The 66167-nt window shown below is 53.6% G+C and overlaps 7 protein-coding genes across 8 annotated transcripts in view; 4 read left to right on the top strand and 3 right to left on the bottom strand.

The window, feature by feature from the left end:
* The window catches only part of ARPC1A (actin related protein 2/3 complex subunit 1A), a 23991-nt gene extending 14367 nt beyond the window's left edge, over nucleotides 1-9624 (top strand). For both annotated transcript variants that reach the window (XM_054180316.1, XM_054180318.1), the window contains exons 6-10: nucleotides 3027-3239; nucleotides 4346-4421; nucleotides 5297-5490; nucleotides 7487-7577; nucleotides 9423-9624. In XM_054180316.1, coding sequence (XP_054036291.1) covers nucleotides 3027-3239; nucleotides 4346-4421; nucleotides 5297-5490; nucleotides 7487-7577; nucleotides 9423-9461 — 613 coding nt within the window. In that variant the 3' untranslated portion in view covers nucleotides 9462-9624. The remainder of the gene's footprint in view (nucleotides 1-3026; nucleotides 3240-4345; nucleotides 4422-5296; nucleotides 5491-7486; nucleotides 7578-9422) is intronic.
* Nucleotides 9625-14624: 5000 nt separating this feature from the next.
* ARPC1B (actin related protein 2/3 complex subunit 1B) lies at nucleotides 14625-22708 on the top strand. Its single transcript, XM_054180309.1, has 10 exons — nucleotides 14625-14759; nucleotides 17276-17349; nucleotides 18066-18170; nucleotides 19174-19396; nucleotides 20290-20397; nucleotides 20489-20695; nucleotides 20945-21020; nucleotides 21104-21300; nucleotides 21823-21913; nucleotides 22587-22708. The coding sequence occupies exons 2-10, from the start codon at nucleotides 17286-17288 to the stop codon at nucleotides 22623-22625; spliced, it is 1110 nt and encodes a 369-aa protein (XP_054036284.1). The 5' UTR covers nucleotides 14625-14759; nucleotides 17276-17285; the 3' UTR covers nucleotides 22626-22708.
* Nucleotides 22709-24967: 2259 nt separating this feature from the next.
* Nucleotides 24968-37583, bottom strand: PDAP1 (PDGFA associated protein 1). Its single transcript, XM_054180308.1, has 6 exons — nucleotides 37508-37583; nucleotides 32942-33033; nucleotides 30047-30154; nucleotides 28833-28954; nucleotides 26144-26295; nucleotides 24968-25324 (listed from the first exon to the last, which is right to left on the bottom strand). Exons 1-6 carry the CDS (start codon nucleotides 37518-37520, stop codon nucleotides 25266-25268), a joined length of 546 nt encoding a protein of 181 aa, XP_054036283.1. The 5' UTR covers nucleotides 37521-37583; the 3' UTR covers nucleotides 24968-25265.
* Nucleotides 37584-37768: 185 nt separating this feature from the next.
* Nucleotides 37769-40344, top strand: BUD31 (BUD31 homolog). Its single transcript, XM_054161304.1, has 5 exons — nucleotides 37769-37889; nucleotides 38296-38482; nucleotides 39048-39170; nucleotides 39359-39525; nucleotides 39837-40344. Exons 2-5 carry the CDS (start codon nucleotides 38389-38391, stop codon nucleotides 39885-39887), a joined length of 435 nt encoding a protein of 144 aa, XP_054017279.1. The 5' UTR covers nucleotides 37769-37889; nucleotides 38296-38388; the 3' UTR covers nucleotides 39888-40344.
* Nucleotides 40345-40594: 250 nt separating this feature from the next.
* On the bottom strand, nucleotides 40595-45669 carry PTCD1 (pentatricopeptide repeat domain 1). The gene is made up of 8 exons (XM_054180305.1): nucleotides 45134-45669; nucleotides 44613-44753; nucleotides 44187-44405; nucleotides 43498-43599; nucleotides 42382-43140; nucleotides 42144-42260; nucleotides 41091-41273; nucleotides 40595-40873 (listed from the first exon to the last, which is right to left on the bottom strand). Exons 1-8 carry the CDS (start codon nucleotides 45563-45565, stop codon nucleotides 40709-40711), a joined length of 2118 nt encoding a protein of 705 aa, XP_054036280.1. The 5' UTR covers nucleotides 45566-45669; the 3' UTR covers nucleotides 40595-40708.
* Nucleotides 45670-45778: 109 nt separating this feature from the next.
* CPSF4 (cleavage and polyadenylation specific factor 4) lies at nucleotides 45779-54251 on the top strand. Its single transcript, XM_054180306.1, has 8 exons — nucleotides 45779-46051; nucleotides 47608-47658; nucleotides 49229-49381; nucleotides 50168-50263; nucleotides 50500-50593; nucleotides 51058-51130; nucleotides 51986-52078; nucleotides 53181-54251. Exons 1-8 carry the CDS (start codon nucleotides 45949-45951, stop codon nucleotides 53247-53249), a joined length of 732 nt encoding a protein of 243 aa, XP_054036281.1. The 5' UTR covers nucleotides 45779-45948; the 3' UTR covers nucleotides 53250-54251.
* A 1527-nt stretch (nucleotides 54252-55778) lies between these two features.
* Nucleotides 55779-57596, bottom strand: ATP5MF (ATP synthase membrane subunit f). The gene is made up of 4 exons (XM_009896856.2): nucleotides 57549-57596; nucleotides 57352-57459; nucleotides 56275-56391; nucleotides 55779-55945 (listed from the first exon to the last, which is right to left on the bottom strand). The coding sequence occupies exons 1-4, from the start codon at nucleotides 57562-57564 to the stop codon at nucleotides 55917-55919; spliced, it is 270 nt and encodes an 89-aa protein (XP_009895158.1). The 5' UTR covers nucleotides 57565-57596; the 3' UTR covers nucleotides 55779-55916.
* Nucleotides 57597-66167: the final 8571 nt, after the last annotated feature.

Here is a 66167-nt window from a genome sequence, read left to right as displayed (position 1 = left end):
CACCACACACTTGGTTTGGGGAAGAAAGAGAAAGCAAATCATGACAGAATATCCTCTTTGCTAAACGTTGAAGACGGAGCTCTGGAATTCCAGTTCCAGGGAATGTTCAGTTGCATGTTACAGACAGGGAGATCTGGACCTGAATGATGCATCTGTTCTGATAGCTGGTTCTGAAGAAAATTAGGAATGGGTCTGCCAGAACCACTGGCAGCTGATGAGCAGCAAGTGGGAGACGTTGTGGAAAAGGTTGGAGGGCAGAAAAGACTCCAAGCTGATGGGTATTCAGTGGAGGTTTTGTGGTGGCTGGCCTGGATGAGCTGCTCTGAACTTTGTCTTTAGAAATATGTGTCTATAAATCCAACAGCCCCACACAGGTGTGAGGTTTTATGTTCTTGCTGGAACAATGTTGCTGTGGGAATGAAAGTCATTTCCCAATGTTCTTTCAGGACTGGGGCCCCTCAAGCTGGGGTGATTTTTGGTTTTAAGAAGAGAGGCTTTCATAAAGGAACAACCTCCTTTTTAACTAGCAGCTATCTACAAGGTCTTCACTGCTCAGAAATGGCTTTTCTGCCTTGTGTCAAAGGCTGTTGCTTTAGCCATCTTGCCCTGTTTCCATACATTGAGAGAGCTGTCTCTTTAAGATGAAGTTTGTTGAAGGATTATCATTAGATTATATTTAAACTGAGAGAGAGCCAAATATAAATTCATGCTTAATTCTCCACAAATCTGTCCCTACTATAGCTGCAGCTAAAGCCCTTCTGGTTCCAAGTGAGCAGCTTTGTTGGAGTAAGCTGAATATAGGTATCTTTTTCAAGTGCATACCCTACATGTGGAAAGGATTTGACAAACAGGGAGGAGGGGGAGCAGCATTTCCTTCAGCTCTCCAAAAGAATTCCTTTTTGGCTTTGACTGGAAGCATGAATATTTCATCAGGAGTTTTTGGGTTACCCTGGAATGCTTCTCTGGTAGTAGAGTGGTGTAGCTCGCTCGCTCCTCCTGCTCAATGGACTCCAATCCTATGTTGGTGACGTCCCCACTAACTTCCATGGTAACAGGCAAGAACACCATACTGTGGCATGTCTGAATCATGCCAAAGGAATCTGATGAAAGGGGGAGGCTTTCTATTTAAACATATCTTGAAAATTAGAGTGCTGGGGAGAAAAAAAAAAGAAAAGACACCAACCACCAGAAAGCAACAAACCCAACCTATAAAAATATTGTGGTATTTTCAGGTTTGCAAAGCATCCTTCCAGTACTGAGAACAAAAGTGGCTCAGAGTTCTTTTGCTAGCATTTGAACATCAGTTTTTCTGCCTTTGAAATCCTGCTGGAAAGTGAAAGCTCTTCGAGAGTGGGTAATTTTGTAGGTGTTTGTATTAGCTTCTAATTACCCAGTGTGGTTCTGGCTTTTCTCTGGCTGGGGAATTGACTCTCAAAGAGTTATCAGCACCCAAGAAAGGATGAAAGGGAAATGTTAGCAGAGGGGAAAAGGCAGTGACAATGGATGTTTTGTGCCACCTTCTGGAAAAAAAAGAAGGCAGGAGAGAGATACAAGAAAAGCATTTATGAGAAACCTGTACCTGTAGCACCTTTTGTACTTGTGCTTTCTCTCTGTGCACTGAAGCTTCCCACAGCAGTGCTTTGATGTTTAAAGATACTGTGGTGCTTGATTTGGGTAGAATGAGAATGCTCCTCTATCTGCAGCTCCCACGAGGTATTTTTTTCCTTCTGTCTTTGGGCATGCTTGTGGTGGGTTTAGGAATTACCCACACAGCATAAAGATGGAGAATGACCCCCAAAATAAATGACCAGGCTAGCTCAGAAGGTTTGGAAGAGAGGATGATGAGGGGACTGGAGCACATGCCTGATGAGGAGAGGCTGAGGGCCCTGGGGCTTTTTAGTCTGGAAAAGAGAGGGGATTTCAGGGCTGGAGGCAGGAGGGAGGGGACAGGCTCTGCTCACTTGCTCCCTGGGATAGGACAGGGAGCAATGGATGGAAGCTGCAGCACAGGAGGTTCCACCTCAACACAAGGGGGAACTTCTTTACTGTAAGGGTCACAGAGCACTGGCACAGGCTGCCCAGAGAGGTTGTGGAGTCTCCTCTGGAGACTTTCAAGGCCTGTCTGGATGTGTTCCTCTGTGACCTGAGCTACATTGTATGGTCCTGCTCTGGCAGGTGGGGTTGGACTTGATGATCTCTTTGGGTCCCTTCCAACCCCTGGCATCCTGTGAGCCTGTGAAATGCAATGAGTGTGTACAAAATATGTTTACATATATTTACAATTTCTAAACAACACAAAGACCCCTCTGGACCAGCCAGGGGGCCACCAACAACCTCCTTCTCCCCTGCCACCCCCACCCCCTGTACAAGAGAAAGAGGAGAAGGCAGTTAGTACAGCCTGCTAGTACCTCAAGAATAGCCTGCTAGTACTTAGCCACAACAAGGAGCACAGCCAAGGTCAGCAAAGCCAAGCCAAAGCACCAGCTAGAAGCAGCTGGAGTGAAGAGGCAAAAAGAGACAGAAATGTTGATGCAACTACTTTTTAATCCTTCTTGGCAAGCCAAAGGATTGATGTAGACAAATCAGTTGTTGCTATTTTGCATCCAATGGTAATTTGCTTACCTTTTTACTCAGAGATGTCCAGAAAGCTCCTGTTCCTGTTTTTGCAGTTAGGAGCTAGGCAAAAGTTCCACCTTCAAAGCACAACACAGGGTGTCAGGTAATGATGGGCCTGGGGGGGATGGAGCAAAGGTAGAAACGGGGAGATTCAGATTGGAGGTTAGGAAGAAGTTCTTCCCCATGAGGCTGCTGAGACACTGGCACAGGTTGCCCAGGGAGGTGGTGGAAGCCTCATGCCTGGAGGTGTTTGCAGCCAGGCTGGATGTGGCTGTGAGCAACCTGCTGCGGTGTGAGGTGTCCCTGGCCATGGGGGCTGGAACTGGCTGAGCCTTGGGGTCCCTTCCAACCCTGCCAGTTCTCTGATACCAGTGCTGAAATCTCTTAATTTTTTTCCTTTTTATTTGCAGGGTGTTTTCTGCTTACATTAAGGAAGTGGATGAAAAACCAGCCAGTACACCCTGGGGCTCCAAAATGCCTTTTGGGCAGCTGATGTCAGAGTTCGGGGGCGCTGGGAGCGGCGGCTGGGTGCACAGCGTCAGCTTCTCGGCCAGCGGCAACCGCCTGGCCTGGGTCAGCCACGACAGCACTGTCTCGGTTGCTGATGCCTCCAAAAACATGATGTGAGTATCTGCTGGCTGTCAGCTGTGTGGCAGAGGAGGGAGCAGCATGTGGAATGTTGGGCTTGCAGCAGGCAGACCTGTGGCTGCTGTTTCCTCACTGTGGATTCCAGGAGGCTCCTTAAGGCCTGCATAGATGAGGTGGATTCTGGCAATTGGAGATGATAATTAAGTTCTTTATCACAGTTCTTCAGGGAGGTTACAGTCAACTGATTTTGGAGGTGGGGGAAAAGGGCATTTGATAAAAAAAAAAACACCCAAACATTCCACTCTAGTTACTGGGGGGACAATGTTTCCTTGTAAATGGATTGAAGAGGCTCCAGAAACCTGCTCAGGCCATAACTAAGCCCAAATCCCCAACTAGGATTTGGAAAACAAGGGGTCAGTTTCATGAGATGTTCATTTCAACTGCTGCCCTTCAGACCCTGCTGCTGCAAGGTTTCAACTTCCACCTTCCAGTCCAAGAAGATATTTTGTTAACAGTTTCTCCTTCTGCTCCTCATCTGGAGCTGAACAACATTTTAGTGTTTGTGGCTGTTGAACTGAGGAGGAGGGGGTGCCCCCTGTGTGCTGGGAGCAGAGATCCCTGGTGGATCACCCAGGCTTCCTTTTGAATTCTGGTTCTGGTGGTTACAGAAGTATTGGTGCTTGGCTGGAAACATCATGAAGTATCAAATGTTCTACAGTTCCTCTCTCATTTGTTATAAAATCACAAAGGTTGACTTAATTTAACATGTAGGCTTTTTTCCTCCTGCAAAGATGATGTCAAGCACTACAGCCTCAAGTGGTTGCTTAATATGGAAATGAAGTGCAGGGCTTCATCAGTTTGAACCTTTCTGGGGAGTATTCTTTCTAAACTCCTGCCACTCTTTCCACACAGCCTTTCATCTGGAGTATTTCAGGTTTGATACAGATCTTCCAGGCCACTTCCACTAGCTTAAAGCTTTCTATTACAAATTACAGCCTTCTGGTGTCACCTCAGTACAGCTGAGCTACACTGACTTCTCTTCCAGTGAGCCTTGTGTAGGAATGGTCTTCAAGTTTTGGGGGTTGTGAGCCAAAGATGAGAGGTTTCCATTAAGTCCTCTAACAAATGTTCTTGTGTTCAGGGTTTCACAGCTGAAAACAGAGTTCCTCCCACTGCTGAGCGTGTCGTTTGTCTCTGAGAACAGTGTGGTGGCAGCTGTAAGTGTCTGTTGTTTTCTCTTGGTAGAGTTGTTGTGCTTTGGAGAGGGAGAAACACCATTAGTTACAGTTTGTGGTATGCAAACTTCTCCAGAGCATCAGTCTTTGCATTTCTGCAGCTAACAGCAGCAGAAGAATGAACTGGTGATTGTTGCTTCATGGAATGGTCCAGGCCAGAAGGGACCTCCAAAGCTCATCCAGTCCAACCTCCCCACAGTCAGCAGGGACATCCCCAACTCGATCAGGTTGCCCAGGGCCTCGTCAAGCCTTACCTTGAATATCTCCAGGGAGGAGGCCTCAACCACCTCCCCGGGCAACCTGTTCCAGTGTTCCACCACCCTCACAGTGAAGAACCTCTTCCTGATGTCCAGTCTAAATCTGCCCTTCTCTAGTTGAATCCATTGCCCCTGGTTCTGTCACTGCAGGCTTTTGCAAACAGTCTCTCCCCATCCTTCCTGTAGCCCCCTGCAGGTACTGGCAGGCTGCTATTAGGTCTCCCCTGAGCCTCCTCTTCTCCAGGCTGAACACCCCCAGCTCCCTCAGCCTGTCCTTGGAGCAGAGGTGCTCCAACCCCCTGATCATTTTTGTGGCCCTTCTCTGGACCCTCTCCATCAGGTCCCTGCTTGTGTTTCCTGGAATTGTAGAATGATTTGAATTGGAAGGGACCTTAAACATCATCTAGTTCCAACCCCCCTGCCATGGGCAGGGACCCCTTCCACTAGTCCAGGCTGCTCAAGGCCCCATCCAGCCTGGTTTTAAACACTTCCTCGGCTGGAGCCTCCGCAGCACCTCTGGGCAGCCTGGCCTGGCCTCTCACCGCCCTCCTGGGAGAAGAGCCTCTTTTCCTGACCTGCTTTGGTGGGGTTTGCTTGCAGGGCCACGACTGCTGCCCTATGCTCTTCAACTGCGATGAGCGTGGCCTGCTGAGCTTCGTTTCCAAGCTGGACATCCCCAAGCAGAGCATCCAGCGCAACATCTCCGCCATGGAGCGCTTCCGCAACATGGACAAGAGAGCCACCACCGAGGACCGCAACACCACGCTGGAGACGCTGCACCAGAACAGCATCACGTGAGTGGCCCGGGCCCCCGCCGCAGGAGGAGGCAGCGCTGGCTTTTGGGTGCCCAGCACACCCCTGTGGGCCAGATCAGATGGCTTTCCTGGCATCCCGCTTCGCACTGGTTAGGCTGCACCTCGAGTCCCGTGTCCAGTTCTGGGCCCCTCAGTTTAGGAAGGAGGTTGACTTGCTGGAACGAGTCCAGAGAAGAGCAACAAAGTTGGTGAGGGGTTTGGAACACAAGCCCTACGAGGAGAGGCTGAGGGAGCTGGGGTTGCTTAGCCTGGAGAAGAGGAGACTGAGGGGTGACCTCATTGCTGTCTACAACTACCTGAAGGGAGGTTGTAGACAGACGGATGTTGGTCTCTTCTCCCAGGCGGGCAGTACCAGAACAAGAGGACACAGTCTCAGGCTGCGCCAGGGGAGGTTCAGGCTGGATGTTCTATACAGAAAGAGTGATTGCACATTGGAATGGGCTGCCTGGGGAGGTGGTGGAGTCGCCATCACTGGAGGTTTTCAGGAGGAGACTTGATGGGGTGCTTGGTGCCGTGGGTTAGTTGTTTGGGTGGTGTTGGATTGGTTGATGGGTTGGACGTGGTGATCTTGAAGGTCTCTTCCAACCTGGTTTATTCTATGTATTCTGTATGTATTCTATGTATTCAGTCTTTCACCGAGAGCCATCTGTCTCCAGGGCTTGTGTGGAGGCTGGTGAAGCTAACGTGGCAGGCATGCTGCTGCTGCTTGCTTGGGTCTGGTGTGTTCTGCAGCCTGAGCACAGGTTACTTTATCCAACGTGTAGATGCTTCACAGGAGCCAGGTAGCACTGTGCAGAATCTGGTAGGCAAAATTCACTGTGGTCACAGAACCTCAGCGTGGTAGGGGGCGTCAGAAGGGACCTCTGGAGATCATCCAGCCCAACCCCCTGCTAAAACAGGGTCAACCAGAGCAGGTTGGAATCAATAAGGTTGGAAGAGACCTCAGAGATCACCAAGTCCAACCTATTACCTAACACCTCATGACAACTAAACCATGGCTCCAAGTGCCACATCCAGTCCTTTTGTGAACACCTCCAGGGAGGGTGACTCCAGCACCTCCCCGGGCAGCACATTCCAATGGCCAATTACTCCTTCTGCCTAAACCTCCCCTGGTGCAGCTTGAGACTGTGTCCTCTTGTTCTGGTGCTGGGTGCCTGGGAGAAGAGACCAACCCCCAGCTGGCTACAACCTCCGTTCAGGTAGTTGTAGACAGCAAGAAGGTCTCCCCTGAGCCTCCTCTTCTCCAGGCTAACCCAGGTTGCCCAGGATCACAACATCCAGGCAGCTTTGGAGTCTCCAGAGAAGGAGACTCCACAACATCTCTGGGCAGCCTGCTTCAGGGCTCCAGCACCCTCACAGCAAGGAGGTTTTCTCTCCTGTTCAGTTGGAACCTCCCATATCCTAGTTTGTGCCTGTTGCCCCTTGTCCTTTTGCTGGGCACCACTGAAGGGTCTGACCCCATCCTTTTGCTCCCCACCCTTTAGCTACTGCTAAGCATTGAGAAGATCCCCTCTCAATCTTCTCCAGGTTAAACAGCCCCAGGTCTGAGCCTCTCCTCATCACAGAGATGCTCCAGTCCCTGTGAAGAGGTGCTCCAGACTGACTGAAAACAGTCTGGCCCCATCCTGTTGTTTCCTTTTGTATTTATTCATCAAAAGGATTGATTCAGACTAATCAAGTAAAGTATCCCTGCACTTAAAAAAGTGCCTGAGCCCAGAGGATGCTGTCAGTGCTGAAGCACTTTGTCTCTGCTGAAGGGAAATGTCTAGGCCTTGGCCTCCAAGTGATAAAAGCTTTCACCGTCCTTTATTCCTGGCTTGTGCTTCTGAAGCGTTGCACCAGAAACCTAGCACAAGCTCTGCTATGCTCCTGGCTCCCTTTTGAGAGTGTAGGAGTTGAACTCAACCCAGCTTTGCCAGCTGTCTGGCTCTCTGGGCTGGGTGTCTGTGCCACAGCTCTTGCTCTCTGCTTTCAGCCAAGTGTCTATTTATGAGATAGACAAACGAGACTGTCGCAAGTTCTGCACCACCGGCATCGACGGAGCGATGACCATCTGGGACTTCAAGGTACACCTCTCCTCTCCTGCCCTCCTGATGGCCACCTGGGGGTGGGGCTGGGCTTTTGGATCTTGGGCTCAGCAGGTTTTGCTAGCTGTAGGAGATCCAGACTGGAATGCTCAAGAACTCCATAAGGAAGAGGGATCCAGGATTCAGCGGGAAGGCAGATACACTTTGTTCAGCAGATGGTGCTAATCCAGACTTAATTTTTAATAGAATCACTTCATGTCCCTGGAGGAGGGAATCACATTAGTTCTCTCCTTCTCCAGCCCTCTACCTCAGCCACAATCAGGCTGAAATAATCAGTAGGACAAGGCCTGCTGCCCCTTCTGGCGTCCATCCCCTTGGATTCTGTTTACTGCAGGTCGTGGTCCTGCCCTCTCATAATTAACTCATCAAAGTAATAAGAAATGACCTCAGTCAGAAAATGCAGTGCTGGAAACCCTGAAAGGATGTGATAATTAATGGCAGGGCTTGCTTTGTGGAGGGCTGGCCAACAGAGGTCTCTGCTGGCCACCCCAAGCTGCTGAACGCTGGCCGCTGCCTGTGGGAAAAGAGTAGTTGCTCTGTAATGGCACAAAGCTCTGAGGGAACAGGAGCCAGACAAGGAACCAAGGTGATACACAGAATGGTCCAGGCTGGAAAGGACCTCCCAAGGTCATCCAGTCCAACCTCCCCATAGTCAGCAGGGATATCCCCAACTAGATCAGGCTGCTCATGGAGCCTCACCTTGAATATCTCCAGGGAAGGAGCCTCAACCACCTCCCTGGGCAACCTGTTCCAGTGTTCCACCACCCTCATAGTGAAGAACTTGTTCCTGACATCCAGTCTGAATCTGCTCTTCTCCAGCTTAAAGCCATTGGCCCCCATTCTGTCCCTGCAGGCCTTTGTAAACTGCTTTACTGCAGTTTCAGGGTGTGGTAGTTTTAGGCTATGCCTTTAAATTTTTTTCCCAGATCTTGAGCAGAAAAGTAGCAAAATGGAAAGAAATCACCAGTGGGTGTGGAAAAAAGGAAAATAAAGATAATCCTAAACAGTCCCTTTGGAGAGATACCTACCCTAAGAGTGGTTGTACCAATCTTGTGGTAGAGATCTCTCCAGTGGGATTGGTTGTACCAATCTTATGGTAGAGATCTCTCCAGTAGGATTGGTTGTACCAATCTTGTGGTAGAGATCTCTCCAGTGGGATTGGCTGTACCAATCCTGTGGTAGGTATCTCTCCAGTGGGTTGGGTTGTACCAATCTTATGGTAGAGATCTCTCCAGTGGGTTGGCTTTTACCAATCTTATGGTAGAGATCTCTCCAGTGGGATTGGTTGTACCAATCCTGTGATAGATATCTCTCCAGTGGGACTGGCTGTACCAATCCTGTGGTAGATATCTCTCCAGTGGGACTGGCTGTACCAATCCTGTGGTAGGTATCTCCAGTCTTATGGTAGAGATCTCTCCAGTGGGATGGGTTGTACCAATCCTGTGGTAGATATCTCTCCAGTGGGATGGGTTGTACCAATCCTGTGATAGGTATCTCTCCAGTGGGACTGGCTGTACCAATCCTGTGGTAGATATCTCTCCAGTGGGACTGGCTGTACCAATCCTGTGGTAGGTATCTCCAGTCTTATGGTAGAGATCTCTCCAGTGGGGTGGGTTGTACCAATCTTATGGGAAGGGAATCATTAGTCTGTATTTGCATGAGTTTAAAATGGGCCCCCTAGAGTGGTGTCTGGCTCTCCAGCATGAGTCTGCTCTTGGGTATTCAGGGATTTGCCTCTTTTTACCTTATCATCAGCAGTGACACTGAGCCAGTGGATGCTGCAGCAGATTGGGATTAAGATTCTCTCTCTCTCCCCCTCTCAAGACCTTAGAGTCCTCCATTCAAGGTCTACGAATCATGTGAGGATGGATCTCCACGACCTAGCAGGACAGACTGCTTGCCAGAACGCAGCTCCCACATCTGCACAGACCCCCCCCAAGGAGGGAGGAGGAAGAGGTGGAATGTTTGGAAACACTGAGGGGGAGGGGGAAAAAAAAAAGAGGAAAAAGAAGAAAACAAAACAAAACAAAAACAAAGGCAAAGTACAGCCTGGCAGATTTTCTTTGGAGTCTAAATTTGGTGCCATGTGTTGGTCTCAAATCAGCTGTGATTGTTCCTTTCTCATTTTGGTTTGGTTTTTGGTTTGTTGTTTTGGGTTTTATGGTTTTGGTTGGTTGGTTGGTTGTTTTCATTCCATTCTTTACCAAAGCTGCTCCTTAAGTAGTTTATTGCAGGAAGTTCTGAATCACTAACTTAAAAGGGGAATTTTATGTAAATTGTCTGCTAGAAATAATAATAATGATTAAAAAGAGAAACAGTGATTTTTTTTGGGGGGAGGGGGTGGGGGAGGTTTTTGTTTTGTTTGTTTGCTTGGTGCTCATTAGCAGTGATTAAAAATGGGCTGTTAAGGGAATGAACTCTGAGAGGGGTGGGGGGGCTGGGGTGGGGAAACCCTGCACTGGTGGCCTTAAAACCAGGCAAAGTGGTTTAAGGCCATAAATATGGGAAAGTTCTGTCTTAACTGAGGGGGGGTTTTATGAAGCTGGCAGATGAAGACCTGGAGTTGTGATGCTCTGGCTGTGAAGCTCCAGCTGGGCTTCTTTTCAGGGCACTTGTCCCCTCGAGGTGATGATTCTGGAGGATGAAGAGTTCTGTCCCTGCTACTCTTCAGTTCTCTCTGCCTGGGGTTTCATCCACTAAAATTAGCAGATTAACCCCAGTGGCTCTTCTATTGTCCATTTAGTGGGGCACAGCTTCCTGAAAGTGAATGACCAGAATTGTTTGGAGATCCTTTCTAGGGTTTGTACAAAGGCCTCTCACAGTGCAGTGCCCAGGACAGAGGGTGGAAGCTGCGTGTGGAAAGCGAGGCAGGAATCTGCTGAGCCACTTCTTAGGAGGACAAATGAAAAGCAAATCCCTTTGTGAAGTCCCTGAAGCTACACAGGCCTCCAGGGGGTGTAGGAGCTGAGTGCTCAGCCCATAAAAATCTGTGTTTTAATGAGTGGTGGAGAAATGAAGCACATTTAGGAGTGTCAGCGTGGTCTGGCTTCTGCACAGATCCTTTGTCTCCAGGTGACTCTACCTTCAGTTCAGTTCTGAGCCTTGGTAGCTCACAGAGGCAATTGCACATAACTTACTTTACTCACAGGGTTTAGTTACTCTTAGGTGTGTTGCTGCCTTGAGGCTGTGCTCTGGAGGGATTATCTGGCTCACAGCTTTGCTTTACAAGGTTTAAGACTTCTTCATTTCTGTTGAAAATGCAGAAGTGTCAAAAAAAAACCCCAACAAACCAACCCACTGACTAAATTTACCACTTCCTCTGGAACCAGAGTGGCTTCATACACTGCCTGCTTCTCAGCTCTGAGCAACTGGAAAGGGAGGGTGGAAGGTAAGCTCCCAGAGATGACAACCTCTTGTCCTGCTCCAAGTGAGCCATGGTCATAGAATCATAGAATTGTCAGGGTTGGAAGGGACCTCAAGGATCAGCCACTTCCAACCCCCCTGCCATGGCCAGGGACACCTCACACTACAGCAGGTTGCTCACAGCCACATCCAGCCTGGCTGCAAACACCTCCAGGGATGAGGCTTCCACCACCTCCCTGGGCAACCTGTGCCAGTCTCTCACCACCCTCATGGGGAAGAACTTCCTAACATCCACTCTGAATCTGCCCATCTCCAGTTCTGCTCCATTCCCCCCAGTCCTGTCACTCCCTGACACCCTCAAAAGTCCCTCCCCAGCTTTCTTGTAGCCCCCTTCAGATCCTGGAAGGCCACAATTAGTTCTCCTCAGAGCCTTCTCATGGTCATCATGGTGCTGGATCATTTTCAGGTGCAGCATTGGTTGCCTGCAGAGCATGAAGTGTTGTGACAGTTCCTTCAGGTTTTCTTGTGTCTTCCACCTTCCTCCTTTGGCAGTTTGCAATTTCCTCTCCCTTCTAAACATAAACCAATGAATATTTAACCTCTCCTCTTGCAGCATAGTGACCTGATGAGTACCATGGCTTGTGGTGGGGGAGGGTTTATGAGCTGCAGTGTGATGCTGAAGGAGTTGAGTGTCTTCTGAATTGCCTTGGCAGATGAACAGGGGGGAAGGGGGCTGGCTTTACCCATCTCCATACGTCCTGGTAGATGCTTATAGCTCACAGCCAGTACTGGTTTGGTTTCTGAACTCACTTTTGAAAGTGTGGTGGGGCTTTTTAAAAAAGAAAAGGGGGTGGGGGGGAAGTGTGATCCAAGTGAAGTGGTGGGGGAAAAAACAGAGTGGAGAGTATGGATCCCTGAGTGTTTATGCCTTGTGCTTTTTGGGTGTGAAAGAGCTGGGGAAGGTGAACTGAGCCCCCCAGCTCTGCAAACCCAACAAGCTGAGGTCTGGTGGAGCTGCTTGTGGTTACCACCTGAGAGAAGTGTGCAGGGTGGAAGTCTGAGAGCAGAGCAGAATTAACCAGGTTGGAAAAGACCTTTGAGATCATCGAGTCCAAGCTATCACCCAGGAGGACAGATGGGAGGAGGAGGAGCGAGCAAGGGGAACACAACCAACCATCATTCAAGGCATACTTCGGGCTCAGGCACATGTGAGGGAGGGGATGGTGGCTCCCTGGGTTCCCAGGCTCTGCTCTGGGAGGACATTCTGCTACCAGCCCTCCTGCAGTGCCTGTCAGCCAGGGGGAGGGTGGGTGGTTGCTTTGCCTCTCGCCGTTTCCTTGGTGGCCTCCCCCGTCTCCGGTGCTGTCCTTTGTGTCCCATGTGGGTGAGGATTCAGGGCTGTGTTTAGCTAACCACAGCCACAGCTTCTGCGTGCTGGGCTCAGGGTGCCTTTGAAAAGAGATGTTCACAGGCAAGCTCCTTGCAGCCTGAATTACAGGGTAGCTGCTTCCTGCATGTGCTCAGCCCTGCAGTCTGTTGGGGGCAAGAGAGGTGGCTCTGCACAAGCAGGGATGCCAAGGGTTGTTCACCAGAGCCTGCCCCAAAGCCTCCCCAGCTTCTAAATGAATTGCTGCTGCTTTTCATGCCCCCTGCTCCACCTCCAAAATAAACCCCACCCTGTTGTGTCTCCTCAGCATCTGTGCACTGAGGTTGTTCCTCTGCAGCCTTTCAAGCATCAGAAGACAACCTGCACTGGGTGCAGGAGGCTCCTCCTTAAGAGGTGACAGAGCCCTGGATCAGGCTGCTCAGAGAGGTTGTGGAGACTCCTTCTCTGGAGAGATTCCAAACCTGCCTGAACACTGTGATCCTGGGCAACCTGCCGTGCTGTGGGTGCCCTGCCTTGGCAGGGATGCCAGATGAGATCATCTCCAGAGGTCCCTTCTGCCCCCCACCGTGCTGGGATGCTGTGACAATGGAGGCAAAAGCGGGTAAAGGATGTAGCCAAACCTTGGGTCTGATCTGGCAAGAGACCCAGGAGGGCTGAGTCTTCATCCCTGACCCTCACAGCACTGGCTCAGTCCCCTGGGGGAAACCAAAGCCGGGTTCCAAAGCAGCAGGTCCCCAGCAGGGGCAGAGTGTCAGCGCAGGCTCCCAGAGGAGCCACAGCAGCAGCAGCCGCGGGACCAGAGGGGAGGAGGATGTGATGCCAGAGAAGAAACTGCTCTGCAGGCAGCGCTGGGCTGATGCTTTCCCTTCTCTCAGAGCTCATCCCAGCTCCCACTGCAGAAGTGAAGCTGCTCTGTCCTTCAGTGCACCTCCACCTGAAGGGATCTGATGTGCAGAGCGCTGGTCTCCTGTCCTGGGTCTTTGAGCAGGTGAGAGCTGCTGGCCTTGGTGCAGGAGGCAGTGGTCAGGTACCTAGAAAGCCCGAACCTGGTGAGGAGAAGAGGCAGAGCAGCTTGCAGCCAAATGAGGACTAGAGCAAACATGCAGGCAGCAGGAAAGCCACAGCCTGTACTCGTGTGGGAGCTGTGTCCCTCTTGCTGCAAGGCTTGGGGTGAGGCTGGACACTGCAATGGGCAAAGTGCTGCTGGAGGATGAGGCAGCTCACTGCTTCCACGAGGGATTTAAACCACTATGGAGACTTGCTCCAAGCCAGAGCTGCAGAGACCACTCTCTGAGGACATCTCAGGATCTCCACGTGTGTCTGCTGGGCTTATGGCTACAGGCATGAAGGGAAGAGTGGCTAACAGACCTGAGAACCAAGGGAGTGTTGAGCTGGCTGCTCAGTGCCCTCCTGCAGAGCCTTTATCTACGGCTGACCCCCTCACACGGGGATATAATTTGCAGCTCAACAAACAGGAGGTCATTGTGTCCATGTCCTGCAGCTGAGAAACCTCATCAGGGTCCTGCCCTCCCTGAAGTGCTGCTGTCCTGCTTCTGTGAGTAACCTGGGGAGAAGGGTGAGTGCATCCCTCCAGGAGTGACTGCAGCCCATCTCTCCTTCCCAGCAGGATCTGAGCTCCTGGGAGTTACCCTGTCTGGCTGGGAATGGGATAAAAAGGAGTTACTCTGAAGAAGGAAGGGAAAAAATCGAGGGCTGCATGTCTGGGAGGTGGGGACACACACGTGGGGCGCTGGCACAAGCAGAGCTGTGGCAGCAGCCAGCCTGAGCTTGGGTCCCACTGTGCTCGGTGGGCTGCAGGAGCCAGGAGCAGCTGCTGCTCAGGGTGACCTGATCCAGGCACCGCAGGGTCCTGCCAGGCTGCCATCGTCCCCGGCTCCGGGAGGTGTTGCCGGCGCACATCTAGCCCCGGGCGGGGGGGGCTCCAACCATGGCTGTCACCTGCTGTGGGGCAGCACCGGCAGACTGAGCCTCCCTGCCGCATTCACCCCCCGCCCAGAAAGTGCTTTGAGGACTAGGGGTGAGCAACGCTCCTGCCGCTCGAGGGAGAGCGTGGGGATCCTTCCCTCCACTGTCCCAGCCGCTCGCTTCCCCGGTGGGAGAGTTGCCTGCATCCCACCGGGCGCCGCCGGGAGCATCCCGGGCCGGTGCCCCTTCCACGTGCGGCGATGGCGGAGAGGCCTTGGCTCGCAGGCAGGGGCAGGGCGGCTGCTGAGCTGCTTTGCACTCCCCCAACGCCCACGTAAGGAAGTGGTTGCATTTCTCGGAGAGGAAAAGGGAAGTCAGGGCTGCCTCGGCGGGGCAGCCAACAGCTCCCGCCGCTCGCTCCGGGCTGCCGTTCGTGTCGACTGCCCAGAGTCCATGAACTAGCCCTGCCCGCCCTGCCCAGCAAGGTAAGGACGAGGAGGCAGCTCTGCCGCCCCAGCGGGGAGTTGGGGCTGTCCCATGGGGGCTGTGGCCATCACTCTCCCGATGCTCACACCCCGCTTGAGGGGAGGTGGGGATCCCCCAGCCAGGGCTGCTGTGGGGTCTGGGGGCGTGCAGGCAGCTCGTGGGGTTGGTTGTTGCTCTCTTTGGAGCTGCTGCTTTTTTTCCCCCTTTCTTTCTTTTTTCTTTTCCTGCCAGCTTTGGCAGCAAGTTGGAGTTTTATTCCATTGCCCGAGGCCCGGCAGCTGCAGGGGGTTGGAGAGGGTCCCCCGGCAGGGGTCCCCCAGGGGTTGGTGTTGGCAGAGCCAGAGGAGCCTGCGGGCTGCCTGTCTCTCCTCCTTGGGTACTAACTGCCTCGGGTTTAGCCCAGTGCGAGGAAGAGGAGGGTGTGACTAGCCTGCCATCTGCTCTGGGACAGCTATGTCCCCCCCGAAGGCCAAGCTGGCTCCTGGGGTACCCCACACCAGTGTTGGGAACCAAGGGTGGGTGACCCTATCCTGACTGGCAGGAGCGTGGGGCTGACACCCAGCAGCTGCCACGGGGAGCAGAGGGGCTCCCAGGGGACAGTGCTGGGAGCTCAGCAGTGCAGGAGGACCAGGCCACCATGGTGGCTGGGGACAGCTTCATAGGGTCCCACAGCTGCTGCTGGGACTGTAGCCACGTCCCTGCACCAGTGGGTGCAAAGCCACCTCCTGCCACCCTGCCAGGCTCAGCAAAACTGCAAACACAGCTCCGGCAGCACAGCTTCCTCCCCGGACCGGGAGGAGCCCCCAGCGCTCGGCTCCTGCCAAGGTTTGGTTATCTCCTCCAAGGATGTTTCCGAACTGCTCGGCGCCTCGAGGCTGGCCAGGGAGATAACGGAGCTGCCCCGCTCCCGCTCCCGCCCTGTCTGGCCACCCCCAAATGCCCATTCCCCCCCCGCCTCCAGAGCCTTCGTGTCAAGCGAGCAGAGCCACAGCCCCTCCAACGCTCCTTCCTGCTGGGGAAAGCTCCCTGGGGTCACCCCGCGGCTCCCCACCCCGGATGGGAGCATGGCTCTGCCCGTGGGGTGTCAGAAGGGAACTGGCTGCTGGGGAAATGAAACCTAAAGGGCTGCGGGGGGCGATCGGAGCTCCAGTGGCCGAGCAGCCCTTGCTTCTCACCACGGTGCCGGGGGGGTGACTTCTGCTTCTGCCACTTTGAGCCCATCCCTGCAGGGCTGGCATGGTCTGGGTAAAGAGCAAGGTACCCTGGGCAGGAGGCTCCAGGCCTCTGTGCATCTAACCCACCTGGGGGAAAAAAAACAACCAACCAACTAAAATACAAACCCAAAGCAAACAAACCCAACCCAACCCCTCAAAACAAACAAGCAAACCCAAACAAACAAAATCCAAACAAGCATCACCTTCTTGTCAGCAAATACAGAGCTGGAGAGGGCTGCAGCATGCCCTGCCTCCCATCCCTCCTCCCCAGGAGCCATTTCACACGTTGTCCCTGCTCCTAATCTTTTGCAGCTCCAGCAGCAGCCGCAGCCCCACTTGCTGAGGATTTTATTTGCCACTCGTGGTGCAGCTCCAGCTGCAGAGCTCAGGGCAGGGGCCCGTGGTGGCAGAAGTTTCTGTACCCTTCTGTGGGTCAGCCTGTGCTGAACCCCAGCAGGGTTGGTGGGGCTGGGGGTTGGGCAGCTCCAGGAACGTCCACATCCTCAGGGATGGATGTCCCAGCTGGGGCTGGGCTCTGGGCTGTGTGACAGCAGAACTTGGGCCGTGCAGCGATGCTGGGATGTCTCCACGTGCAAAAGGCAGATGCTGGAGTGCCATGGATTGGTCTTTTCACCAGCATGGGGACAGAGGTTGGCTGGGAGAGGCTTTGTTCCTTCCCCCTCTACTGTTTTTAGCTGCCAAAGAAAACGGGCAGCGTTCAGGGAGATCCCAAAATAGCTGAGAGCAAACTGTGAGTAATCCTCATCCGCCTGTCACACCCTGCCGAGGTGTTTCCCTGCATCCATGCCTCACCTCAGCCAGATGGCCAAGGGGCTGCTTGGAGCCCTTCCCCATTCCCTGGCACCCAGAGAGGGCCTGTAGGAAGCTGGGGCAGGATGACAGCAGTTTGGAGGTCCCTGGAAGCAGTCTCTGCTTTCCATCTGCCCATGGGGCGCCTGACTAAGGGGTGCATGGTCGTGGGGTACCCAGCCGTGAGCATCTGGCCATAGGCACCCATCTGGTCCCCATGGGACACTCAGCAGGGGGTGCCCAGCCACAGGGCAGCACCATGGGGGGACATCTCCCTCAGCTCCACTCAGACCCTTGCTCACCCCCTTCCCAAGCTGGGGCAGTCTCTGAGCTTGGAAATCCTCAGGCAAACTTCTTCCCTGGTAGAGATGTGACACTGTGCTGCTGATCCCGGTGGAAGGGAAAGTTTGGTGGGGCTGGGAGCTGGGGATTTGCCCCCACGGCTGGAGCAGCATCTCCTGACAGCCATGGGGGTTGTGCCCTGTCCCCAGCTTGCAAGCCATGGCCTACCACAGCTTCCTGCTGGAGCCCATCAGCTGCCACGCCTGGAACAAGGACCGGAGCCGTAAGTATGGCCAGGACACCCTGTCCCCGGATCCCCAGGGCCAGCTCCGGGCAGTGAGTCTCCAGCTGCACACCCCACAGTGTGTCCCAGGCTGGGCAGGGCTGGGTTTGGGGGAAGCTGGTCCTGCCACAGACAGATTTTGGGGCTGGGATAGCAGATGTCCCCCTGCCGGGGCGGAGGCTGACACAGGGGCTGCCAGCACAGCATCTGCCCCTGCGGCAGCTGGCGCGGGGAGGGACGGAGCAAGCGCTGGGAGCTGAGCAGAGCTGAGTGATTCATGGCCGATGGCATTTCCCTACGTGGGAGAGAACAAAAAGGCCTTTCTGTGCTCTGGCCGTGGTGCCAGGCAGGCGGGACAGGACGGGGCTGGATGGGAGCTGAGCACTCCCAGCCGCCCCGACCCGTCCCAGCCTCTCCTGTCCCATCCCACCAGCCCCGCGGTTCCACAGGCTGGGGAAGGGACAACCCTTAGGCTGTCAGGTCTGGGGGAGGTTCTCCCTTCCCCATGGGGACACTTTGCAGGAGCAGGACCAGCTTCAGGACTGGGGGGCTTGGTGGGACCCCACCATGCAGATGGGGCTCGCTAGGGTCCCACCCTGCCCTGCCTAGCCTGAAGCACAGGAAGGGGCAGGTCGGTGCTGGCTGGTCCTGCTCCCTGCCCCGGCAGAGTCCATGACCCAGGGGAGGACTTTGCCCTGGTTGCTCTCTCCCCACAGAGATTGCCCTCTGCCCCAACAACCACGAGGTCCACATCTACCGCAGGGATGGGGCCAAGTGGAGCAAAGTGCATGAGCTGAAGGAGCACAACGGGCAGGTGACAGGTGAGTCCTGGCGGATGGAGGGGACAGGGACACGGGGAGGGGGTGGCCCTGCCCCGCTCAGTGACACTGGCAGCTTTTGGATGGGGCTTGTGCAGTGGGCAGAGGAGGGGGAGCAGGTTGTGTCTGTCTCTTCTGGCCTTGATCTAGCGTGCCAGAAGGCATCTGGGGGGGGATGAATAGGATAGATGGGGTGGGGGGGGATGAATAGGATAGATGGGGTGGGGAGGGATGAGGTGGGATGAGATAGGTGGATGGGAGAGATGGGGTGATGAGGAATGCTTTGGGGTGGGAGAAATGGGGTCAGATGATGTGAGGTGGATGCAAAGAGGAACTCTGGAGCAAAGACCACAGCTGTGCCTTCAAATCGCTTCCAGCTCCAAGAGCCCCATCCCCAAGAAGGCCAAGGGCATCCTGGCCTGCAGCAGGAACAGTGTGGCCAGCAGGAGCAGGGAGGGCATTCTGCCCTGTGCTCAGCTCTGGTTAGGCCACACCTTGAGTCCTGTGTCCACTTCTGGGCTCCTCAGGTTAGGAAAGATGTTGAGATGCTGGAAGGTGTCCAGAGAAGGGCAACAAAGCTGGGGAGGGGTCTGGAGCACAGCCCTGGGAGGAGAGGCTGAGGGAGCTGGGGTTGCTTAACCTGCAGAAGAGGAGGCTCAGGGGAGACCTTATTGCTGTCTACAACTGCCTGAAGGGAGGTTGTAGCCAGGTGGGGGTTGGTCTCTTCTGCCAGGCAACCAGCACCAGAACAAGAGGACACAGTCACAAGCTGTGCCAGAGAGAGTTGTTAGCCATTGGAATGTGCTGCCCAGGGAGGTGGTGGAGTCCCCAGCCCTGGAGGCGTTCAGGAGGGGACTGGACGTGGCACTTGGTGCCATGGTTTAGTTAGTCAGGAGGTGCTGGGCGACAGCTGAGGATCTCTGAGGCCTTCCCCAGCCTTACTGATTGTGTGATTCTATGATCTCCACGGCCTCCTGGGCCACCCTCTCTCCTCTCTGCTTCCCAGGCATCGACTGGGCGCCCGAGAGCAACCGGCTGGTGACCTGTGGCACCGACCGCAACGCCTACGTCTGGACCCTGAAGGGCAACGTCTGGAAGCCCACCCTGGTGATCCTGCGCATCAACCGCGCCGCGCGCTGCGTCAAGTGGTCCCCCAGGGAGAACAAGTTCGCCGTGGGCAGCGGCTCCAGGCTCATCTCCATCTGCTACTTCGAGCAGGAGAATGACTGGTGAGAGACCATGAAGAATATCAGAGGGCTGTGGGGACAGGCAGGGAAAGTGAGGGCTGTTCAGCCTGGAGAGGAGAAGGCTCCAGGGAGATCTTGGAGCCATCTTCCAGTGCCTGAAGGAGGCGATCGTGTTGGTCAGAGTCCAGGTTTAGGCTGGAGGTGAGGAGAAAGCTCTTCGCAGAGAGAGTTGTTAGCCATTGGAATGTGCTGCCCAGGGAGGTGGTGGAGTCCCCATCCCTGGAGGTGTTCAAGAGGGGATTGGATGTGGCACTTGGTGCCATGGTTTAGTCATGAGGTCTGTGGTGACAGGTTGGACTTGGTGATCTTTGAGGTCTCTTCCAACCTTGGTGATACTGTGAGAGCCTGCCCTGGCCCTGCTGAGTCTGTCCTGGGGTGGATGGAGGGGAGGGGGATGGATGGATGGATGGATGGATACAGAATACAGAAGAATACAGAATTATACAGAATTAACCAGGTTGGAAAAGACCTTTGAGATCATCCAGTCCAACCTATCACCCAACACCATCTCATCAACTAAACCATGGCACCAAGTGCCTCATCCAGGCTCTGTTTAAACGTCTCCAGTGATGGTGGCTCCTGCTGTAGTCAGTGCTGTGAGGTTTCAGCTGCAACTGTGTCTCTGGGCAGAAAGTCACAGGACAAAGGCAGTGAGAGTGACAGTTTGGGGATACAAGAGAGCAAGTGCCACAAGGAGCAGCCATGCTGCAGATGGAATGGATGGGATGAACGAGGAGATGAAAGGGTTGTGGCCCAGGCAGCTCCTGGGGGTGCTTGGAGCCCTGACCACCCTCAGCCAACCCCGCTGCTGAAAGCCCAGAGGGGTTCCTAGGGTGGTGATTCTCCCTCCCTGATGCCTCCTGCTCTCCACCCAGGTGGGTCTGCAAGCACATCAAGAAGCCCATCCGCTCCACGGTGCTCAGCCTGGACTGGCACCCCAACAACGTCCTGCTGGCTGCTGGCTCCTGCGACTTCAAGTGCCGGTGAGGGGCAGGCTGGGTTGGATTCCTGGGGGGCAGCTCTGGTGCTGGGGCCAGGGGCACATGATGAATCTTTCCCCCCACCACCACCCAGGATCTTCTCAGCCTACATCAAGGAGGTGGAGGAGCGACCCAGCCCCACCCCATGGGGCTCCAAGATGCCCTTTGGGGAGCTGATGTTTGAGTCGAGTAGCAGTTGTGGGTGGGTGCACAGCATCTGCTTCTCGGCCAGCGGCGCCCGGGTGGCCTGGGTGAGCCACGACAGCACCCTCTGCCTCGCCGATGCCAACAGGAAGATGGCGTAAGCAGGGCTGGGGAGAGGAGGGGGGGTCTCAGGAGGGCTGGGGATGACTGTGCTGTGGGTGGCGGGAGGATCGACCCCAGAACCGACCCAGGGATGGAGGCGCCTGGGTTGAGTTGGACTAAGCAGACGTGGCTGAGGGAGGTGGGGGCAGGTCCTCTCCTGGTGGTGTGCACTGCAAGCTGTGCCAGCCTCGGCGCAGAGAGGCTGAAGCTCAGCTCACTGCCAGCACTCTGCCCTCCCTCCTAGCGTGGCCTCCCTGTGCACCGAGACCTTGCCCCTCCTGGCTGTCACCTTCATCACTGAGAACAGCTTGGTGGCTGCGGTGAGTCCGGGCTGGGGCCATGGGGTGGGCGCTGCGCTGGGCACTGCCAGGAGGATGCTGAGCAGGACATCCTGGTTCCCCAGGGCCACGACTGCTACCCAATGCTGTTCACCTACGAGGAGAGCCAGGGCGCGCTGACCTTTGGGGGCAAGCTGGACGTGCCCAAGCAGAGCTCCCAGCGCGGCCTCACCGCCAGGGAGCGCTTCCAGAACCTGGACAAGAAAGCCAGCTCGGACACGGCCAACGCCGCGCTGGACACCCTGCACAAGAACAGCATCAGGTGGGCACGGGGGCTGAGTGGCTGGAGGCACAGGCTCAGCTGGGTCGCTCCAGGGTGCTGGCCCCTGAGCATCCCCTGGCTGTTGCTGTCTGTCTTGGGGGCTGGGACTGCCCTGGACAATTCCTGGAGCATCCCTGCATGCGTGTGGGGGAGATGGAGGAGTCCAGCCCCAAGCCCTGGGACAGCCCTGGAGCCTCCCAGGAGCGTCCCTGTGTATCCCTGAGCATCTCTGCACGTGGGTGAGGGAAATGGAGAAGCAACTGGGACAGCCCTGGGCACCCTTGGAGCATCTCTGAGCATCCCTCCACGTGGATAGGAGAGATGGAGGGCTCCATCCCCAGGAACCCAAACAACTCCAGAGCATTCCTGGGTATTCCTTGGGCAATCCAGGAGCATCCCTGGGCATTCCTGCATATGGGTGGGGGAGATGAAGGGGTCCAGCCTCACACCAACTACAGGGCAGCCCTGAGGGCTCAGCAGGGACTTGGGGCTGAATCCTCTCTATCTCTTTGCATCCTGCAGCCAGATCTCGGTGCTGGCAGGTGGGAAGGCCAACTGCACCCAGTTCTGCACCACGGGCATGGACGGTGGCATGAGCATCTGGGACGTCAAGGTGAGCTGTCCCTGTGGTCCTCCAGGGCTGGAGCACCCAGCATCAAACCCTTGTCAGCCACGACCCTAGCTGCAATCTCTTTCCCCACTGACATGCAGCTCTTTGCTGTGCTGGTGGGGCCCACGGGGGTTCTGCAGCTGTGGGTGAGACCTCCTTTAGCCTAGAGGTAGGAGGACGCCTCTGGGGTGGTGCATTCAGTGCTCACCATCTGAGGAGGGGTTGAGGCAGCCTTGTGCAGGGATCCAGCACCCTCTCCTGGCTCAAGCTTTGCACACATGCCTTGAAAAGTGAGCCCAAACCAGAGGAAGTCAGGATCTCACAGAATGCCACAATGATGGGGGGTTGGAAGGGACCTCTGGAGATCATCCAGTCCTACCCCCTGTTAAAGCAGGGTCACTTGGATGGCCTGGCACAGGAAAGTGCCCAGGCAGGTTTGGAATCTCTCCAGAGAAGGATTCTCCACAGCTTCTGTGGGCAGCCTGCTCCAGGGCTCTGCCACCCTCACAGCAAAGCTCTCCCTTATGTTTCAAGCAAAACCTCCCTGGGGACAAGTTGGCATCTCAGGGGCAGCTTTCCCCCCGCCGAGCTCTGCTCCCTCTTCACCTCCTCAACCACCTCCAGCTGTCCTCAGAAGCAAAACGCTGATGACACATCACCTGCCCTTTCATTTTAGAGCCTGGAGTCAGCACTGAGAGATCTCAAGATCAAATGAAGGAGAAGGACCCAGGAAGGGCATCCCTGCTGCCAGCCTGCCCCTGCTCTGCAGCGCCTGCCTGCTTTCCCTGCCCGCCCCCGGGCCGGGCGAGCCGGCCGTGATGCCACCAGCTCGCTTCCCCGCCTGCCAGCCAGCCCTGGCAGCTGCCCTCAGGCAAAGAAAACCATGAGTTGGGTTTTAGTACTTCTGTCCCCATCCTGCCCGCTGCTGGGCAGACCTCGCTTCAAGGAGGCACAAATAAAGGAAGGATTTCCCTGGCGAGAGGCAGTGGTGGGGCCGGGGCCTTCCTGAGCCCCTCGGGGAGCAGAGCACACAGCTGCTGGGCTGCAGCTCGCCACATCCACCCTGCTGCCAGCTCTAGGGCTGAGCTGGGACCGTGGGGATGAGGGGGAACAGCACATCCCGGCTGCAGCACTGTTGCTAAAGAGGATTGGGCTCCACTTCTGGAGCCCCTAGGACGGGAAGCATCTGGAGGTGCTGGGAGGTGTCCAGAGAAGGGCCACGAGGATGAGCAGAGGGCTGGAGCACCTCTGCTATGAGGACAGACTGAGGGAGTTGGGGCTGTGCAGTCTGGAGAAGGCTCTGAGGAGACCTTATTGTGGCCTTCCAGTACCTGAAAGGGGCTACAGGAAAGCTGGGGAGGGACTTTTGAGGGTGTCAGGGAGTGACAGGACTGGGGGGGATGGAACAGAACTAGAAATGGGTAGATTCAGATTGGATGTGAGGAAGAAGTTCTTCCCCATGAGGATGGTGAGAGACTGGCACAGGTTGCCCAGGGAGGTGGTGGAAGCCTCATCCCTGGAGGTTTTTGCAGCCAGGCTGGATGTGGCTGTGAGCAACCTGCTGTGGTGTGAGGTGTCCCTGGCCATGGCAGGGGGGTTGGAACTGGCTGATCCTTGGGGGCCCTTCCAAGCCTGCCAATTCTCTGTGACTGGTGTTGGAGGAAAGGTGGAGGTGAGGGTGGAGGTGGGCAGGCATTGCAGGTTTCCCATGTTGCTCCTGGCACTGCCAGATTCCTTCTTGAGCTGCCAGCGAGGACACCTCTCCTGGTACCACTCATCCTTTGTAGCTGTCTGAAGGTACTTCCTGTCTCAAATCACACCTTGGAGCTGGGGGAACAGCTCTAGAGCTTCTTTATCTGCAGAACATCCAGGGTAGCAAGTTCCTCACCAGAGGGCAGCTCAGGGTGTCACTCCCTTTGTCACAGCCTGCTGCCCGAGCCCCTGCAGCCAGGCGTGGACAGAACAGCCCCCATTTGTCACTGGACATCTCTCCAACTCTGAACTCCCTGCTGGTGACTCAAAGTGCTCTCAGCCCTGGGGCAGCTCCTCCAGCAATGCTGATGACCCTGGCACAGGCTGGCAGCAGGGCTGCTAGGACCTCCTGGGGTGCCCTGGCTCAGAGCATCTCCTGCTCCCGGCTCTGTGAATTAGGACATCTGATGAGGGGGACAGCTCAGGGCCTGCCCTTCTGACACAGTGCCTGGGTTAGACAGCAGCCTGAGGGGAATTGTTTTGTGGCAACCAGATTGTGCAAGACTTCCATCAGAGGCAGCAGGGAGAGCTTTCTGCCTTCAGGCTGCATCTGCTGCTGGAGCTTCCGAGCCTGGAGCCAAATTCCTCAGCACAAACAACACAACAACAGCAGAAAAAGCAAAGCAGGGGACACAGAGGTCACTGCACCAGCAGCAGCCTGTTCCCTCACACACACAGACAAGAGGAAGGCAGAGCAGCTTTGATAACTTACATTTTAATCAGCCAAATATACAAGTTCTGGTGGTGGTGGGTTTGAAACTTCATCAAGTTTAGGTTTGGGTTTGTTTTGTCTTCCATTTGGGTCTGATACAATTCAGGTTGTGGTTTGGTGGTGGGGTTTTGCTTTTGGTTTGGTTCTGTTTCCTTTAATCAAAGGATGATGTGGTTTAAAAAACTGGCACTATCCCTACTGAGGAGAAGGGAAACAAACAAAAGAGAAACTTAAAATGAAGAGGAGGGCAAAGGGGAGAGTGGCTGCAAGGAAGGAGGGATGAAACAGGGAAGGAAGGGCACTCCAGATGGCCATGAAGTCAGGCTCCCAGCTTACACTGCAGCACCCCTGCAGCACAATCAGTTGGGCTGTTTGCCCCAAAGGATTCCTCAGATGCATTACCCCACTGGGCTTTCACTTGCAAGTCAAAGTCCCCCACCCCATGCCCCCCCCCCCAATGCCCCCCCCCCCCAATCTAGAGTCTTGCAATCTAACGTTTGAAGCACCTCCCCTCCCTCACAGCTCCCTCCCTCCCTCCCACCCTGCCCCCTTTCTCTAGGAGTTTCTTTTTAACCCTAAAACCAGCAAAAAAAAAACCAAAAGAAAACCAACCCAAGAAAAAAAGCCCCCCCCAAACATTCAGGTTTCCAAACTGTTACAGAGAATTGCTGTTCAGCACAGTTCTGCACCCAAGGGAGCAGCTGCCCCTAACCCCAAATGGAAATCTGTGCCAGGATGAGGACAAACACATCGTCAGTGTCTCTTGGAGGTGAAGGTGAGGTCGATGCCGCAGTAGCCCCTAGGTGGCAGCTATGGGATGCAACACGGCAGAGCTCCTGGCAGGCACCAGGCACAGCTCCCTGGCGGTTCCTCCTCTTGCATGTCCTGTGCTTACTTTTTAAGGGATAGTGACTGCAGTCTTTTACCTGCCATGGCTGCTTCGATTTTTGCTGCAGGAGGAAGGGAACAGAGGTTTGGTCATTTCACAGCTTGAGAGCCTCAGACTGAAATCCTGCCAGCCACGGCCAGCGAGGGAACAGGGGGAAAATCCACCCTGCCAGCCCCTGCTGGATGCCCTCCAGAGTCAAGAGGAGCAGCCCCTCCCTTGCACACTCCCTCCTGGCCTTGCCCTCTCTTCAGGCATCCACAAACTTACCCTGATGCACAAATGTCTCCCTGAGACAGACTCACAGAATCAATAAGGTCGGAAAAGACCTCAGAGGTCATCAAGTCCAACCCATTACCTAACACCTCAGGACTAACTCAACCACGGCTTCAGGTGCCACATCCAATCCTTTCCCACGTCCAAAATGAGCTGCAACACTTGACTAAGATGAGCCTCCTCAGGCCTCTCTTTCACATAGAGCTGAAGAGAAAGTTCAGGCAGGGGAGGAGTGCTGCCCCCTCCCTGAGCAGCCCGGATCGCCAGCATGCAAGGCAGACAAATCCCAGCCAGCACATGGAGCCCGCTCAACCCCCAAACTGGAGCAAGCATCACCTGGGAGGCTGAGGACAAAGGGTTATGGAGGGCAATTCCCTTCCCTCTGGCCCTGCTCCCTGGTCAGATGGCCCAGAGCTTGACAAAGCTTTGTGAGAAGGGAACAGCCGAACCTGGCTGTGGTGAGAGTTGTGCTGACACCCAGCAGCACCAGGCAGTGAGAGAGGAGGGATTAGAGAGTGTGACAGCACAAATCACACCCATGGCAGCACAGCCACCATGAAGAGAAGGAAGAGAGGAGGAGGAGGAGGAGGAGGAGCTGCTCTCTGACCTTTCCTTTCTTCTTCTTTCTTTCTGGCAGCTTCTTCCCTTTGCTTCCGAATGATGGCTAGTCGGGCGAGGTCTGCCTTCGCCTGGTCTGTCTTGCCAGCTAGGTGCATCTTCATGTACCTCTCCTTTGCCTTTTGTTTCTCTATTTCCTCCCTGTTTGAGGGAAGCACACAGTCACCAGAGCAGCCAGACACAGCACCACAGGATGTTAGGGGTTGGAAGGCAGCTCTGGAGATCATCGAGTCCAAGCCCCCTGCCAGAGCAGGGCCATAGCATCCAGCAAAGGTCACACAGGAAGGCATCCAGGTGGGTCTGGAAAGCCTCCAGAGGAGACTCCACAACCTCTCTGGGCAGCCTGCTCCAGTGCTCTGGGACCCTCACAGTCAAGAAGTTCCTCCTCATGTTGAGGTGGAACCTCCAATGCTGTAGTTAATATCCACTGCCCCTTGCCCTATGCCAGGGTGCAGCTGAGCAGAGCCTGTCCCCTCCCTCCTGACCCCAGCCCTCAGGTAGTTATAAACACTGCTTAAATCCCCTCTCAATCTTCTCTTCTCCAGGTATGGGCAGAGAGGGGGAGGCTTGCTGACTGGGAGGACAGAGCTGAGATTGCCCACAAGAACTGGGAGGCCCTGGCACCAGTTTTCAAGCACAGGTAATACCTACTGCAGGGTCTGAAGATGACAGAGATCATTTCTACCCTCATTCAGCTAACTAAGGACACTGGCACACAGTGAGGTCAGAGGAATCAGCCCCAGGCTGCAGAGCACCAGGACATGCTCTTCCTAGCCCTACCCTCTAAGGGGTACCTCTGCTGAAGCAATCTAGCCCAAGCTTAAATCCTCCACTCTGACACTCTCCACTGCTAATGGAACTAGGAGATTAAGCTTTGGTTTTCATTTAAGTCATCTGCTCTGAGAAAAGTTCCACCATGACCCCCAGAATCTGGGAAATGGCCACCTGTCACCAGGGCACCTTTGGCACCAGATGAAAGCAGGCCCCAAGGTGACCTCAGGTTAATGGCTTTCAGTTCCATCTGATTTTTGGCATGAAACTGCAGGAAAGGGATGGCCTACACCTGCTGCACAGCAGCAAACTGCACCCTTAGTGCACCTGGCCAAGCTGCCTGGCTCCAGCATGGCCACAGCTACTGCCAGGGGGCAGGCAGCTTCTGTGGACTTGGTAAGGACATTCTGAAGCACAGCAAGTCCTGCTCTACAGTTTGCTGCTGTTCAGTGTCTGCCTTACACATCAACACCTTTAAAGGGCTCCCCTGAAACACCAACACATACACAGCAGGCAATCAGAGTGTTAGGGGCTGGAAGGGACCTTGAGAGACCATCCAGTCCAACCCCCCTGCCAGAGCAGGGTCACCCAGAGCAGATCACACAGGAACACATCCAGGCAGGTGCTGAATATCTTCAGAGAGGGAGACTCCACACCCACCCTGGGCAGCCTGTTCCAGGGCTCTGTCACCCTCACAGTGAAAAAATTCTTCCTCTTGTTTCCATGGAACTTCCTCTGTCTCAACTTCCACCACTGCCCCTTGGGCTGGCATAGGGCAGCACCCAGCAGAGCCTGGCTCCAGCCTCTGGGCACTCAGCCTTTTTATCTTGATAAACACAAAGGAGGTCACCTCTCAGGCTCCTCCTCTCCCAGCTACAGAGCCCTCAGCTCCCTCAGCCTCTCCTCATCAGGAAGATGTTCTGCTCCCTTCAGCATTTTCATGGCTCTGCTCTGGACTCTTTCAAGCAGTTCCCTGAGGTCCTTTTTGAGCTGAGGGGCCCAGAACTGGGCACAAGATTCCAGATGTGGCCTGAGCAGAGCGGAGCAGAGAGGGAGGAGAACCCCTCTGGACCTACTGACCACAGCCCTTCTAATACAACCCAGGATACTGTTGGCCCTCTTGGCCAGGGGAAAGCCCTCCCTGCTCCAAGCCGCTGCCCGCAGAGGGGCTGAAGCGGCTGGGGGAGGCCGGGGGCAGAGGGCGGGGGGCAGAGGCCGGGGGGACAGAGGCCGGGGGGGCAGACAGAGGGCGGGGGGGCAGAGGCAGGGGGGCAGAGGCCGGGGGGGCAGAGGCCGGGGGGCAGAGGCCGGGGGGCAGAGGGCGGGCACAGAGGCCGGGGGGCAGAGGCCAGGGGGGCAGAGGCCAGGGGGGCAGAGGGCGGGCACAGAGGCCGGGGGGCAGAGGCCAGGGGGGCAGAGGCCAGGGGGGCAGAGGGCGGGCACAGAGGCCGGGGGGGCAGAGGCCAGGGGGCAGAGGCAGGGGGGCAGAGGTGGGGGGGCAGAGGCCGGGGGGCAGAGGCCGGGGGCAGAGGCCGGGGGGGCAGAGGCCGGGGGGGCAGAGGCCGGGGGCAGAGGGTGGCGGGGCAGAGGCCGGGGGGGCAGAGGCAGGGGGGCAGAGGGCGGGGGGGCAGAGGCCGGGGGGGCAGAGGCCGGGGGCAGAGGGTGGGGGGGCAGAGGCCGGGGGGGCAGAGGGCGGGGGCAGAGGGTGGGGGGGCAGAGGCCGGGGGGGCAGAGGCAGGGGGGCAGAGGGCGGGGGGGCAGAGGCCGGGGGGGCAGAGGCAGGGGGGCAGAGGCCGGGGGGGCAGAGGCAGGGGGGCAGAGGGCGGGGGGGCAGAGGCGGGGGGGCAGAGGTGGGGGGGCAGAGGCAGGGGGCAGAGGCCGGGGGCAGAGGGCGGGGGCAGACTCACCGCTCCCGCCGCGAGAGCTCCTTGGGCCCATCCAGGTCCAGCTGAGTGACCTTCTTGGTGGTCTGGAGGACGCGGTTGGGGTTCTCGATGTCTATCAAGCCCTCCACTCCCTTGCGCTTTTGCTGGGGGCAGCAACAGGAGCAAGGTTAAGAATGCGGAGTCCAGAATCAGCCAGGTTGGAAGAGACCTCAGAGATCATCGAGTCCAAGCTATCCCCCATCCCCACCTGATCCCCATCCCCACCTGATCCCCAGCACCAGCTGATCCCCATCCCCACCTGATCCCCAGCCCCACCTGATCCCCATCCCCACCTGATCCCCAGCACCACCTGATCCTCAGCCTCGTTGCCCTTCTCTGGACTCCTTCCAGCAGCTCAACCTCTTTCCTAAACTGAGCAGCCCAGAACTGGACGCAGGACTCAAGGTGTGGCCTAAGCAGTGCTGAGCACAGGGCACAAGGACTTCCCTTCTCCTGCTGGCCACACTGTTCCTGATGCAGGCCAGGATGCCATTGGCCTTCTTAGCCACCTGGGCACACTGCTGGCTCATGTTCAGCTGCTGTCAACCAGCACCCCCAGGTCCCTTTCTGCCTGGTTGCTCTCAGCCACTCTGACCCCAGCCTGTAGCACTGCCTGGGGTTGTTGTGGCCAATGTGCAGCACCTGGCACTTAGATGTGTTCAACCTCATGCCCTTGGCCTCTGCCCATCTGTCCAGCCTGGCAAGGTCCCTCTGCAGAGCTCTCCAACCCTCTAACAGATCAACTCCTGCCCCCAGCTTGGTGTCATCTGCAAATGTACTGCTGATGGACTCCATCCCCTCATCCAGATCATCAGTAAAGACACTGAACAGGATGGGGCCCAGCACTGATCCCTGAGGGAGCTCTCTCATCCCCCACCTTGTGTTGTATCAGAGCTCAGCAAACACCCTGCAACAAGCCCCAGGAAGCAGAACTGAAGATGTTTTCACTACAGGACAGCAAACCCCTTTAGGAACCAGGAGGCATCTTAAAGCTTCTTGCCTTGGCATTTTTCACCTACAGAAGACACCAGTTTTCACTGGGAGGACAAAATGCTCTCCAGTAAGGGCTTTGGGGGGGTCTAAAAATAGTTCTCCCATGCAAAATTTCCTCTGGCCTAGCTCTGAAAGACAACTGAGAGCCAAGAACATGCTGCCCAGTGGTGCCAAAGCCTTCAGTGCCCTGAGCACGCCAGTACCTGGTAGTCCTCGTCATCTTCATCACTCTCATCTGAATCTAGAGACTTCTTCTCCTTTTTGGGGTCCCCTGTTGATCCTTCACCTCCTTCCTCTTGCTCCTCCTCTTCCTACAAAACCACAGGCAGTTAGAGCCAAGGTCTGCCAATGAAAGCCCCAGATCCAGCAGTGACCCTGAAATGAGATCATTCTGAAGTGCCCAGAGGCAGCTCTGAGTGGTGCTCCTGATGTGGCCCTGCTGGCACCAAGGGTGCCTGGCTGTTAAACACCAAGAACCCCCTGACCAGCACCCAGCTGTGGATCACCTGCCCCAGGAGGTCACCCCAAACCAACCCTGCTGTTCTGTTTAACAGGCCAGGGAAAGGGATTGGAAAAGGCAGAGCTGGCACTTTACTTTGCCCAAATAAAAGGCCTGCAGGAATTCTTCTGGCCCTGGATGCTCAGGGACTGGAAGCTACATGGATGTAGTGCAGGGCTGTATCCCTGGATGCTCAGGGACTGGAAGCTACATGGATGTAGTGCAGGGCTGTATCCCTGGATGCTCAGGGACTGGAAGCTACATGGATGTAGTGCAGGGCTGTATCCCTGGATGCCCAGGGACTGGAAGCTACATGGATGTAGTGCAGGGCTGTATCCCTGGATCCCCAGGGACTGGAAGCTACATGGATGTAGTGCAGGGCTGTATCCCTGGATGCTCAGGGACTGGAAGCTACATGGATGTAGTGCAGGGCTGTATCCCTGGATGCTCAGGGACTGGAAGCTACATGGATGTAGTGCAGGGCTGTATCCCTGGATGCTCAGGGACTGGAAGCTACATGGATGTAGTGCAGGGCTGTATCCCTGGATCCCCAGGGACTGGAAGCTACATGGATGTAGTGCAGGGCTGTATCCCATCCTGGATCTAGATGAAAACAAAGAAGCCATTTGACAAGCAACAACCAGAACATTATCACCCAAGCAATTACAGCCCCTTTAGCACAAGTGTTAGCAGCCAGAGGTCTAGGAAGTACAAGATAAGATTAGAGGAACCAACATGGGTGTGAGAAGTTTGCTTTACCCCTGGCAAACATCCCTTGTTGCAGCTGCTGGCAAAGTGGAGGAGCTCTGGGCAGTGAGAAAAGGAAGTTTCTTTAGGCTTGCCCTAACAAAGTAGCATTAGGTGTAAGCATCTCTGTGGGGGGTGGATCAGCATCAAAACAAAGCCAGCCTCCTCAAAGAGCAGCTGCTGGTTTGTTTGCAAACAGGACAAACCTTTCAAGTGGGGTCCTGCTTGCTCCTGCACACTGCACACCTCCAGGTGTTGGGGGGGGGGGTGTATTTTGCTTTTATTAACACCTCAGCAGCAGAGAACAGTCCCAAAGTTTGTGAATGGCACTGCACTGGGAGGAGCTGGGATCCTTTGGGCAACCAGGATCAGCCCCATGAGGGGAGGGGAGGGTAGAATAGAAACAGAAACAGAATAGAATAGGATAGAATAGGAACTAGACTAGACTAGAAAACAGGAATAGGAATAGGATTAACCAGGTTGGAAAGACCTTTGAGATCATCCAGTCCAACCTATCATCCAACACCATCTAATCAACTAAACCATGGCACTGAGTGCCTCAGCCGGGCTCTTAAACACCTCCAGGGATGGTGACTCCAGCACCTCCCTGGGCAGCACATCCCAAGGGCCAATCTCTCTGTCTGGGAAGAACTTCCCAACCTCTGCTGGTGCAGCTTGAGACTGTGTCCTCTTGTTCTGGTGTTGGCTGCCTGGGAGAAGAGACCAACCCCCACCTGGCTACAACCTCCCTTCAGGGAGTTGTAGACAGCAAGAAGGTCTCCCCTGAGCCTCTTCTCCAGGCTAAGCAACCCCAGCTCCCTCAGCCTCTCCTCACAGGGCTGTGCTCCAGACCCCTCCCCAGCCTCATTGTCCTTCTCTGGACACATTCAAGTCTCTCAATGTCCATCTTAAATTGAGGAGCCCAGAAGTGGACACAGGACTCAAGGTGTGGCCTGAGCAGTGCTGAGCACAGGGCACAATGACCTCCCTGCTCCTTCTGAATACCTTCTGGAGGTACTCATCAGTATTTCCTACATGGGGCAGTGTTATACAGAATTAACCAGGTTGGAAAAGACCTTTGAGATCATCCAGTCCAACCCATCACCCAACACCATCTCATCAACTCAACCATGGCACCAAGTGCCTCAGCCAGGCTCTTTTCAAACACCCCCAGTGATGGTGGCTCCTGCTGTAGTCAGTGCTGTGAGGCTTCAGGTCTCTGGGCAGAAAGTCACAGGACACAGGCAGTGAGAGTGACAGTTTGGGGATACAAGAGAGCAAGTGCCACAAGGAGCAGCCATGCCTCTTGCAATGCCAGTGAGGGAGTTGTGGAAGCCTGGGGAGCTGTTACCATCTGATGCTGGGGCACAGAAACATGGCCAAAAAAGGACTGAGGCCAGGACAGTGTTAGCTCCCTCTGCAAGTCAGAGGCAAACCAGCAAATCATGTGTGAAGGAAGAAGCCAAAGCAGTTTGGTCTTCCAAGGCTAGAAGACAAAGAGGGCAAACCCAGTAACCTCAGCATGGATGGGAGGCCTTGCACTCCACAGCCAAGCTGCAGAGCATGGAGGCACAAAATTTCCTGACACTGGAGACTAGAATGATGAAATACAGGGGCAATGATGCCTAGAGCTGCTGTGCAATCATCTCCTTCAGCCCTCCTCTTGTGAACTGGGTGGTCTATGTGGCCTCACTTCTGCAAGGAACCAGACAGGATCCCACCTTGCAGTCTCCCCAGGCAGAGATACTCAGGATCCCTGCAGCACTTGATTAAGCTCCATTTCTCCTCAACTGCAGGCTGAGCACAAGCCAGGGTGGATGACAGCAAGCACAGCAGGCAGGCAAACACATACCCTGGCCTTCTGCTTCTCTGCTTGGAGCTGGGCATCAATCTCTTCAGGACTTGTGTACTGTCTGGCTCGGCCTTTGTGGCCTCCTTTTCTACCTGTACAAAAAAACCAACAGTGATAAAGGCTTTAGCAATCACTTTGCAGAAAGGTCTCCTTCTCCTGCAGCACTCTCTCTGGATTCTAGGTGCAGATAGCTCCTCTGATAGGAGCTAATGGAGAAAGGGCACACTGACCCTGCCAGTCCCTGTGAAACACTCCAAGGATTTGGGGTGAGTAGCACAGAGCAGCAGGATTATTGATCCAAGAAAGGATAAACAGAATGGCCCAGGCCAGAGGGGACCTCCAAAGCTCATCCAGTCTGACCTCCCCACAGTCAGCAGGGACATCCCCAACGAGATCAGGTTGCCCAGGGCCTCACTGAGTCTTACCTGGAACATCTGCAGGGGTGGAGCCTCAACCACCTCCCTGGGCAACCTGTTCCAGTGTTCCACCACCCTCACAGTGAAGAACCTCTTCCTGATGTCCAGTCTAAGTCTGCCCTTCTCTAGTTTGAAGCCATTGCCCCTGTTCCTGTCACCACAGGCACCTGCAAACAGTCTCTCTCCATCCTTCCTGTAGCCCCCTTCAGGTCCTGGCAGGCTGCTATTAGGTCTCCCTGGAGCCTTCTCTTCTCCAGGCTGAACACCCCCAGCTCCCTCAGCCTGTCCTTGGAGCAGAGGTGCTCCAACCCCCTGATGATTTTTGTGGCCCTCCTCTGGACCCTCTCCATCAGGTCCAGGTCCTTCCTATCTTGAGGGCTCCAGACCTGCACAGAGCACTCCAGGTGAGGTCTCACCAGGGCAGAGCAAAGTGGCAGAATCACCTCTCTGGATCTGCTGGCAACACATCATTTGATGCAGCCCAGGCTGTGCTTTGCCTTCTGTGCTGCAAGCTCACACTGCCTGCTCCTGTCCAGTTCTTTCCTTCCCCTTGGACTGGCTTTGGAGACACCAGAACAGAGCACAGCCCATCAGCTGTACAGTGTTTCCCAACTGAAGCACAGAGAGGGAGCCAGGAAAGGTCCTCCCCAAAGGGGGTACCACTGCTTCTCAACCATTGCAGAGCCCTGGCAGCAGTTACCAGGCAACAAGCTCCCAAGTGCCCCCTCAGCTGCTGGTGACACCACCCTTCCTTGCCCACCCACACTGGGGTTTGTGGCCCCTCTGATTCACTTCCCGGCCTGGCAGGGGCTGCCGAGTCCTGCAGCTCTCCCTCTGCTTCCTGTGCAGGGAGGGCTCAGGGCTCCCAGCCTGCTCCTGCAGCAGCCAGGGCTCCAGCCAGCTCTCCCACATGCTCTCCTCCTCAGCCCCTCCCCTGCACTGTGCCTGTGCCAAGAGAAAAGAGGAAGCTAATTGGACAAAAGCTTTGGGAATCATAGCGAGAGCTGAAGCACTACTCAAGGGAGCCTCCATCTTTTACTGCTGCATGGCAGGGGGATAAACCCAAGCTCTAGAAACCAGGCTGCCCTGCCTGGCTAAGATCTGCTCTCCAGTTCAGAATGCTGATGATTAATGAGTTGCTGAAGCCATTAATGCTTCCTGCAAGCGACTGCTCTGTTTGTGTGCCCACAGCTCCAAGAACTGCTGGAGAGCTGGAAGCTGAGTGGAGTCAGCCTTGAGCCAGGGAGCTCCAGGTACAAGCAGTACATGAGACTGGCAACAAGCAAACAGCTCAGGCTGGGGAGCTCTCTGCTACCACTGGAGTCTTGGATGTCCAACAGAAGGTGCAGGAAACCCTCAAACTCTCTCTCACCCTCCCCACTTCACCTGCTGGGGACAGCAGAAAGCTTATGGTGGTGGGGAGAGGCTGAGGGGATCGCCCCTTCCTCACTGGGACTGCACAGGACAGGTAGGCAAGATCTGTCAGCACTGCCCTGCTGTGCCACAGACAGGTCTGGCTGCAGCATGGGACTCAGAGGGAGAGGAGGCCCCAGGGCTGGCAGCCTCAGTAGGCTGCAGGCTCCAGAGAGCCACCGTTTTCAGCCCAGCCCTCCTGGCTCCCCACAGCCTCTCAGGCATTTTAGCTCAGTAAAAGCTGAGCTGTGGAATAAATGATCTCAGAGCCTCCACTTGCAGAGACTCCTGAGGTGTTTTCCTCGTGTGAACAGGGACCAGATTCTTCCCTCTGAACTCAGCTGTGAAGCTTGTGGGTACACAAGCCACAAGCACAACCCAAAGCTGTTAGCTGTTTGCTCCTGAGCATCCCACGCAGCAGCACTGACCCCCTCTGGGGGCCAGCTCTGTCGCTGGAGTGCTCTAACCCAGGAGACATTACCTCACTGCCCAGCAGATGAGATCACTCCAAACAGAACAGCAACCTCCCTGACACACTACAGAGCACCAAAAAAACCTAAACAAACCAAACCAAGGCCATGCTACAAGCTCAGCCACCACCAGGCAGCCTTGTCCAGCAGGGCTCCCAGTTCCACACTAGGCTCAGAACTGAAGCACACAACAGCTTTATTACTGCAAAGCAACAGCAGCAGTAAGGAGGAACTCAAAAGAAGTTATCTTACATGAAAGGCCTAAAAAAAGGCAAATGGAAGAATGAATCAATCTCATTGACATCCAAGCCTCCCTCCTGAGCAGGAACAGCAGCAGCTGGAGGGGCAGGCAGGGGGCAGGGCTCTGCTCTTCACAGGGAGCTCAACCCATAGGTTGGGTAAGTGAAATGCCAGCCCTGCAGCTGCCACTGACCTGCAGCATCATGCTGAACAGCTTACCAACTCTGTGCCTCAGTTTTCCTGCCTGCAAAAGAGGGATAATTATTCTTCTCCTCCCCTGTGGAACCACTTGTAAAGGATCACCACCTGCAGGTTTCACCCATGGTAAAAGCCCACGGGTGCCTCAGGCAGGCACATGTTCAAACACATCTGTCTCTGGCCTTAGACAGCACAATGGAGGAGTTCAAACCAAAGAGAATGGAAGAGGAATCACTTAAAAAAACACCCCAACAGATCAAATAAAATCAAGATATTAAAAATGTAAGCAGAAATAATCCTGTAACAGAAAGTATTATTGGGTGGTGAAAACACACCCCCCCCACACACCCCCCAGCTGATATTGAACAGTGAGTGCAAAAATCCACTCTTCTGCCAGCAAAACATTAATTCCTACTGACTCAGGGGAGGAAGTGAGCAAAGATCCCTCTTTTGCCAAGAAGCAAAAGGTCTTGAAGCAAGCATTTAAAGCTGCACGGTGAAAGGCAGAGCAGGAAATCCTGAGCTGTGGGGCAGCTCAAAGCAGCAGCTGGGGCTGCTACCCACCACAGCTCTTTGCCTTCATCAGAAACAACTGAAAGCTTCAGCCCTGCCTGCTAGAGTGGTGCAAGTGGACACCCAAGTGCTGAAAGAAAATCTGAGGAGGGGAGCAGATTTGGGAGCACAGCCTGGGAACTGCTGCCGAAAGAAAGTGGAGCAAAGCACAGAGAGGATGAGCGCCACGGGCTGGTTCACGTTAATGTGTGTGACTGGGGCTCCACAGACGCTCACACAAGAGCCAATTATGCAGATGGAGCATCTGGAGAAGGTTCTGGGTGGATCCAGCTCAGCCCTGACAGCTTGTCAGTGCTTCATGACTTCTCCTTAATCACACAAGCAAGTCAGTACCCGCTGCGCCGTACCCAGATGCGGAGCTGAGGGAGCCACATGAAAGGAGGCACGTTTGAAGCTCCTGAACCCAAGGCCACTTCTCCATCCCCCCCCAACGCTGCTGCCCCTCTGGATCAGACCCTTGGTCTGGTCACTCGGATTCCCTGTACCCAGCCCCAAAGGCCTCCAACATCGATCCACCGGGATGGGAAAGCTGTCAGCCACCACACACGGCCTGTGCCCCCCAGGATGCCTCCCGGGATCGCCGGTGGAGCTCTTAAGATCCCCTCCCTGGGCGTTGCTGTACCCCAAACCCTGCCCCGGGGAAAGCGGCTGCAGCCTCCAGCCCAGTGAGGAGCACATGGGGCCCAGCCCGCTCCCGATCCCACGGCAGGGACGGACCTGGCATCCCATGGCCCAGCTACCCCCAGGCGCTGCCGCGATCCCATTGCTGGGGGGTACGGAATGGGAGCCCCAGCTCTGTAAGAAACGTGGAGAAGCTGCGATTTCTCCGCGTGGCGGGAGCAAGGGGAGGTCCCAGCCCAAGGCTGAGGAAGGAAACCGAGAGCCCCACAGAGGCCATCCAGAGCTGGGAGGCGGGGTGCGGCCAGCGGACCTCCCCCCCAGGACTCTCCGCAGACGAAGAGGGGAAAACGAGATCCCCCTCACCAAGCTCCTCAAGGCTGGGCAAAGGGGAAAGAAACCTCCCTTCAGACCCAAGGGCAGGGAACGAGTCCTGCTTCCTTCCAGGAGCCTCCGCAGCCGAGGTGGGGGGGGAGAGAGGCCGATTCCTGCCTCCCCCGCCTCGAGCTTCCACGGCCGTCGCCTCCCCCCACGCCCCTCCTCCGCTCCCGGGGCCCGAGGGGCCTCTCCGCCCGCTCACTTCCCTCCCACCCCTTCCCGTCGCTTCCCGCAGGGGAGATTCCCGGCCCGGCCCCCACCTCCTTTCGGCATCGCGGCGGCGATGGCGGCTGCGGCAGCTGCAGCGAGGCCCCCCCCAACCGGCCCCGAGCGGCGACCCGGAAGCGGAAACCGCCCCGCCCCCGCGCGCGGCCCTCGGCGCCCGCCCAGCCCCCGGCGCCGCGAGGCTCCCGCCGCGAGGCTGTCCGCAGCGCCGCCGCTCCGGCCCGCTGCCCCCGCGCGGCGGGATCGCTCCGCTCCCCGCTGGGCCGCGCGCCGCGCTCTGCCCCGCCCCGGGACGGGGCGGAGATTTCCCTCAGGCACCGCGGCGGCCACGGGGCGGCTCGGGTGCGAGAGGCCCCGCGGGTGACGTCGGCTGCAGCGCGACGGCGGGGCGGAAGCGGCGGCCGCGGCCCTCGGGAGGTGAGCGGGGTCGTGGGCCGCGGGCCGGGGGTTCCTTCCTTCGCAGACAACGCGGCCCGAGCCCCGGGGGCTGCACCGGGGCTGGCAGGGCCAGGAGCGGGCTCGGCGGCCTCTCTCGGGCCTCGGTCAGAGCCGCCGGGTGGTGGTGTTCGGCTGGCGCGGAGGGGGGGAGGGCTGCTGCTTGTCGCACTTTGCTAGGGGGAAAAAAATAGTTTATTGGGGTGCTGGGAGTACAGCGCCCATCCCAGGGCCTGCTGGTATGCTCAGGGCCCCCGTGGGCGAGGTTTCGCCTCTTTCACGGGCTCCATAAAGCTCACTCTTGTAGTCGAAGTGCAAGGCGGCAAAGTAACACAGACACTTCAGAAGGAACATCTCGAACAGCTGGTTTGCTTTATTTTTGTTCCAGCGGTTCTCAGGACTTTGAAGCACCGGCACGTTTTGTGTGCTGACAAATCCCATCCCTTGTTTCCTTGCCTTTGCCTTCCTCGTTTCTGAGGCAATGCCCAAAGTGAAGAGGAGCAGGAAGCCTCCCCCGGACGGCTGGGAGCTGATTGAGCCAACACTGGATGAGCTGGATCAGAAGATGAGAGAAGGTAAAGGGCTGAGCTGGATGTTCTCAAGGCTGTGACCCTGAAACAAGATATTCCTTGACTTCTTTAGGAAGCATGGCTTCCCCTGCCAGTACAGACTGACCTTTGTTATATCTCTGCCTTGCAGTGATGCTGCAGATTGAGATTGAGCCAGCACTGGCTGCATTTTTTTCTGGGTGCATACTGGTTACAGAGCACAGAGATTTGGTATAAGGTTGGTTTAGGGCAGGGAACACCATGGCTGAGCCCTGGCTGAAGCTTGCTGGGGTGTGTGGAGGGGCTGGTCATGCTGTTACTCTGGTCTGACAAGGCAGAGCAGCCATGAAGTCACCTGCCCTCTAGTATGGGTCACACCATGCCCACTGTCATTCTGGCTTTATTTCCTAAGGGAGCTGTTCCAGGTCAGGACCCTTTTGGGTTGACTCTTCTCCCATTAAGCTCAGTCTGGTGTCTGTAGTGTCTGAAAGTTATGCACGTGCTGGGAATGGTTTCCTGCAAGTTGACAAAAGAGATAGGGCTGGCAGCCTGAGCTGTTCACCTGGAGCCTGGTGTTTGTCATCTCTCCCAGCGGAGACCGAGCCTCACGAAGGGAAGAGGAAAGTGGAATCCCTGTGGCCTATCTTCAGGATCCATCACCAGAAAACACGTTACATCTTTGATCTCTTCTATAAAAGAAAGGCCATCAGCAGAGGTGAGGAACACAAAGGCTTTACCCTGGGCAGGGGAAGGCAGATTGGAGCAAGATGTGTGCCTGAGCTGGGTTGGTGGTGGGGAGGGAAGGCTGGCAGATGCCTGCCTTTAACTGCTGATTATCACAGCTAGTAATTCCTGATAGTGAGTCTTGTAACACTTGCTGAGATGGTGTCTGCTGCTTTGCAGAGCTCTATGAGTACTGCATCAAGGAAGGGTATGCTGACAAAAACCTGATTGCAAAGTGGAAGAAACAGGGTTATGAGAACCTCTGCTGCCTGCGCTGCATCCAGACCCGGGACACCAACTTCGGAACCAACTGCATCTGCAGGGTCCCCAAAAGCAAGCTGGAAGTGGTAAGTTTTCAGTGTGCTCCTCCAACTTGTCTGGACCCCTGGAGTACATGGTCTTGACTCCTTCCAGGTCAGGGACAGCAGAGGAGGTGGTGCTGTTCTTCAGGGTAATTTCCTCTAGTTCTAACATTTTCCTTCCTAACTGGTGGAGGCGGCACCCGCTTGGTGGCAAAGTTGCTGTCAGCTTTGGCCTGCAGTCATTTGAAAAGTGAGAAACAGCCACCAGAGGGTAGAAACCCTTCCCCCAGACCCACTCTGCCTCAAGGCCTGAGCTTGCTGCTCCAGCTGAAATACTCTCCTCATTTCTTTTGCAGGGGAGAATCATTGAGTGCACTCACTGTGGATGCAGAGGCTGCTCTGGCTGAAGCCTTCAGCCATCAGACTACTTTTTGAAGGCTGAGGGATCTCATCCTAGATGATGGACTATTAGTGCAGGTACAGCCACCTTCTGTGTGATTAGGTATTTCTTAACAGCAATTAAAACAGCAAGGTCCTCCTCTGGGTCATGTATATAATGGTGGTCATTTTGGAGCAGGTTCTTGTGTAGCCATTTGTTTTAAAATAAAGACTACCCTTCTGAGAGAGTGCTGTGGACTTCTGGCAAAGCAGTCCCCTGCCCCCCTCCTCCTGTTTGATGTGGTTTGGGTGGTGGTTTGTTGTTTGCTTTTTCTACTGGGAGGTGTTCTAAACGTGGGCTGGTTTTCAACCAGCTCTTAAGGCTGCATGGAAAGGAAATAACATGGTTCTCAGGCGTCCAGCCTGAGTCACACTCTTCCTCTGACCTTGTACAGGAGTAAGCTGAATTTCACTGGAGGTAACCTGGAATTAAGGTGTAGATCCATGCAGGAATGCCAGCAGTCTGGAGAGACTTAGTGGTCACACCTGGAGCGCCCAGATGCACACACAACCCAGGAAACTGACACATTAGCACTGAGCTAAAGCACCAGTAAATCTGGTTTTGCTGCTTCTTCCTCCTAGGGCACAGGGGTTTGTTAAGCTACAGCTCATCCCCTCTTCTGCAGCTTAAGGAAATTCCCTGGAAATGTATTTGCTGCTTCTTAAAGGACAATTATTTTATTGGGTAGAACCTGGCTTCACAGCAGCTTTACTACACCACAGTTTAAGGGAGTAAGTTCCAAGTTCTTCCAGCGCAAGGAGGATGCAGGACTGTGTGTCCTGCTTGCTGCTACTTCTGGCCAGCCTCTTCCTTCCCCTCATCTGCCTCCCACGTGGCTGTCCTGTATTTTGCCCAGGGGTGCGGGGTCTCCTCTCCTGCCATGAATTTCAGCCACCGATAGTAGTAGCCCCGGAAGCCATCGATCCTCTCCAGGTAGGGGTTCTTTGACTTGTACTGCAAAGAAACCCAACAAGGTCCTGTTAGAAGAGAGCTTGCTTTGAGGACCAGCATGCCAGAGCTAGAAGCTGCCACTACACAAGCAGCCATCGGTGACCGTCAGCCAGCTTGGGCAAACCCAGAGGACAAAGCCTTGGGCAGAGAGCTACGTTTCCCCTCTCTTGCTGGTGTGCTTCCTGCTGCCTTCATGCTCTGACCAGTTGGGGTTACTTACCCTGTCAAACTTTGGAGGGTACTGTGCTGCAAACTCCAGCTGGCGTATGATGACTTCATTGGGAGCCACCTGGTTTCTCCTCATGTCTCGCAGGATCTCGGTGAGGTAATTGTAGTTGAGCTGCTTCACAGCAGCAGCGATGAGGGTGCTGTAGATGTGTTTGTTGGGAGTCACACCAGACCTCTGGAAACAACAGAGGCTGTGAGTTAAATGTTTGTCTGCCAACTAGCTCAGGACCCCTACAGGAAAAGGCACACAGGCATTTCTCCCCCAAGAAAGCCCAGTGCATCCTGGGCTGCATCAAAGGAGGGACTGAAGGGAGGGTAAGACCCCACCTGCAGTGCTGTGTCCAGCTCTGGGGCCTCCAATATAAGACAGGCATGGATCTGTTGGAGCAGATCCAGAGGAGGATGTCAAAACAGAGGGCTGAAAAAACAGAGGGCTGAAGCACCTCTGCTGTGAGGACAGTCTTGAGAGCTGGGGTTGTTCAGCCTGGACAAAAGAAGGCTCCAGGTGAGACCTTCTTGTGGCCTTCTGGTACTTGAAGGAGGCAGTACTCTATCAGGGAGTGCAGTAACAGGACAGGGGGGAACAGTATCAAATTACCAGGGGATAGATTTAGATTAGATATAAGGAAGAAGTTCTTCACTGTGCAAATGCTGAGGCACTGGAACAGGTTGCTCAGAGAGGTTTTGGATGTCCCATCCCTGAAAATATCCAAGATCAGGCCGGGTGGGGCTTTGAGCAACCTGGTCCAGTGGAAGGTGTCCCTGCTCATGGCATGGTGGTCAGAACTAGCTGATCTTTAAGGATCCTTCCAAACCCATCCATGATTCTGTGATAAGGATAAAGTTCTCACTCCCAAACTTGTGTAGCAGCTTGCTGTCCCATCACAGGTGTAGGACAGACCACAGCTGCTACTCTAGAGGTGCCTATTTTGGGAGTGAGAACCCTACTGCTCACCTGCTCAGCAAGTCTTTTTAGAAGCATTAATACTTCCCTTTGCCTCTTCTTGCAGCTCAAACCCCACACAGCAGAGGTTTTTTTGATTACCTTCAAATCTGAGAGCAATTGCAGCCCATCCTTCTCTTGGTGGCAGGCAATGGCCAAGTTGCAAAAGGTGTGGAGGTTGGGAGACAGTCCCTTCTTCACTAAAGCTGGTAACATGCTCTGCAAGACACAAGTTTCTACTGTGGGTACAGAAGCAGGTCTCACAGTGAAACACAGCTAACTCAGGAGGCCTCCTGAGACAAGGAGGTGGTGAAAGGGCTGGGACTGAGTTTTTCCTCACCTTTGCTCCTTCCAGATCTCCCTGTTTACTTTTCTTCCTTATTAAAGTATTATAGAAGGTAACATCTACTTTCACTTTATGCTTATCTAAGCTTGCCAGCAAATAGGACTCTGAAGGGCTTTGGGGTTCCACCAGTTCAGCCAGCAATGTAAATGTTTTAATGTTGGGTTCTGCATTGTCCTCTTTCATTTTATTCAAGAAGCCTTCCACATCCCCCATCACAGCCAGTCGATGGGCTGGGGTGGCCACTGTCCCCAGGGACACCACCTCTGCACTGGGTCTCCTGGAATCCAGCAAGTTGGGCAGCTTGCAGAAGGGCAGCTTCTGGCTTAGGTCTGCTTGTGCCTGCTCCACCTCGTTCTGGCCTTTTGTCACCAACACTTCGGTCCTGCTGCCAGCTGTGCTGGGGCAGTCCAGGGCAGCTGGTTCTGCTTCAGCCTGAGTCACATCTTTGGTTTGTGGGCAGATCAGTTCTTCAGGCTGCACCAGCTTCTCCTGAAAGAATTGGTTTTCCATGGCTTCCACATCCAGCTGGACAGCAGCTGCATGCTCTGCTCCTTTCCTCCTCTGACTTTTCCCCTTTTCCCTCTGCCTCACGGGTGCAAGCCTTAGCTGAGCTGGGTTCTCAGTGCTGGGGCTGAGCAGGAGCCTGGATGCCACCATGGGATCCCCTATCCCACAGTCTCTGGCAGCACGCAACAGCAGATTGTAACTGTGGCTGTTAGCCTTTATTCCAAGGGCAGTCATTTGTTTCCAGACCTGAGGAGGGGGAAGATGAACACCAAATGTGAGTGAGAATTAAGGAACAGGAAGATTCCTAGCAGCTTGTATCTGTTAACAGTATCTGCTTGCAGAGGAGTGAGTTCACAGCATGGTGAAGTGAGATGCCCCTGGACAGTGAACACCTGGAGCTAGTGCAGCTTTGTGAGATCATCCAGGGTGGTCCACCAAGGTATGAGACATCCTAATGGCAGTCTAGCTGCAGAATTACTCCTAGGAGGAGCTGAACTCTTTGTTTCACCAGCTCTCAGCAACCTGCTGCTTCCTTTGTGTTCAAGTGACACATTTCCACACAGGAGTGCTTTTCCCTTCCCCACTTAGAGCATGAGGACCAACCTGCAGGGCATACCGGAAGCCGTTTTCGCTGTCCTTGATGCAGCTCATGAGGAGGAAGCTGAAGGTCTCAGCTGTAAGCACATGGCCCTTCTGCACGATCTCCTGAAAGAGCAGAGAGGGCATGGAACTTCCCAGTCACCCACACAGCCCATCCTAGCTGGGTGTGAACCTCATACACTACTGTTGTTTCTGGGGTACAGCAACAGCAAAGCACAATATCAGCTCCCAGGGTTGTAAGCAGAATAATCACTCCAGAAGGAGAGGCCTGAAAGGCCTGCCCAGATCCCAGCTTCTCCCTCATGGGAACTGGAATGACCTTGGGTGGAGGAACAGCAATCCCAGAGAGCCATTCCCATTCTTCAGGAAAGAGCTGCTCTAAGAGCTCCAGAAGGAGTCAAGTATTAACGTGTCCTCAAAATGAACTGAGATAGATATAGCAGCTGTGAGCCCCACAAAAATTCTGTTCAAGGAGCCTTTGACACATCTGGCCAGAAGTTTAAAGCCAGCCTCTGCAGCTGCCTCCTTCTGTTCAACATCTGGTGTCTACTAAGCCAGTGGTTGTGTGACCAAGGATCAATGAAATATGATCAGATGCTGGAAAAGAAACGAAGCCTGTGAAATATGGCAACTTGCAGGAGCTTTAACCTGAGCAGATGACACTTCATTTGGGGAAAGAACTGTGTCATTACCTTCAGTACATCAAAGCACATCCTGAGATCCGAGCAGAGGGCGCAGACCTTCAGCAGTGCATGGTAGGTGATGAGGTTCAGCTCCTCATTCTTGCTCTTCAGCTGCTGGCGCAGTTTGAGGGCACTCTGCAGCCCAGAGTCCTTCCACGGGGACTCGGCGCAGGCATTGAACAGGGCTGTGTACGTGGCCTCAGTGGGAGTCAAGCCTCGTTTCTTCATCTAAGGGAAGAGAAGAATAATCTGCACCAAGGTTTCAGGGAAGGACTGTTAGACTTTCTTAACTGGATTTGAAGAGTTTCAGGCTAAGGAGGTACAAACCCTAACTCAAAGGCAGGGTAGGGACAAATTAATGTGACCAAGCGCTTGGAACAGTCTGAGCTCAGAAAACATTGCAAAGGTTTAAGAGAGGAATGAACATAAACCTACATCATTGTAGAGCCTGAAAGCCTTTTTCACGTAGCCAACTCTGCCACAGCCACCAATCAGAATTGTGTAATTGCTTTCTTCTGGCTGCACACGCTCCTCCTTCAGCATCTGCACCTCAAACAGCTCCAGAGCCTCTGCCAGCTACGGGGGAGAGGAAAATCCGTGAGGCAGGAAGAGAATCGATTACAATGCACATTAACACAGAGCTGTGGGCAGGCTGTGGTAGAAGTCCTGCAGAGCACAAGATTCCTCACAGCTTATTTTACTTCTTTCTGTAAAGACACTGAATGATGATACAGAAGGACCAGATTGCAGAGTTCACAGAATCGCACTGGGAGGGACCTTAAAGATCATCCAGTTCCACCCTCCTGCCATGGGCAGGGACACCTTTAACTAGACCAGGTTGCTCAAACCCCCTTCAGCTTGGTTTAGAACACTTCTAGGCTTGGGGTATCCACAACCTCTCTGAACAACGTAGAGCTGCATTAAAAAATCAAATAAGAGAAGAGCTGGGAGCAAACCTTATCCTCTTTGATGAGAGCCTTGCATTTTAAGAAGTACCAGTATGGTGTGTTCTTCGGTCCGCGTCGAGGTTTTCTTTCCGGTTCTTCCTCTCCATCTTCATGAAGCTTTAAATTATGGAAGCGTGAAGTGGTTTTGCGATAATATTTTCTTGAGGAAAATTTATTAGACAGCGTCCCGAACTCCACGCCTTCGTCATCATCCTCCTCCTCCTCCTCCGCCCCAACAGCTCCAGCGCAGCTGCCAGCATCGCTCTCTCTCGGGTCTCCACCAGGCAGCTTGCAGGACACCTGCGAGGATCGGAACGGCCTCCAGCCCGGCAGCGGCCCCTGACCTGAGGCCCAGAGCAGGCTCGGGGCCTTCCTGGGCTGCACAAGACACGCCCAGCGGCACCGCAGAGCGATCGGCCCGAGGACTCGCATGGATCTCATGACCTGCTCTTGGCCACCGGCAGACGGCTGCGGAGAGGAAACCACCCCCAGGCCTGCACCGGCCCCGCTCCCTTCACCGCAGGCGCGGCGCAGGCGCGGGCGGAAGGGGCGGCACCAGCGCGGCCCCGCCTGCTCTGATTGGTGGGGCTGCGCGCGCGGCCCGCTGGGCGTCGGGGTGAGGGGTGACTCCCGGCATTCCGCGGGCGGGCGGCGCGGGGCGGCGAGGAGCTGCCGCCGCCGCCTCCCCTCACCTCAGGCACTGCCGGCACGGAGCGGAGCGGGCCGGGCCGGGCCAGCCCGGGCCCGGCCGCCCGCTGCCCCCCCCCCCTCCCTCCACCATTCCCCCCCTTCCGTCCCGCCTTCGCCGCCCCCCAGCCGCCACCATGCAGGAGCTCATCGCCAGCGTGGACCACATCAAGTTCGACCTGGAACAAGCTGTGGAGCAGCAGCTGGGGGCGCAGCCGTTGCCCTTCCCTGGCATGGACAGTGCGTGCAGGCAGCGAGCGCGGCGCGGCCCCCTCCTCCCCGGGGTGTTCGGGGCCGGCCCTTGGCCTTTGGCCTAGGGGCCACCCCTGACCCCCGGCCCGGGCTTGACTGAAGTGGCTGGGATGGAGGGAGGGTGGCTGGGATGGAGGGAGGTTTGCGGTGATCTGAGTGCTTTGCTCAGGTCTAATCCTTAGATCCACCTAGCTTCTGCTTTCCTTGTGAGGTTTCCCTCTGAATCCGAATGTTTTTCTTCCCTACTTAGTAAAGGTTGTAGTTAGTATCCAGCCAGGTGGAAAAAGAAAGCTGAGACACTGTCGTGCATAAACATCACTTTACGACGTTGTACTCTGCTGTGGTGAGACCCCACCTGCACTGCTGTGTCCAGTCCTGAAGTCCTCAGCACAGGAAAGACATGGATTGGTTGGAGCAGGTCCAGAGGAGGCCACAAAAGTGGTCTGAGGGCTGGTGCCCCTCTGCTGTGAGCGCAGGCTGAGAGAGTTGGGCTTGTTCAGCCTGGAGAAGGTTCCAGGGAGACCTATTGGTGGCCTTTCAGTCCTTAAAGGAGCAGATAGGAAAGCTGGGGACAGATTTTTAGTGAGGTCCCTTGTGACAGGACAATGGGTGATTGTTTTAGACTGAAAGAAGGAGATTCAGAGTAGAAAGAAGGAAGACATTTTTACCTTGAGAGTGGTGAAACACTGGCCTAGGATGCCCAGAAAGGTGTTAGGTGCCCTGTCCCTGAAAACCCTCCAGGTCAGGATGGATGGATTTCTGAGCAACCTGCTCTGGTTGAAGATCTCACTGCAAGGAGGTTGAACTAGCTGACCTTTAAAGTTTCTTTACAACATAAAACATTCTAATTTTTTTTCATTCCCTTTTGATAGATGAGACATTTTGATTGTGGGGAGACTTCAGATTTATCCATGCCCTGGTATCTAAACCTTTTCCCCCAGCCTAATAATCTGACACAGGTAGTCTTAGGAGACTCCTAATTTGCTGACATTTTCTGGCCTACTGAACTTTTGCCTTAACTCCTCAAATATTGTGGTTCCTGTTGGTCAAGGATCAGCAAGGGACAGCACCCTAATGGTTGTTGCAGTGTGTTCTGGTCAAAAAATGTCAGTCTGTTGCTGCCAGGGCTGTGAATAAAGGGTTCACTGGCATGACTGACTTAACCACAAAGGAAAACTCAGTCAGCAAAACCTAAACACCTGAAAAGCAAAACAAGCCCCACCAAACCACTCTTAAGATTCAGCTGGACACTTACTGAGCCAACTTGTCTAGACTGTGCTTTTTGTCTTGACAGGTTGGACCAGATGATCCTAAAGATCCAATCTGGTGCTTCATGATTCTAAACCTCTGCAAGTTCCCTGTGGTGATCCCCAAGAAGCATGCAGATAGTTGTGAGGGCCAGGCTGGAGTGAGCAGCTTTGCAGGGACTGGAAATTCCTTTCCTTACGATGCTGAGGGCCAGGTTGTCTTTCTGGGGCAGGAAATGCTTTTAAAGTTGCCATGAGGCTTTGTTGAGATGAGTTCTGTGTCTGTTCTCTCCACAGAATCGGGTGCAGCTGTTTGTGAATTCTTCCTAAAGGCGGCCTGTGGTAAAGGCAAGTCATGATCCCAGTACAGTTATGGGGTGCAGGGGGCAAGGGAGACTTTCCAGTCCCTTCTGCAGGTTTTGTGAAGTGGAGGGGAATAACCTAGATAGAGGTTAAAACTGAAGGAGTACAGAATGGTAGGGACCTCTGGAGATCACTTAGTCTGACTCCCCTGCCAGAGCAGGTTTGCCTCGGTGTTGGATCCCAGGCACAAATCCAGGCTGGGCAGTGACTGGCTGGAAAGCAGCTCTGAGGAGAGGGACTTGGGGGTGCTGGGGGAGGAGAAGCTCAACAGGAGCTCTCAGTGAGCACTTGCAGCCCAGAAAGCCAATCAGATCCTGGGCTGCAGCAAGAGAAGTGTGGCCAGCAGGGCAAGAGAGGTGATTCTCCCCCTCTGCTCAGTTCTGGGGAGACCCCACCTGGAGTACTGCCTCCAGTTCTGGAGCCCCTAGTACAAGAGGGATATGGACATGCTGGAAGGTGTCCAGAGAAGGGCCACAAGGATGATCAGAGGGCTGGAGCACCTCTCCTATGAGGACAGACTGAAGGAGTTGGGGCTGTTCAGTGTGGAGAAGAGAAGGCTCCGAGAAGACCTAATTGTGGCCTTCCAGTATCTGAAGGGGGCTCCAAGAAGGCTGTGGAGGGACTTCTCAGGATATCAGGTGGTGATAGGACTAAGGGGAATGGAATGAAGCTGGAGGTGGGGAGATTCAGGCTGGAGGTGAGGAGGAAGTTCTTCCCCATGAGAGTGGTGAAGCCCTGGAATGGGTTGTCCAGGGACGTGGTTGAGGCCCCATCCCTGGAGGTGTTTAAGCCCAGGCTGATTGAGGCTCTGGCCAGCCTGACCTAGTGTGGGGTGTCCCTGCCCATGGCAGGGGTGTTGGAACTAGATGATCCTTGTGGTGCTTTCCAACCCTGACTGATACTATGATACTATGTTGGAATACCTGCAGCAGCTGTGGAGTAGTGGTAGGGTTTTTAACAAGTTAGAATCAACCAGGTTGGAAAAGACCTCAGAGACCATCAAGTCCAACCTGTTACCTAGTACCTAACACCTCCTGACAACTAAACCATGGCTTCAAGTGCCATGTCCAGTCCCCTCCTGACCACCTCCAGGGGTGGTGACTCCACCACCTCCCTGGGCAGCACATTCCAATGGCAAATTACTCTGTCTGGGAAGAACTTTCTCCTCACCTCAAGCCTAAACCTCCCCTGGCACAGCTTGAGGCTGTGTCCCCTTGTTCTGGTGCTGGTTGCCTGGGAGAAGTTAGGAGATGGATAAGCAAAGCTGCTGGTAAAGAAAGGCTTGGACTTAACCACAGACAGCATGCTGTGGTTGTACCTGTGCTAGCTGCTGTGCTTCGTGGTTGCCTGCCACGCTTAAGAGCTGGAGAGCATCTTGCTTAGCTCGTGAGAGGCCAGCACAAGGCTTGTGTGGAACTCCCTGTTTTAACTTAAAGTGCTGACTTCTGAACCCTCTCTTGCCAGAGGGGAATGAAATGCAGCTATGATAGCCTGTGCCACACTTTGTTTTGACTGTTCTTTTCCTTCCCTTCTCCTTGCTCCATCCTTTCCCCAGGGGGCATGTGCCCGTTCCGACACATCAGCGGGGAAAAGACAGTTGTTTGCAAACATTGGCTACGAGGACTGTGCAAAAAGGGTGACCAGTGCGAGTTTCTGCATGAGTATGACATGACCAAGATGCCTGAGTGTTACTTCTACTCTAAATTTGGTAAGGGGCATTGTAGCTCCTACTTGGCATTCCATGCTGGTTGGTGTGAGAGCCTGAAGAGGATCGTGGTGCCTCCCTCTCGTCTTGTCTTCAGAGCTTTACAGTTCCTCTGTGTCTGATGATATAGGTTGTAGGTTTTTCAGATCTGCTTAATCCTTTGCCATATTATTCCCTTCCCCCCACTCCAAATTTGTGATTTACTGTAGATATCTCCTCTCTCAGGAGCTCGTCCCTTGGGGGAAGAGGGGGGAAGTTCCAAGTTTTTGCCTGGGTTTTATGCCTTGTGTTCTGTTTCGGGTATGAGACGAGCAGGCTGAGCAGCTCGGCCTTTGCATGACTCTTATTTTTGGGGAGTTGATGAGCAGCAGAGGGCATGGGAGTGCAAAACTTTTATGCACTTGCTTTCCAGCTCTGGAGATCTGGACATAATGAGGCAACTTGCTGTCAGAAACTTACAGTCTTGTAGGTTTCCTTGGATGGAGGTTAGTGCGCAATTTGTAGTTTCTCCACACTCGTGGTGCACTAAATGTTTGGTTTTTTGTTATCATGACTGCTCTATCAAATTCAGTTTCCTCATTGTTTTTTAAAAAGCATAAAAGTATCCAGCCTGGTAGACCTTTACTTGCTGTGGTGAGCCCTCAGTTCTTCATCTAGGTTAAGGCAGGCAGCCTTACAAATGTTGGTAACAGTTTTGTGGGAGCTGCATCACCCAGGTAATGTTTTTTGAGGGCCACTGGATCTGGAGCCTGCACCGTTGACTAAGCAGTGTGTTTGCCTTTGGTACAGGGGAATGCAGTAACAAAGAATGTCCATTCTTGCACATTGACCCGGAGTCTAAGATCAAAGACTGTCCCTGGTATGACAGAGGCTTCTGTAAACATGGTATGTATGGCACACAGCTGCTGCTTCTGTGGCTCTGAGGCGAGGGTAGGGTGGTGGTGCTCGTTTCTGCCTGCTCTGCTTGCGTGTGGGTCTGTTGAAGGGGCATTAAATTAGCCACACCCTTGAAGAGAACTCTCAACATTGCTCAGCATAAGCTTACTTAGCAGAATTCAGGCTGTACTGAAGTGCTGGAAGGTGTCTGTGTGGAAGGTGAACTACTGAGCTCTGTGTTGCAGGTCCCCTCTGCAGACACCGACACACCCGAAGAGTCATTTGTGTGAATTACCTGGTTGGGTTCTGTCCAGAGGGGCCCACCTGTAAATTCATGCAGTAAGTATTGCTTCCAGGCTTCTCCATTTTCCCTTGCCATATAAGCAGGGCTGCTCCAGTGCTTCCCAATGGCTTTGGAGGTTTGGCCAAGGTTTAGTTTGTTGCACTGATTTTAGGATATGGGGCAGAGCCTCCTCGGGAGTCAGCAGTGAGGCTCCAGAGTGGTGATCAGGTGTCATCAGTGCAGGGGGATCACATGGGTTTGTGCTCCAGAAGACCTCCCAGCTAGAGGGCTGTACCACATACTGGTATATACTGGACTGTCATTTTCCTATACATAATTGCTGAGGTCAGAATGCAAAGAGAAGTGAGGAGGAGGAGAGGAGAGGGCAGTGATTTATTTCCCGGGAGCCAAATTTAATTGGCTGAGTGTTTGTTTTGGTGTTTGGAATGACTTGACTGAGCTGATGGTGAAATGTGGCATATAATTTGAGAATCCATTTTCTTGTTTCCATCCAAACCAGCCCTCGGTTTGAACTGCCAATGGGAACCACAGAGCAACCACCACTGCCTCAACCGACACAAACACAGCAAAAGGTACACCGCTCCCCTGCCTCCCCTGCACGCCTGCCCTCACAGCATTTCCCACAGTGCTTTAAAACAGGGCTTGGCCTGGTGGTCAGGACTGGAGACCTGGCCTCTTGCATCTGGCTTACTGGGAAGCCTTGGAGAAACACTGATAGAGGAAAAACCTTTCTGCTTGTACAAGGGGCTGTGATAGTCTTGTAATTAAGAACTTGGAGATAAATCCAAGTAAACCACAAACTGTCCCTTCCCTTTTCTTATCCCAGCCCTCTAACATCTGCCATCTGATCACAACAAACTGCTGCTGCCTCCCTCCTGGGACTCTGGTGGTGTGCTTTGATCTGTTTCTCCTCTCTCTTTGGTTAATCTCATCAGTCCTCCAGCCCAGAGGCCAGCAGTGGTTACTCTGCTGCTCGGGGACACTGCCTGGAAGGGAGGGTGCTATGCAAGAATTAAGCAGTGAGCAGCCCAGAGCCATTATAGCAATGAAAACCTTACAGTTGCTTCAACTTTACATGGACATCTAGTCACAGAACACTCCCACATTATACAGAAGCACATCATATGTGGTTGTACAGCAATCTGCCAGGTTTTGCAATGTATGTGACACCTCTCAGTGATATTTTAGTGGCCTAAACCTACTCTCTAAATCTGCTTTCCAGAGAAAAGCAGAATTGCTGGGCTTTGCAAGCCTCAGTGCTTGAGTTCTCTCTGATGCTCCAGCTGGCAGGGCACCCACACACAGATCTGGAGGGAAAAAATGGATCATTTGCTGTATGGGGTCCTTTTCCCTCCTTTACACAATAACAACCACAAAGGTCTTTATCCTTGATGCACTCAAGTCAGAACTCTTCTCTCACCCCACAGAGGACACCCCAAGTCATCGGAGTCATGCAGTCTCAGAATAACAACACTGGGAACAGAGGACCCCGGCCGTTGGAGCAGGTCACCTGCTACAAGGTAACTGAGAGGGGAGGGATGAGGAGGCAAAGGAAAGCTCTGGGTGATTGCTTTGCCCACTCATGGAATGGCTCTGACACTCCAGGACACTTTGTCTGCTAACGAACAGGAAGCCCTCCTGCAGTGGCAGTTAAAGGAGACTGCCGAACTGGATGTGTCAAAAGAAGGGTTGACATCAGTGTTGTCTCAGGAGTCAATTTGCTTACACTTGCTGGCTGAAGAAAGATTTTTCTTCTCCCCTGTTGGCTGGGAGGTCCTTGTGAATGACAGAAATCAGATAGGCAAAGACTGTTCAGTATTTAAGCTGCCAGTGCACCCCGTTGCTGTCAGACCCAGGAGTGAGCTCTTCCCCTTGGTTGCTCCTGGAGGAACTTTTACCACAATTGACTTCCACCTCTGTTTATTTTTCTTCAAAAGCCCCAACCACTACCAAAAGGCAAAGGATCATCCTCTCCACTCAGCTTTCACAGCTGTGTTGTTGCTCATGCCAACACCTGTGCCTGGGGTGCTTGTCTGGGTAAAAGTCACTGTGCTTGGGCAGGGGTCTGGAGTAGCTGGATCCATTGCACTGAAAAGCTTTAATAGCTGCTTATTGGTTTACCTGGGAGTAAATTGTGGATCTGGAGGATCCTCTTGCACCAGATCCTGGCATTTCTGTCTGGGATTGAATAGCCTCAAAGTGCAAAGTCACAAGCCTTTTGTCCAGATGCACATTTCCCTAATTCAGTCAATCAGTAGGGTCCCCATGGGTCTCTGATGGAGACACCAGATGGAGCAGTCTTGGAAGCCTCACATGCTGAAGTTCTCCTTGGGTGTCACAGCCCTTTGTGGCTCACAGTGATGCCCTGGATGCTTTCTCCTTTGTAGTGTCAACAGCAACGTGGCATCAGGTTGCTCTCAGCAGAGAAGCAGCTTTTGCTCCAAGGAGTGGCAGTACCCTTAAATCATGTCTCTTGTGACACTGTTTCATTTCACCTGCTAAATGCTGCATCTTCCATAGGCAGAGAAGCTTCTAAACTTGGAAAGGTTTCTGTCTGCCTTTAAGGCAGCTAGAGGTAAAGCCATAACTGTGTAATAATTCCCCTCTCTCTTTCTCTTTCAGTGTGGTGAAAAAGGTCATTATGCCAACAGATGCACCAAAGGACATCTGGCCTTTCTCAGTGGACAGTGAAAAGAGCAGGAAGAAGAGTGCAGGGGAGCTGTTAACACTGAGAAAAGGTTTCTGCCTAGCACTATGTCTTGAACTATTAATCAGGTTGTTTTTTAATGCCATTACTGAAAGAACTGTTCTGAGGCTGGCTGCTGCTAAGCAACATTTTTGTAATTGTCCACAACTGGGTTGTTGGTTTGTTTGTTTGGTTTGGTTTGGTTTTCTTTTTATGTTTTAACCTTTTAAAAGTGGATTTTGGCCTCTGCCTGTTCTCCTTGAGCCCTGCTGAAAGGCAGAGCCGAAGGGCAGTAGGTACTCAGCCCCCTGCCGGTGCAACACATCTTAACTCCAGTGTCTCTTTAAAGTGTTTCCCTTCTGCCACTTCTCTTTGGAGAACCTGCAATGTTCCAGCCTCTCCCTGTGGAAGCAGGAAGACTGACTGGGAAAACTAATACTCGAATTGCCTTCCCTTCAGTGAGGAAGCAGAGATCCTGCTCTCCTCTAGCTCTTTAAAAAAGCAAAGCCGTGTTCCCAGCTCCAGCCTGCTGCAGTTGGTGAGCTGCTGGGTGACTTAATGCATCCTCTGTGTCAGGCTGCAAAACCACTCATGCCCACTTTGTTTTCTGTGCTTCTTGCTATACTGGAGGTGAGAAATCAAATCTGGGTGAGAGCTGATGGAGGGGAGACCAATTTGGCGTTGCTGTGGTTAGCCAAGCGCTGCGGAGCGCTGGCTGTGGGAAAGCTGCCTCTGTGCAAGAAGCAAAGAGGAAAAGGAACGTGGCTGGAAGAGCAGGAATAGGAGAGCTTTGTCTCAGCCCCTTGTCATCCAGCTCACACTGAGCAGGCATTCCCACAGCCTAGAGGAGGCCAGGAAGTGGAGAGGTGCATTCTTAGGGAGCACTGCTTTTAAAAGCGGTAGAGGCCTCTGCCGAGAGCAGTTTTTGGCAAGCCAAACCCCATCCGTTTTTTTTGGGAGACTCTTTCAAAAGGCCCAGTGGTAAAATGTGAATTAGAAAGAAAAAAAGAGGGAGGAAAAAAAAAAAAAGAGGCACCTACAAGATGAGCCTTACTGATTCTAACCCATCACTCATTCGCTGACTGCCTTTAGACTTTGTTTTTATTGAAATGTACCCGTGGAAAAAGCTGGCTGTGAATTGGGTTTGGGTTTGGGGTTTTTTTTCCTTCTTCTTCTTCTTTTTTTTTAAACAAGGTAATGTGAGTGGATTAAGAGCAGTGACCAGAGCCTGTGTTGGTCTGAATGATGTGGTTATTTCACCTATGGAGAGTTGGGAGTCAGTTCGAAATAGATGTTTGAAAGTCTTAAGTGAGTGCGGTGTGATAGACCATCAGACAAGACTCGCAACGTGCTGTGCCTCCAGAGACACAACAAACCATGAGGTGTGTTCTCTGTGTGTAGCTAGACACCTGGAAAGGAAACTAAGCCACTCCAGAGCCTGGCTGCCTTCCCTGCCTCGTTGAGGATTTCATGGTCTCTGCTGCCTGAGCAGGTGTTCTAGAACTGAAAGCCTTCCCCTTACCACTGAAGTTCCTGAGAGATTCTTTTTATCCCTTAACAAGTGGTTTTCACTCTCAGAAAACACTGGAGGTTGTATCTGCAATACCCAGCTGTGGTTAGAGTCAGCAGGCACTATGGGCTGTGTGAGGTGTCCAGCATCAGCTGGTGCCAAAGGAGTGCCTTTGTGCTGCTGTTCTCCACAGTGTCTCCTGTTAAACCTCTCCCAGTGTCTCCTGTTAAACCTCCTCTTTGAGTTCAGGAGCTAAGTTTTCCTGCAGTTTGATTTCATGAAGCTTTGTTACATTAAAGGTCTTGTAATTTTTATACCCCTTCAGAACCACCTTCCAGCTTCTTGTAGCAATGGAAGCAGGTGGAGTTCTGATAGAAAGCTTGGGCTGTCAGGTAGGAAGCATTAGCTTCCTGAATGACAGACTGGGAGTTGTGGATCTTCTTAAAGCTAAACTGGTCTCATCTCAGATGGAAACTGCCCAAATACCCCCAGTCCCTGAGTAAGAATCAGAAACACGTGGTCCCACAAACATGCCACCTGAAGCTCAGGTCACAAACTGGTTTAGGTTGGAAAGGGCCATTAAGAAAGGGTTGGAAAGGGTCATGTAAGCAAGCACATCTTCCAGGACAGCAGGTTGCTCAGAGCCCCATCCAACTAGCCCTGGAATGTTTCCAGGCATGGGCTTCTACCACCTCTCTGGGCAATCTGGTTGCATTCTTCTTTTACATCCAAATATGTCTCTTCAGCAGGTTGCCCAACCTGTACATAATGACCATGAAGAAGCAACCCAAAGCTTGTTACTTTTATCAAGCACTTAAGGAGGCATCAGTTGGACTCCATGATCTTTGAGGTCTCTTCCAACCTTAGTGATACTGTGACACAGTTGTTGTAGTTGCCCCAGTTCATTATGCAACCCAAGTAGCAGATGCTTTCCCAGCCACCTCTGAGCTTGCCCTAGGTGGGGTTAAGAAGACAAAGTCACTTGCACAGGACGACTGAGTCAGTTAGGAGATTGTCAGGCCAGTAAATGTAAATTGTGTCAACTTTATTATTGGTCTTAACAGTACAGATTTTTAGTCTGAATTAGAGCTTCTGTCAGGACAACTGTTTCCAGTAGCTGAGCATCCAGGAGCTGTAGCTTCACTCTGCAAAACTCCTGCCCTCAGTGGTACTTCCTGTGGCGGTCGTGCTCTGCGGCATTTCAAGAGAAGCAAGTTCATTTTACTGAAGTCACAACAAATCACAGGAAGAAACACCCCCACACTCAAAACTTTGCTCAGATGAGAATGCAGCTAACCTTTCTTTATCACCAAGAAAATACTGGTAGCCAGCTGGTAACTCAGTGAAAGCATTGAAGCTTTTACGGCCAACAGCAATCTGCTTGCCCACAGTCTGGGATCCAAGCAGCAACGGTTAGCAGAGTCTTTAACGTTGCTTCTAAAACCAGCAGCAGATTGGTTTTGCCCCAGGCACCTTCCAAGCTGCACTTATCCCCACTCAGCCATACTGCTTTTACTCACTGATGTGACTGTAGCTCCAGACATAGCTGATCACCACATAACCAGCAAGCACCATGGAGACGCCAGCGAGCCCTCCCTTCTTGACGTTGATGTATTTGTTGTAGTATCTGTCATACCCTGGGCAGGGGAAAAGTTGTCAGAGCAGCCAGGTGAGTTGGTGTGGTTTTCTGTGTCTAAAAGCAGCCTGCTTTCACAGAATTGTTTCTAATGAGGGTCTCAAGCAAGTCTGAGAGAGGGCAGCCTGTGTGTTTTAAGCAGGATGAACTCAAGTTAGTTCTACTAAACCTTAAAAGAAAAAAAAGAGGGGGGGAAGCCATTTATTGTTCACTAAACAATGTGGCTTTATAGAATCATAGAATTGTTAGGGCTGGAAGGCACCTCAGGGATCATCCAGTTCCAACTCTCCTGCCATGGGCAGGGACCCCTCACACTAGATCAGATTGCTCACAGCCACATCCAGCCTAGCCTTAACCTCCAGGGATGAGGCTTCCACCACCTCCCTGGGCAACCTGTTCCTTTCACTGAGCTCAAGCTGCTCTGGAATGATCAAATGGTTTCATACTAGTGTATATATATTCTGTAGCCACTTCCATTTGATATTAAGGACATCAGTCAAAACTTTCCCCAGTGATCCATAAAAGCCCTGGTGTCCTTTCCTACCATCTTTAGATATCAACTGCCATGTTTAGTGATTTGTCATGTCGGGAAGCCTCAAGATTCTCAGCAACTAGGTTCAGGGGTCAGGTATTTCCTCTTTATACGTGGAGACTGAAACCCAACTGCTGGCGAATAAAACCCGTGTGAGAAATAAATGTATAGAGGGGAGAACAGAACGCTACAGGAGAGAGGGCCCTGGGAAAGCAAAAATCACCTTGAAGTAGCCCCTGTAGAAGCGAATCCCCCACCCCGGCCACAGCCAACACCCACTCCGGCAGCCAAGTGCTTGAGCACTGCCCTGCGAAACTCCGTGAGGAGCAGGGATTCACACCCGCCGGGTCTCCCGGCGCAGGCGGTGGTCACAGGGCTTTTCCCGCAGGGCAGACAGCGCGGCCGCGGGCTCCCCTCGGCCCCCCTCACCTCTCCGCAGGGCCCCAACGATGCCGCCGGGTGTGAAGTCCCTCATGGCCAGCCATGTGGGCAGCTGGCCCAGCTTCACGTCCAGCAGCTTGGTGTCCTTGAGGAGAACTGCGGCGCGGAGAGAGGCAGAGCCAGGTTAGAGGGGAGGATAAGGGAGAGGGGGAGCCGCGGTCACCTTGGGAGCCCGCAGCACTCACCGGGCGTCTGCGCCATCTTGCCGCTGCTGCTCTGCGCCGCCGCGGGGGCAGGCGGGAAGGAGCGGGCCGAAGAGGCTCACGGGAGGAAGGTCAGGCCGGGCCCTGGATGTGGCGCGGGACTGCCGCCATCTTGAGCGGGTCACGCCCCAGTCCCCGCCGTACATCGCAGGGTGTTGGATGCTAGGGATGAGGAGGTGAAAACAGCTGCGGCTGTGCAAGCAGCAGAGAAAAATTTCACCAGCATCGTCATGGGCCTTCAGCAGGAGGCTTTTAGGGGCTGCTGGTGCCCTACAAATCAACCTTCTCTGGTGTGCTCCGAAGTTGCAACTCTTCAGCACTGTAGATGTGCATTCACACACAGTAGATACTGAACTGACATGGTCCTGGTTTCTTGTCATGTGAGAAAGGAGAGCTTCTCAAACCTCTTCCAGGGGTCATCTGCCCTCTCCTGCAGTCCTCTTAGGTGGCTTTGAGATGAGAGAAGAAATGTTAGACTCTTTCTCTCGGGGATTAGCTATCAGATGAATAGTCATAGAGTCATTAAGGTTGGAAAAGACCTCTACAAACATCAAGTCCAACAGCCAAGCCAACACCATGCCCACTAAACCATGTCCCAAAGTGCCCTATCTACACATTCAGGGTTTTTTTCTAACAACTCCAGGTGTATTGTGTAATGTGCTGTGTGGTCCCATTTCAGCTCCCACTCAGGACTCTTTCCCTGTGGGAATACGATGTGTTTCACTACAGCTTCTCTGGAAGGATGTCAAAGGCAAAAAGGAGAGGTCAGACATGGTGGAAGCAAACCTGCATAACAAGAGTGGTGGGAGAGGTAACATGCAGATAAGGACACCGTGTGTGGCCATGGTGGTGCTGGGCTGACAATTGGGCTTGATGATCTTAGAGGTCTTTTACAACCTTCATGGTTCAGTTCTATGATTCCATGAACTTTTGCCTTCATGCAGTAAGAAAGTCACAGAATCAGAGAATCAGCCAGGATGGCAGAGACCTCCAAGATCATCAAGTCCAACCCTATCTAATCAGCTAGACCATGACACTAAGTGCCTCGTGCAGTCTCTTCTTAAACACCTCCAGTGATGGTGACTCCACCACCTCCCTGGGCAGCACATTCCAATGGCCAATCTCTCTGTCTGGGAAGAACTTCTTTCTAAGATCAAGCCTAAATTCCCCCTGAGCAGCTTGAGACTGTGTCCTCTTGTTCTGTTGCTGGGTGCCTAGGAGAAGAGACCAACCCCCACCTGGCTAGAGCCTCCCTTCAGGTAGTTGCAGACAGCAAAAAGGTCTTCCTGAGCCTCCTCTTCTCCAGTCACCCTGCTTTATGTCTCATTCCCAAGTGTATTTTATTGCAGGATTTAGCACACACACAGAGAGGCCCCCAGAAGGCCCATCCTGGGCAGACAAGACACCTGCAGAGCTGGGGGGCGCTGGGAGGTGGATGGCTTCCAGGAGAGGACTCCAGCAGGTGTCAGCAGCGCTCAGCGGAACGCTGCTGCGGAGCTGCGCTCCATCAGCCCGACCTCTAGAGGCTCCGCTCGTATCGCTCGGCTCCGGAGAGCGGTGTCAGGTTTTGTTGTTTGTTGTGCTGCAGCTGAAAAGCAAAGTGATACAGCAGTAAACAGGGAGCCGCCGTCCGCCACTGCTGCTCTTCAGCCACGACCTCAGATTTCCCGGCTATTAAATCTCCGTCCCGCGGAGGACTGTCAGAATGGATCGGAGATGATGATGGTGACAACAAAATTAAGGGGATGCTGAAGGGGCCCCACGGAGCTCCTGCATAAACTCTCCACACCTTTTATTTCTCTTAACTCACAGAGTCTTATTGCACATGCCTTCCTTCTGTCGCTGCAGAATCCTTGCCTTGTAACCTGTAGGGTTTGTGCTATCTGGTATTGAGTTGAGGCATGGGACCTCTCTCAAGAGATGTGGTAATGAGGCTTAGTCATGGTCTACATGTCCAGCATCACCATTTAATTAAGCAGCCCTGAGGAAAGGGACCTGAGGGTGCTGGTGGATGAGAAGCTCAACATGAGCCAGCAGTGTGCACTCGCAGCCCCAGAAAGCCAACCACATCCTGGGCTGCATCGAGCAGAGCCAGCAGGTCGAAGGAGGTGATCTTCCCCCTCTACTCCACTCTGCTGAGAACCCACCTGGAGTACTGTGTCCAGTTCTGGAGCCCCTAGGACAGGAAGGATCTGGAAGTGCTGGAACATCTCCAGAGAAGGGCCACAAGGATGAGCAGAGGGCTGGAGCTGCTCTGCTGCAAGGACAGACTGAGGGAGTTGGGGCTGTGCAGTCTGGAGAAGAGAAGGCTCTGAGGAGACCTGATTGTGGCCTTCCAGGATCTGAAGGGGGCTACAAGAAAGCTGGGGAGGGACTTTTGAGAGTGTCAGGGAGTGATAGGACTGGGGGGGGATGGAGCAAAACTAGAAATGGGTAGATTCAGATTGGATGTTAGGAAGTTCTCCATGAGGGTGGTGAGAGACTGGCACAGGTTGCCCAGGGAGGTGGTGGAAGCCTCATGCCTGGAGGTGTTTGCAGCCAGGCTGGATGTGGCTGTGAGCAACCTGCTGTAGTGTGAGGTGTCCCTGCCTCTGGCAGGGGGGTTGGAACTGGCTGATCCTTGAGGTCCCTTCCAACCCTGACGATTCTATGATTCCCTTTACATTGAACAGCCTCTCCCTTCCCAGAACTTAAAAATCAGAGCAGAAGGAACAGATTACTGCCTGTTTTACTTCTTAACAGAAGGTAGGATTAGGAAGGTCTAGTGTGCCTGATCACTTGAAGAAAGGGTTCCAAATTTAGGCCCCATTAAATGGGTTAAAAACCCCCTTATTAAATTATCCTTCATTTTATTATTGGCCTTTGCCGGTAACTGTCATTTTACTGCTGAAGTGTCCCCTGATGAACTGCAATGGAGCCCTTTTTTTTTTGGTACAGTTCTTGCATAAAAGCATGCTTCAAAATTGTTTCTCTCATTCCTGCAAGGCAGCCCTATTGTTTTAAACAGAATTAGTCATGCAAGGCAGATTAATTCACCTACAGGGGAAAAAAAAGCCCACAACAACAACAGTGGTGGGTGCCTCGTTTAAAGGAGTTCCCTGCAGAGCAGAAGGGCACAGAGAGCTGCTCAGACTGCATAGAACAAGGTCTGGGGGAATTTGGGTGGTTTGTGTAGGAATGGAAATCCATAAGAAAGAGACATCTCCAATGAGATTCAGGGCAGCAGTGACTCAAACCTGTGCCCGGACTGCCTGCCCTGGCAGAGTAAGAGGAATCTACTTTGTGTCATCTTAATCCTGAACCAAGCAGGAACTGTTCAGTGGTGCAGATGTGCAGGAGGTTTTGCAGCACACATTTCCTCCTTTTGACCTGCAGTGCTGGCCAAAACTCAGGGTCTTGTTGTTAGATCCAGTTGGGAGGAGGAGTGATGAAGAAAGGTATTTCTGTTTGCTCCCGAGAATGCTCACCGCCCTTCTTTCCTGCACGCGGGAGAAAGCACACAGCTGAGAGGCAGTTCCCATGCCTATAGCTCCAGGCCTGCTCCAGGCAGCAAAGTGACCCCAAATCCCTCTGGTTCTTGTATTCTGGCCAGGTTTTTCTATCAGTGATTGTTCAGGCTCTTGGAAGTTTCCGTTCCCTGCCTGTTTCAACATGCTGTTTCTCTGCCTCCTCCTCCACCTGAGCTGAACTGTCCAGCCACACATAACCGTCCCTTTCAATACTGCAGCCAAAAACTGTCCTCTCAGAGCCTTCAGGTACTTGAGCAATCTTGCTTTGTGGGTGGAAAGAGACTTAATGTCTCCTTCAGCTACCCTAAAGGGACACAGTCAAACCTGCCAGTTTGAAGAGGGTTTAACCCAACCTACAAAAAGAAAAGCCTAATGGAACGCTGCCCTGAGGTTTTCGTCCAGCTAAAGACTCCTCTAGAAAATGAAGCTCATAAGTAATGGCATGGAAATAACAGGCAGTACATAATTCAGAAACCCAGAGTATTTTGCAGACAACATCAGCAGGTACCAAGGAGGTTTCCTCTTTTTTTTTGGGGGGGGAGGGGGGGAGGGAGTTTCAACTGTAACACAAAATATTGCAGATTTCAATCCAAAGAATCATTTGTGGCCTGAAAAGTTAAGCAGCACTCCTCACTGAAGTTGCTGAAAAGAAGAAAAGAGCAGAACACAGCCCCCTTAGACTATAAGATCTTAGAAGCTGGGATCAGAAGTTGCTGGAAAGAAGGAAAAAGCAGAACATGACCTCCCCAGACTATTTAGATCTTAGAAGCTGGGATCAGGTTTTCTGTTCTGTGTGCTGCCCTTTGAAAACTGAGGGCCTGGTGGTCAATGACACTACAGGAAGAGGCAGACACGTTGTCCATAGGTGTGTGAAGGAGCACAGGGTGGCCTTCAAGAAAGCTGAGAGCTGAGGATTTACCTAACTGGTCCTGCATCCCCCTGAAAGTGATGACAAAGCACTCAGTGCTTTTAATGAAGCATCAAACCTACATGAGTGGCAGATACAGTTTGGCATAGGATGCTTCTTGGCTCCTCAACTCCATCCTCAGACAGATGTCTCCTCATCAGTCTGGAGTATTGCATCCAGTTTTGGGCTCCCCAGTTCAAGAGGGACAGGGATCTATGAGAGAGAGTCCAACAGAGGACTATGAGGACGATGAAGGGAGTGGAGCACTGCCCTATGAGGAGAGGCTGAGGGCCCTTGGAGAAGACTGAGAGGGGATTTAATCAATGTTTATAAATATCTGAGGGCTGGGGATCAAGAGGGAGGGGACAGGCTCTGCTCACTTGCACCCTGGCATTGGACAAGGGGCAATGGATATAAATTCCAGCACAGGAAGCTCCACCTCACCATGAGGAGGAACTTCTTCACTGTGAGGGTCACAGAGCATTGGAACAGGCTGCCCAAAGGGGTTGTGGAGTCTCCTGCTCTGGAGACTTTCAGGACCCACCTGGATGCATTCCTGTGTGACCTGTGCTGGATTCTATGCTCCTGCTCTGGCAGGGGGGTTGGACTCAATGATCTCCAGAGGTCTCTTCCAACCCCTAGCATCCTGTGAGCACACTGTGATCACAAGTTAAGCAGCTGCAGCCATCAAGGAGAAAGGAAAACTGTGGACTACCAGCCCTTCCAGAGAGAAGTGCATGGAGTGAGCTGCACGTTTTATCAGCCAGTAATTTGGAGAGAAGTTACTGCCCCATGGAGCTTCTTCCAGTCTCTGTAAATTGTGTGACCAGTTTGATGTGGTGAGAGCAGGGCAGGGCAGGGCAGGGCAGGGCAGAGCAGGGCGGCTGCTCAGCATAGGTTGTCCAAAATTGTGTCTGCAGTGGAAACCAGACTCTCTAGCTGAAGAGGATGAGAAAGGGGTGTGGAGTTTGGAAGCCCTTCCATGGCCAGACTTCCTCAGGAAAATGGTTGAGTTGCCTTGCAGAGATAATAATCACAGACACACAGAGAATGCTCCGGGTTGGAAGGGACCTCTTGAGGTCACCTAGTTCAGCGCCACTGCAGTAAGCAGGGACATCCTCAACCAGATCAGGCTGCTGGTCTAATATGTAGGGACTGAGCCAGAAAAAGCAGTGGAGAGAGCTAACCTATGGCTGCAAGCAGGGCTGCTTGCTCTGTGTTGTTGCAGAGCCATTTTCCTTAGTCAACCTCAAAAACACTTCCCAGAGGAGATCGCTTACCAGTGATTAATGGTTTCGCATCCACGTAGCTCTTTTCTCCTTCACAGCACTTGAGGATTGCTGCATCTTTGTGCTCCTCTGGTGAAATGTGTAAGTTAATGTTATGATTATCTCTTCAAGTGGAGAAATTTGAGCTGTGTGCTTAGAACTGGGGAGGGGGAATTCCTTCCTCCTCCTCCTCCTCCTCCTCTGGTCCTATCTTGGCCTTTGCTTGTCTCCAACGTTAGTTGCAAAAGTACCTCCTTTTGGAGGTCTTTGATCAGCCTGCTGGTTAGCTAAATATATACCAGTGGGGAGATAATTACATGCTATCAGTAGTAAAGTGTTGGGGAAAAATAATGCAGGTTAATTAAAACACTTGCAAAACCAAGGCAGGGATTTTCAGCGAGGTAAATGTGCTACAGTGACAGCTGGATCTGAGGCTGCCATAGACAGCCATGAAAACAAACCCAGAGACCAGCAAAAAAACCCCAGTTCCTTTATGCTAAAATGCACCCACTGGGAAAGAGACAGTGGTATCAGCCCAGGAGGGCAGGGCTGAACACCTCTGCCATCTGTGCCAGCAGAGCTGCCTTCGTGAGCGTGGGGAAGATTGGTGTGATGAATGCCATCCCATCAGAGTGTCTGCCTGGGGAAGTGTGAGTGGCCCAGCAGGAGGGCTGCACAAATGGGCCTCAGATTATCAGGGGGAGGATTGGGAGACTAATTAAATAGTGTGACAGAGGCTTAAAAAAAAAATCACCTTGTAACCATCTTTGAAGCCACTGTCGGTTCCTCCTGCACAGTCTTTGTACATTTCCTCCCTTCCCACATTTACATCTGGTGGAAGCATTCATCACTTTCACAGCCTGGTGTGGAAATTGTCCATCTGACCTTCCCAGCTGAAGCAGTCCATGGCTATTCTCCCTCTGCTATCCTCCTGTCTTGGAACAAGCTCAGTTGCTGACATGGGTCTGATTCAGACCAAAAACCACTGTTGGGTTTGGGATGTTATCATAGAACCATAGAATGGTTTGGATTGGAAAGGACCTTAAAGATCCAGCCCTCAGCCACAGGCAGGAACATCTTCCATGAGACCAGGTTGCTGAAAGCCCCACACAACCTGACCTTGAACACATCCAGGGATGGGGCATCCACAGCCTCTCTGGGCAGCCAGCTCCAGTGCCTCACCACTCTCATAGTAAAGAATTTCTTCCTAATACCTAATCTAAATCTACCTTCTTTCAGTCTGAAACCTTTATCCCTCACCCTATCACTACTGATAAACAGTCCCTCTTCATCTTTCTTATAGCCCCTTTAAGCACTTAAAGACAACAATAAAGTTTCCCTGGAGCCTTCTCCACTCCAGGCAGCCTCAGCTCTCTCAGCCTGTCCTCACAGGGGAGGTGCATCATTGAGTCTTGCTCTGGACCTGCTTGAGCAGATCTGTGTCCTTATGCTTTTAGCCCCAGAGCTGGACACAGTACTTACTCCAGGTAGGGGGTCACCACAGTGGAATAGAGGGGCAGAATCCCCTCCCTTGACCATGGCCATGCTTTTTGTGACTCAGCCCAGCAGAGAGTTGGCTCTCTGGGCTGTGAACACACATTGTCACTTCCACTGCCCAGTGGAGATGGCCACTGATGTTTCCTCCTGCAGATCTTAGGTCACAGCCAGTCACCAGTACAACCCACTGCAGCTCCCCACTGTGTGCTTCTGCAGGGGCTTATCTCCATGGATGTCTCTTTCTTCCTGATGGCTGCAGTCACTTAGCATGTGATAGTGAAGAGACATCAGAGGGAACTAAGTGCTTAGGAGCCAGGAAGCACAACATTTTCATTTATACCTTGTTCTTCTGTTTTGGTTTTTGCCAGGGGCTGAGCTTGGTCTTCTTGGAAGTCACAAAGGAACCAGGAGGTTTGTAGGGCTGTGATGGCAGAGCCACAGCTCAGCCCTCACCAGCAAATTGTCTCTCACTATACACACAGTCCAGGCCCTCCATCTGGGCAACCTCACACCCAGAGAGCCAGCCCCTACCTCTCTTCAGTCAGCAGCTGCAGTCACCGTGGCAGGGTTCATGGCTGTGCTTGGTTAGTTGATGTGTGATGAGCTGGTGAGGTCCCTGCTCCTCCTCCATCTGCTCTCCTTTCCCCCAGTGCTCCTCTGTGGTGCAGTGGGGATGCAAACGTGTTCCTTAGCATCACTCGGGGATGCAAACGTGTTCCTTAGCATCACTCTCCCCTGCCACATACCTCTGTGTTTTTGTTGTCATGCTTCACTCAGGAATAGCATTGCTTGGCACCCCCCTTCCCAGCTTGCACCAGCTCAAATTCCAGCTGTTTGCAAGTGCCACAACAGACCTGTCTGACCAGGCTTGCCCAGAGGCCATGTTATCCTATACACTTGGCAAGAAAGGAGCTCACAGCCAGGGCGAGGAAGAGATTCCTCTCTAAAGATCAGCTAGGAGCGGGGTGGGGTTTCAGCCGTGCTGGGCACATGGGCAGCCCCTGGCGCTCCCCTGCTCTGCAGCGTGCACTGGGAGGGACTGCTGCGGGCTGGGCTGGGGGGAGCCAAGCTGTAGCAGGATGTGTTCAAGTGTATTTCATTTCAGGGTGACCTTTAACAGGTGTGGATTTACTGATGGGGAGGGGAGAGGGAAGTAAGCGAGGGGATTAAGAGGACTTTACCCTCCCTGCACTTTAAGCACCAGCTTGCACAGCATTCCAGTGCTGGGAGGTGCAATTTGTAGCTGTCGGGCTTGCTGTCTTCTGCTTCCCTCCGCTCTGGGCAGGGTTGTGACTGCCCCTGGTCTCCAGCAGTGCTGGGGATTAAGGAGGTGGCACGTTGCACCGCCAGGTATCTCAGCTATAAGCCTGTGGCTGATAGGTGGGGGGTGAAAAAAATCGCCCTCTAATCTGCAAGGGCT

Source organism: Dryobates pubescens, chromosome 4 (assembly GCF_014839835.1).
Source record: "Dryobates pubescens isolate bDryPub1 chromosome 4, bDryPub1.pri, whole genome shotgun sequence".
Classification (NCBI taxonomy): domain Eukaryota; kingdom Metazoa; phylum Chordata; class Aves; order Piciformes; family Picidae; genus Dryobates; species Dryobates pubescens.
This window is presented reverse-complemented; position numbering and strand designations above follow the sequence as displayed.

What these genes read in the sequence shown, in the direction of transcription:
- CPSF4 (XM_054180306.1), top strand. Translation starts at nt 45,949, where the DNA reads ATGCAGGAGCTCATCGCCAGCGTGGACCACATCAAGTTCGACCTGGAA. An exon ending in AAAGGCGGCCTGTGGTAAAG is followed by an intron (nt 47,659 to 49,228) that starts GCAAGTCATGAT and finishes TCCTTTCCCCAG; the next exon opens with GGGGCATGTGCCCGTTCCGA. An exon ending in CGACACAAACACAGCAAAAG is followed by an intron (nt 51,131 to 51,985) that starts GTACACCGCTCC and finishes CTCACCCCACAG; the next exon opens with AGGACACCCCAAGTCATCGG.
- ATP5MF (XM_009896856.2), bottom strand. An exon ending in CGTTGGGGCCCTGCGGAGAG is followed by an intron (nt 56,392 to 57,351) that starts GTGAGGGGGGCC and finishes TCCCCTGCCCAG; the next exon opens with GGTATGACAGATACTACAAC. An exon ending in CTGGAGCTACAGTCACATCA is followed by an intron (nt 55,946 to 56,274) that starts GTGAGTAAAAGC and finishes GAAATGCCGCAG; the next exon opens with AGCACGACCGCCACAGGAAG.
- PTCD1 (XM_054180305.1), bottom strand. Translation starts at nt 45,565, where the DNA reads ATGAGATCCATGCGAGTCCTCGGGCCGATCGCTCTGCGGTGCCGCTGG. An exon ending in GCTTCCGGTATGCCCTGCAG is followed by an intron (nt 43,141 to 43,497) that starts GTTGGTCCTCAT and finishes CCCCCTCCTCAG; the next exon opens with GTCTGGAAACAAATGACTGC. An exon ending in AATTGCTCTCAGATTTGAAG is followed by an intron (nt 41,274 to 42,143) that starts GTAATCAAAAAA and finishes TGTTGTTTCCAG; the next exon opens with AGGTCTGGTGTGACTCCCAA.
- BUD31 (XM_054161304.1), top strand. Translation starts at nt 38,389, where the DNA reads ATGCCCAAAGTGAAGAGGAGCAGGAAGCCTCCCCCGGACGGCTGGGAG. An exon ending in GGATCAGAAGATGAGAGAAG is followed by an intron (nt 38,483 to 39,047) that starts GTAAAGGGCTGA and finishes CATCTCTCCCAG; the next exon opens with CGGAGACCGAGCCTCACGAA. An exon ending in CCAAAAGCAAGCTGGAAGTG is followed by an intron (nt 39,526 to 39,836) that starts GTAAGTTTTCAG and finishes TTTCTTTTGCAG; the next exon opens with GGGAGAATCATTGAGTGCAC.
- PDAP1 (XM_054180308.1), bottom strand. An exon ending in CAGAGAAGCAGAAGGCCAGG is followed by an intron (nt 30,155 to 32,941) that starts GTATGTGTTTGC and finishes GTGGTTTTGTAG; the next exon opens with GAAGAGGAGGAGCAAGAGGA. An exon ending in AAGATGACGAGGACTACCAG is followed by an intron (nt 28,955 to 30,046) that starts GTACTGGCGTGC and finishes TGCTGCCCCCAG; the next exon opens with CAAAAGCGCAAGGGAGTGGA.
- ARPC1B (XM_054180309.1), top strand. Translation starts at nt 17,286, where the DNA reads ATGGCCTACCACAGCTTCCTGCTGGAGCCCATCAGCTGCCACGCCTGG. An exon ending in AGAACAGCTTGGTGGCTGCG is followed by an intron (nt 21,021 to 21,103) that starts GTGAGTCCGGGC and finishes CTGGTTCCCCAG; the next exon opens with GGCCACGACTGCTACCCAAT. An exon ending in TGAGCATCTGGGACGTCAAG is followed by an intron (nt 21,914 to 22,586) that starts GTGAGCTGTCCC and finishes CTTTCATTTTAG; the next exon opens with AGCCTGGAGTCAGCACTGAG.